General features: G+C 38.7%; 2 protein-coding genes and 1 pseudogene across 2 annotated transcripts in view; all 3 read right to left on the bottom strand.

Moving 5' to 3' along the window:
- The window catches only part of LOC142150618 (uncharacterized), a 9,331-nt gene extending 343 nt beyond the window's left edge, over positions 1 to 8,988 (bottom strand). The window contains 4 exon segments of the mRNA XM_075205818.1: positions 1 to 19; positions 22 to 570; positions 2,575 to 2,584; positions 8,245 to 8,988. The exon segment at positions 1 to 19 is cut by the window's left edge and continues 343 nt beyond it. Of these exon segments, the coding sequence (XP_075061919.1) occupies positions 1 to 19; positions 22 to 570; positions 2,575 to 2,584; positions 8,245 to 8,988 (1,322 nt within the window).
- Positions 8,989 to 15,923: 6,935 nt separating this feature from the next.
- LOC142150617 (uncharacterized) lies at positions 15,924 to 23,942 on the bottom strand (annotated as a pseudogene).
- Positions 23,943 to 29,561: 5,619 nt separating this feature from the next.
- LOC142150616 (uncharacterized) lies at positions 29,562 to 71,700 on the bottom strand. Its single transcript, XM_075205816.1, has 4 exons — positions 70,887 to 71,700; positions 51,674 to 52,384; positions 37,281 to 38,120; positions 29,562 to 30,052 (listed from the first exon to the last, which is right to left on the bottom strand). Exons 1-4 carry the CDS (start codon positions 71,698 to 71,700, stop codon positions 29,562 to 29,564), a joined length of 2,856 nt encoding a protein of 951 aa, XP_075061917.1.
- Between the last annotated feature and the right edge of the window lie 389 nt (positions 71,701 to 72,089).

The raw sequence follows: 72,089 nt of genomic DNA, 5'->3' as shown, positions 1-72,089 counted from the left end.
GAATATGGTTTTCTCCTGTATGAAACCTCTGGTGTAGGATTAAGTGTGAATTGGACCCAAAACATTTACTACATTCGGAGCATGAAAATGACGTATCTCCAGTGTGAATCCTCTGGTGACTAATTATGTGTGATTTCTCTTTAAAACATTTGTTACACTCAGAGCATGAATATGGTTTTTCTCCAGTGTGAATCCTTTGGTGTTTAATAAGGTGTGACTTCCGTTTAAAACATTTACTACATTCAGAACATGAAAATGGGGTTTCTCCTGTGTGGATCCTCTGATGTATAACAAGATCTGACTTATGAGTAAAACACTTGTTACATTCAGAACAACTAAACACTTTTTCTCCTGTGTGACTCCTCTGGTGTAGGATTAAGTTTGAATTGGTACTAAAACATTTGCTACATTCAGAACATGAAAATGGCTTCTCGCCGGTGTGATTCCTCAGGTGTATGTTCAGCTTTGACTTACATGTAAACATTTTATCACACTCAGAGCACTGATATGGCCTCTGTCCTGTGACACTCATTGTGTGTTTAATGAGTAACAAGCTATAGAAGGCTGCTTCTGTTCAGATAATTAAAATAGCTTTTGTGAATCCTCAAGTTTTATAAGAGCTGACTTCTGTAGTTGATATGACTTGTGGGTCACTCAGATATTCAGTATAAAATGTTGTTCTATGGGTGTCCTCTTCTGCTGCTAGAGGGAATCCTGCTCATTAATCCACCTGTTAAAAAATATATATTTTATACCAAATTCATATGAATGTAAAATTTTTCCCTTGATTGTAATCTTTTGAGAATGGATTGTACATAATTAAGACATTTTGATTATTTCATCTTGGAGTACATTCTGATTTCAGACATATATATATAGTAAAAAGGAAATATTAAAACAAAAAGGCACCCACTAGTGTAGTAATGTCCAAATCAAAACTGACAACATCCCAAAATATGCTCAAAAACACAATGTGAATCAGCCTCATACCAATGTGCATAACATGAATCAGGTTTATCTGATTATCTATTGAGAGATTCTAAAGCTCCTTCCTGGTGTAGACTCCAGATCAAAAGTTATACATTCAAATAGAAAAGGAATACAAATAGTGTAATATGTTCTGGATAAATGTAATCATAACATAGTAGTAATACATATATAATGGGAAAAACAAATCAAACAGTGAAAATGAGATCATATTTGTATAATTAACTGAACATTCACTCAATGAATTATTGTTCCCCTCTTTGATATTTAAATGAACATGAAAGTTTTAGTGCTGAATTAGTTTACCAAAGTGCTCGTGTAAATATCCTCTATAATCCCATAGTACTAATAGTGAATATATTAATATATATTAAACATTTGATACCACAGCACTGATAGAGAAAAATTGCACACATGACACCACAGTACTGATAGAAAAATAATTCACAGTAGTGTACTCTTATAATTATATGTATGATTGTTGGATTGCAATACTAGCTATATAAATATTACTAAGACAAGAATACAAACAATTATAAATCACAAAATCTGCAATCACTTCTGTATGGATCAATATATTCTAATGCATAATATAGTTACCTTACTCTGTAGATTTCTCCTTCAGTCTCTTTTCCTCCTGCTCATTCTTACTGTTCCATCCTTCCAGGTCTCCAGCCACCAACTAACACCAGCCTGTTACAGCCTATTTATAGTCATTCCTCCCCATCTCTCTTCAATAGTTCCCGGGATGAACAAAACTTATTCTCACACTAATTTTCTTCAGTTGAAATTTAAATTAGTCTCCATTAAATAGAATTTTTTCACCAGAGCAACTTCAGTTTCTCCTGTATACCTCCTTGACTTGTAAATGAGTTATAAACATTCTTAAGGTCACTTACAACAAAGGAACATTGTAATACAGCCTATTTATATTCATTCCTCCCCAATTCTCTTCAATAGTTTCTTGGATTACCAAAATTTATTCTCACACTATTTGTCCACAGATGAAATTTAAATTAGTCTCTCCAAAAATTAAATTATTTAATCACAGCAGCTTCAGTTTCTGGTGTAAACCTCCTTGACTTGTAAATGAGGTATAAACATTCCTAAGGTCACTTACAACAGAGGAGAATTGTAATTAGATCTTGGCTGGTGGTAACATCTTGCTTTCTAATTAGATCACAGCAGTCTCTGACATCCTGTTATGTCAACATATGGAACTTTTGTTTAAGATTCTCCTATTGTCTAGCCAAAGAGAGCCACAATCTTCTCTTTTGCTCAGTTTTAGCTAGTTTGAGGTGATTACTGACTCCACACATCTCATGTAGTCTATAATGTTTTAGAAACATAATAACTAATATTATTGTGAAGTATAATAATATATAAGAATACTGTGAAATTAGGATACAGGTCATACATTTACTAATAAGATACTCAGGTGTTTACCTCTCGGAAAAACTTGTGACAGCAGCCAATTTATTGGTTAGAGGGAGACCAGTGTCAGTATCTAGTCTCTGAACATTTGGAACGAGTGCTGCCAGGATTTGAAGAAGTATCAATCATATTCTAAATATTTCATACATTTACCCTGTACTAGCTGAACAGAATAAACAAAGAATCATACATGCATTTATGTTTAAGACAATGGCGGAATACGTTAAAATAAATATGGTCATATATTGTTTGAACGAATAATCTATAACAATAGGTTATAACAATTTGAATGATTTAGAAATATGTGAATATTGAAGAAGAGATTCAGGAATTGATTATATGATATAGGGAAATAGTCCTAATTATTATATTTTCAATAGACACAAAAAAATATGAAATCAGATCAAATCAATTCTTCCCTTTGACATTTTTATATGGTTCACTATTCTTCTTTCTGATACACCTTCTTGACTATTAATTGTAAATTATGTTGCTGCTTTTAGACTAATTAATGTTCAGTGGGGGATTGAACATTTTAACATTACCAAAATAATTATATACGTTTTATATTTTTATATTTCCCAGTATAAGAGTGGGCCTCTACATATAATAAATAGCACTTTCCTCTGCTTTGTATACATTAGTATGAAGATCAAGAAAGTAGCAGGGTAAGATCATTCTGGTGGATACACTGAGGTTGGTTGGGTCCTGGACTTATAAGGAAGTGGAAGGTTTTAGAGATTCAAAGTAAGTTTTTTAAGGTGGATGACAAAGGGGGTAAGTAATAAAATTGGAGGTTCCCAAAGAGAAGAAACTGAGCACAAGAGGGCAAAATAGAATAGTTACAGCTTTGCTCAGTGAATGTTGACAGAACCTGTGCAAGTGTCCGATCTGCTCAGTAATATCACCTCACTGCTTACTGAGAACTATAAATACAGCTGCATTAGTGTGAGAAGCAGCGGTACATTTTATGTACTTCCGAAAATGTAAATAAAAATGAGAGAAGACCACCCAGCAGACCAATAGTTTCAGGTCTAGACAACCTAACGGAGAAAGCTAGTATATATGTTTACACCTATTTGAGAGAATTTGAATTCTCCTTGCCTTCATATGTACGAGACACCTTAGATGTCCTTAGTAAAATACAACATATCACAGTACATGAGAACACTTGGTTATGTACATGTGATGTGGAGGCTCTTACACTAGTATTGAGCATCAAAAAGATTTAGAAGCTGCCAGACAATTGTTTGAGACCAAAGTGAGAAATGAACGTAATAGCTTTGTTCTAAACCTATTAGAATTTGTCCTGACAAAGAACTTTTTTTACATTTGATAACAAGTTCTTCTTACAGGTGAGGGGCACGGCAATGGGGATGACTTGTGCCCCAAGCTATGCCAATCTCTACATTGTGTGGTGGGAAAGAGAGATAGTGTTCACCACCGAAAATGAGATGTACACACGGCATGTTGTTTTATTTTTAAGATTCATAGAAAGGAGATAAGGAGATTCTCATAAGATTTATTAACCATCTGAATGTCAATCAAATGAATCTTAAACTCACTTTTGATATCAATTCTGAGAAGATAACCTTTCTAGACCTTACAATTTTTGTTACAGATCAGAAAGAACTTTCTAGTGACATTTTTAGTAAGAAAACAGCAACAAACAGCATCTAGCTCTCATCTCCCTTCTACAATTCGTAGTATCCCTAAAGGAGAATTTCTCCGTATGAGAAGAAACTGTGGTGATTTAGCTACTATTGACAAAAGAGCTAAGGAGTTACGTGAAAGACTCCTGAAAAGAGGGTATAGCCATAATTCGATCAAAAAAGCATATAGAGAAACTAGAACTATTAAAAGAGATTCTTTAGTCTTTCCACAAAGACAACATAAATCAGAAAATACAATCATTAGATTTGTTAGTACCTTCAACAATCAGTGGCAGCAAATTCAATCTATCCTACAAAAACATAATCACATCTTGAAATTAGATCCAGATCTTCAAGAGATAATGGGAAACAGAATACTTACCAGCTGGTGGAGGAAATCGAAGAATCTACATGACTTATTTGTACATAGTCATTTTCAGGACAATTCAAAACAGATGACAATTAGAAAAACAATAACTGGATTTTACCCTTGTGGGAAATGTAAAGTCTGCAAGTATACAAAGAAGACCCACCAATTTGTGGATAAATTTGCTAATCACCACACCATTGAAAGCTTTTTAATTGTGACACACAAGGTGTCATATATTGTCTCACCTGTCCTTGTGAGTTAAGCACTATCAGGATGACTAGCAGACCTTTTAAACATCGACTGCTAGAACATGTAGGCAACATTCTGAATGCCGAACAAGATGCCAAGATAATTAAAACTTTTACTTCATTAGCCAGACATTTCTTAAAGGCACATAACAACAACCCAAAATACTTAGTAGCTTATGGAATGGAAAAAAGAAATCTTGGAACTAGAGGTGGCGATATTAAACAGACGTTGTTGAAACATGACGCGAAAATGATCTTCCTAATGGGGACAATTTATCCTAAGGGATTAAATGACAACAATAATTATACAGCTTTTCTCTGATTGATGGAGTGATATAATTAGATCCAAATGGATTATCATATGGATCCTCACTGTATTTCATTTGCTAATACTGATACATTTAGGTGGAACCACAGCCATAATAAATTATGTAAGGGACCATTATGCAGAATTTTTATTTCACTTTAACTGCCAATATTAATATATCTGGGTGGAACTATAGTTACATAATGAGTTATAAATATAAAAATTCAATAAACTCTTAATAATTTAGTTACAATTATATATAATCTACACTATTTAGTGTTTTGTAGGGAGACATATATAAGAGTATACTTAATTTGAATTTATGTAATTGTTAAAATAAGAAAAATTTCATTATTATTATAATATAGTTTTTGTCACTTAATATCACATAAAACTAATATAAAGAACAAAAAAATGAAAAGTAATAAATTAAATAATATAAATAAAAACTAAAAATGTAAAAAAAATAAAATAATAATATATAAAAATAAATATTAATTAATAATAAAAATAAAAAATAATGAATAATTAATTTAAAAAAATTAAATATAAAAATAGTCAAAAATATTAACAATTATTGCACAAATTAATGAATATGTTATAACAAAATAACACACTATTAATATTAGTCACATCATCACTTACCTCACTTTGGATATAACAATCCCTTATTATAGTTTCATTTGGATACTTTAATACCTTATCTTCAACACTTTTTGGCATCATAGCACTTTATTTATACATTATTTTCACTTTATTTTCTTTTTTGTTTTAATTTGATTCATAATTTTATTATGGTACATATCTGAATTCTATATCACCAAAAACAATATCTAGATCTAACTCACCGATCTTTAGTGATCGTGATTAATTATGGCTTACTTGATCATCTATGATTAAGATCTGCTAGTAGCAACTATAGTAAATCCCGTATTATTAAGCCGTATTATTAAGTTTATTTATTATTCCGTTCCTTATTATCGGCAATGCAATGCATTTGGACCAATAGAAATCCGAATGGGAGGAGTTCGGATTGTAACCATCAGAGATTGGCTGTATATTATGCCAATCACTTTGATAACACTCTTTCTGATAGGTGGAGACACCCTCATGTCATGAGGTTAGCCCAACACTGACAGTATTTATTAACCATCAGAACAGTCTCTCGGCTTGCCTTGAATAAGCACACAGCGAAACGCGCGTCGTTGTATCGATGGGTGCACTAGATTATACTTGACTAAAGGGGAAAGAAGAAACGAGAAATTGCTCCAGCAAAACCAGAGATAGTCTAGAGCTTTTTGTAGGCAGATAGTTAGCCGCCGCTGTATAATTGAAAGCTGTTTGAGAGTATAATTAATAATACTGGCGCCACTACCACTACATATCTGGAAGCTGATTGAGAGTATAACAAACAATACTGGCACTACCACTACATATCTAACAAATAAGACTATCTTTTACCTGATGTGGTATATGGATCTAAGATGAATGGGAGCTAATTGAGAGACTAGCGAGTAATATTGATGTTACTGCTATATATAATCACGAGACCATCCACATCAGATGTGTAATATAAAAACTATGACTCGCTCCAATAAATCCTAGTTAGTGTAGAGCCTCTCTAGGTAGATAGCAAATCATCTCTGTGTATTACTAAAGCTGAACAAGAGAATAGTGAATAACACTGGTGTCATTATCATATAAGAATTAATGAGATTATTCACAGCCAATGTATTTGGAGATATGAAATGTGGGTATTACTCTAACTCTATTATATATTATACTCCCCATTATATGAAGGCAAGTTACCTGGTGCACCCAGTCACTTTTAATTACACACAGTGATTTTTTGAAGATATACATTTATATATCGCTGATTTAATCTAAACAATAAAAGTTACGTTTTAAAAGTTAATATCCTTTAATATTGAGAACCAATGTGCACCTATTTATTTCCTTTCAACTTTGTTGAAGATTGTACATGGCAAGGAGAGGACCTGGGAGGAGTGAGGGTGTTCCGCACACAGTACAGAGTAAGCATACAGTGCACATTGTTTTGCAGAGACGAAATTTCATTTTGTGGTTCAAGATGGCCATCGGCACACTCTCGCTCTTGTTTGCTGTGTGGAAGGTGCACGATCATTTCCAGACTGCATAAGGACCTGAGTTTTGCGCCAGCTCAGAGCTGGAAGAGATTACGTCTCATCCTATACATTAAATTGGATACATTTATAACCTCCATATTAAACTCCAAACAATGTAATAAAAAGGTTGACAGACAAATAATCGTCACATGGAATATTCAAAAAATCCTTTATTTCTAAGGCACCAGAATGAGTTTGACAACCAGCAAAATAAAATAATATGTACATGAGCAATAAAATTGTATACGTACAAGCAGCAAGCTTACACTATTATACCCTGTAAAATAACATAAAGAAAACACTTGGAAAGAGGGACTTACGTGGGTGTCAGCAGCATAGAGATGGTAATGGAGGCCAAAGGAGCTGATACCATCACAGAGGGAAGAATTATAGAGGGAGAGGAGCAGGGGGACGAGAACAGATCCATGGGGGATTCTGATAGGTAGTGGAATGAAAAAACACTTAGATGTGACCTTAGTGAGGGTGGCTTGATTGGAGTGGAGGGGATAAAAACCATATTGAAGAGGATCAAGAAAGGGAGTGGGAGGAAAGGAAGATAGTGATATGGTTGTAGCCCCTATTACCAGTCCCTCTCATGATTATTTAATTGGTTTGCAGAGTGAATCGAATGCACTTTGTAAATTACCTCCACTGTGTGTAAGTGACATGGACACTTTAAATGTGCTACTGGTTTAAAATAAGAACATAATAAAAAACATTCAACTTCATTAGTATCTTAATAAACCACAAGACACCTCGGGACTTCTATGTCATTGTTGGTTGATATACAGTTGCTCTCGATTACAGGGAGACCATCCCAGCGGAAAAATTCTCAATGTTAGTCGTTCCAATCTAAAAAATATTTGATTTTACATACAACATTTGCCACATCCAGTAAATGAAAATTGATTCTCTCCTTTGTGAATATTATAATGATTAAACAAGTTAACTTGTCTATGAAACACATGCTCTATTCGGAAACAAGTGACTTCCTTGTGTGACCTCTCTGGTGAATAAGAAGTGTTATCTTTTGTTTAAAACATTTGTTACATTCAGAGCACAGAAATTATTTCTCTGCTGTGTGGCTCCTCTGATGCCTAACAAGGTGTGAATCAGTCTTAAAACACTTGCTACATTTAGAACATGAAAAGGGCTTCTCTCCGGTGTGAATCATGTGGTGTCTAACAAGGTTTAATTTCTGGTTAAAACATTTCTTACATTCAGAGCATGAAAATGGTTTCTCTCCTGTGTGAATCCTCTGGTGCATGATTAAATGTGAATTGGTACGAAAATGTTTGTTACATTCAGAGCATGAATATGGTTTTTCTCCTGTATGAAACCTCTGATGTAGGATTAAGTTTGAATTGGACCCAAAACATTTACTACATTCGGAGCATGAAAATGACTTCTCTCCAGTGTGAAGCCTCTGGTGACTAATGAGGTATGATTTCTCTTTAAAACATTTGTTACACTCAGAGCATGAATATGGCTTTTCTCCAGTGTGAACCCTCTGGTGTCTATTAAGGTGTGACTTCCGTTTAAAACATTTACTACATTCAGAACATGAAAATGGGTTTTCTCCTGTGTGGATCCTCTGATGTTCAACAAGAAGTGACTTGGAAGTAAAACACTTGTTACATTCAGAACAACTAAACATTTTTTCTCCTGTGTGACTTCTCTGGTGTATGATTAATTTTAAATTGGTACTAAAACATTTACTACATTCACAACATGAAAATGGCATCTCGCCTGTGTGAATCCGCAGGTGTATAATCAGCTGTGACTTCCATCTAAACATTTTATCACACTCAGAGCATTGATATGGTCTCTCTCCTGTGAGACTCATTGTGTGTTTAATGAGTAACAAGCTATAGAAGGCTGATTCTATTCAGAAAATGAAAATAGCTTGTGTGAATCCACAAGCTTTATAAGAGCTGACTTCTGTAGTCGATATGACTTGTGGGTGACCCAGATATTCAGTATAGAATGTTGATCTATGGGTGTCCTGTTCTGTTGCTAGAGGGAATCCTGCTCATTAATCCACCTGTTAAAAAAAATATATATATTTTATACCAAAATCATACGAATGTAATATTTCCCTCTTGTTTGTAAGCTGTTGAGAATGGATTGTACATAATTAAGAAATTTTGATTTTTTTTTATCTTGGAGTACATTCTTATTTCAGACATATATATAGTAAAAAGGAAAGATCAAAACAAAAAGGCGCCTAGTAGTGCAGTAATTTCCAAATCAAAACTGACAACATCCCAAAGTATGCTAAAAAACACAATGTGAATCAGCCTCACACCAATGTGCATAACATGAATCAGGTTTATCTGATTATCTCTGGAGAGATTCCAAAGGGCCTTCCTGGTGTGGACTCCAGATCAAAAGTTATACATTCAAATAGAAAAGGAATACAAATAGTGTAATATGTTCTGGATAACTGTAATCATGAGATAGAAGTGATACACACACAATGGAGAAAACAAATCCTGTGTATCTGATTTATAAAAGATTAAATGAGGAATCACTCAATGAATCATTGTTCCCCTCTTTGATATTTAAATGAACATGAAAGTTTTAGCGCTGAATTAGTTTACCAAAGTGCTTGTGAAAATATCCTCTATAATCCCATAGTACTAATAGTGAATATACCAATATATATTATACATTTGATACCACAGCACTGATAAAGAAAACTTGCACACATGACACCACAGTACTGATAGAAAAAAAAATTCACGATAGTGTTCTCTTAATATTATATTTATGATTGTTAGATTGCAATATTAGCGATATAAGTATTACTAAGTCAAGAATACAAACAATTATAAATCACAAAATCTGCGATCACTTGTATATGGATCAGTACATTCTAATGCATAATATAGTTACCTTACTCTGTATATTTATCCTTCAGTCTCTTTTCCTCATGCTCATTCTTACTGTTCCATCCTTCCAGCTCTCCAGCCACCAACTAACTAACACCAGCCTGATACAGCCTATTTATAGTCATTCCTCCCCATCTCTCTTCAATAGTTCCCCGGGTGACCAAAATTTATTCTCACACTAATTGTCTTCAGGTGAAATTTAAATTAGTCTCTCATAAAATTAAATTATTTCATCAGAACAGCTTCAGTTTCTCCTGTATACCTCCTTGACTTGTAAATGAGATATAAACATTCCTAATTTCATTAGATCTTGGCAGGTGGTAACATCTTGATTTCTAATTAGATCACTGCAGTCTCTGACATCCTGTTATGTCAACAAATGGACCTTTTGTTTAAGATTCTCCTATTGTCTAGGCAGAGAGAGCCATAATCTTCTCTTTTGTTCAGATTTAGCTAGTTTCAGTTGATTACTGACTCAGCACAAATGAGAAACAAATCTCATGGAGTCTATAATGTTTTAGAAACATAAAAACTAATATTATTGTGAAGTATAATAATATATAAGAATACTGTGAAATTAGGATACAGGACATAAATTTACTAATAAGATACTCAGGTGTTTACCTCTCGGAAAAACTTGTGACAGCAGCCAATTTATTGGTTAGAGGGAGACCAGTGTCAGTATCTAGTCTCTGAACATTTGGAACGAGTGCTGCCAGGATTTGAAGAAGTATCAATCATATTCTAAATATTTCATACATTTACCCTGTACTAGCTGAACAGAATAAACAAAGAATCATACATGCATTTATGTTTAAGACAATGGCGGAATACGTTAAAATAAATATGGCCATATATTGTTTGAACGAATAATCTATAACAATAGGTTATAACAATTTGAATGATTTAGAAATATGTGAATATTGAAGAAGAGATTCAGGAATTGATTATATGATATAGGGAAATAGTCCTAATTATTATATTTTCAAAAGACACGAAAAAATATGAAATCAGATCAAATCAATTCTTCCCTTTGCCATTTTTATATGGTTCACTATTCTTCTTTCTGTTACACCTTCTTGACTATCAATTGTAAATGATGTTGCTTCTTTTAGACTAATTAATGTTCAGTGCGGGGACTGAACATTTTAACATTACCAATAAAGTTATATAAGTTTTATATTTTTATATTTCCCAGTATAAGAGTGGGCCTCTACATATAATAAACAGCACTTTCCTCTGCTTTGTATACATTAGTATGAAGATCAAGAAAGTAGCAGGGTAAGATCATTCTGGTGGATACACTGAGGTTGGTTGGGTCCTGGACTTATAAGGAAGTGGAGGGTTTTAGAGATTCAAAGTAAGTTTTTTAAGGTGGATGACAAAGGGGGTAAGTAATAAAATTGGAGGTTCCCAAGGAAAAGAAACTGAGCACAAGAGGGCAAAATAGGATAGTTACAGCTTTGTTCAGCGAATTTTGACTGAACCTGTGCAAGTGTCCGATCTGCTCAGTAATATCACCTCACTGCTTCCAGAGAACTCTAAATACAGCTGCATTAGTGTGAGAAGCAGCGGTACGTTTTATGTACTTCCGAAAGTACATAAAAATGAGAGAAGACCACCCGGCAGACCAATAGTTTCAGGTCTAGACAAACTAACGGAGAAAGCTAGTATATATGTTTACACCTATTTGAGAGAATTTTAATTCTCCTTGCCTTCATATGTATAGGACACCTTAGATGTCCTTTGTAAAATACAACATATCACGGTACATGAGAACACTTGGTTATGTACATGTGATGTGGAGGCTCTATACACTAGTATTGAGCATCAAAAAGATTTAGAAGCTGCCAGACAATTTTTTGAGACCAAAGTGAGAAATGAACGTAATAGCTTTGTTCTAAACCTATTAGAATTTGTCCTGACAAAGAACTTTTTTTTACATTTGATAACAAGTTCTTCTTACAGGTGAGGGGCACGGCGATGGGGACGACTTGTGCCCCAAGCTATGCAAATCTCAACATGGGGTGGTGGGAAAGAGAGATAATGTTCACCACTGAAAATGAGATCTACACATGGCATTTTTTTTATGGCTAAGATTCATAGATGACATATTCCTCATTTGGAAAGGAGATAAGGAGATTCTAATAAGATTTATTAACCATCTGAATGTCAATCAAATGAATCTTAAACTCACTTTTGATATCAATTCTGAGAAGATAACCTTTCTAGACCTTACGATTTTTGTTACAGATCAGAAAGAACTTTCTAGTGACATTTTTAGTAAGAAAAGAGCAACAAACAGTATTCTCCACGCATCTAGCTCTGATCTCCCTTCTACAATTCGTAGTATCCCTAAAGGAGAATCTCTCTGTATGAGAAGAAACTGTGGTGATTTAGCTACTTTTGACAAAAGAGCTAAGGAGTTACGTAAAAGACTCCTGAAAAGAGGGTATAGCCATAATTCGATCAAAGCATATAGAGAAACTAGAACTATTAAAAGAGATTATTTAATCTTTCCACAAAGACAACATAAATCAGAAAATATAATCATTAGATTTGTTAGTACCTTCAACAATCAGTGTCAGGAAATTCAATCTATCCTACAAAAACATAGTCACATCTTTAAATTTGATCCAGATCTGCAAGAGATAATGGGAAACAGAATACTTACCAGCTGGAGAAGATCGAAGAATCTACTTGACTTATTTGTACATAATCATTTTCAGGACAATCCAAAACAGATGACAATTTGAAAAACAATAACTGGATTTTACCCTTGTGGGAAATGTAAAGTCTGCAAGTATACGAAGAAGACCCATAAATTTGTGGAAAAAATTGCTAATCGCCACACCATTAAAAGCTTTATTAATTGTGACACACAAGGTGTCATATATTGTATCACCTGTCCTTGTGAGTTAAGCTTTATCGGGATGACTAGCAGACCATTTAAACGTCGACTGCTAGAACATGAAGGCAACATTTGTAATGACGAACAAGATGCCAAGAGAATGAAAACTTGAACTTCAGTAGCCAGACATTTCTTAAAGGCACATAACAACAACCCAAAATACTTAGTAGCTTATGGAATGGAAAAATTAAATCTTGGAACTAGAGGTGGCTATATTAAATAGACGTTGTTGAAACATGAAGCGAAAATGATCGTCTTAATGGGGACAATTTATCCTAAGGGATTAAATGACAACAATAATTATACAGCTTTACTCTGATTGATGGAGTGATATAATTAGATCTAATGGGATTATCATACTGACCCTCATTGTATTTCATTTGCTAATACTGATACATTTGGGTGGAACCACAGCCACAATAAATTATGCAAGGGACCATTATACAGGATTTTTATTTGACTTTAACTGCCAATATTAATATATTGGGGTGGAACTATAGTTACATAATGAGTTATATATATTAAGATATAATAAACTCTTTCTGATTTAGTTACAATTATATATAATCTACAATTGTTAGTGTCTTATAGGGAGAGATATATAAGAGTATACTTAATTTGAATTTATGCAGTTATTTAAAAAAAGAAAAATGTCATTATTATTATAATATAGTTTTTGTCACTTAATATCACATAAAACTAACATAAAGAACACAAAAATGAAAAGTAATACATTAAATAATATAAATTAAAACTAAAAATGTAAAAAATAAAAAATGAAATACAAATACAAAATATAAAATAAATATTAATTAATATTAAAAAAAAAAAAAAAGAATAATTAACACTTTTAAAAAATTGGACCAATAAAAATCCGAATGGGAGGAGTTCGGATTATAACCATCAGAGATTGGCTGTATATTATGCCAATCACTTTGATTAACACTCTTTCTTATAGGTGGAGACACCCTCACGTCATGAGGTTAAGCCCCACACTGACAGTATTTAATAACCGTCAGAACAGTCTCTCGGCTTGCCTTGAATAAGCACACAGCGAAACGCGCGTCAGCGTATCGCTGGATGCACTAGATTATACTTGACTAAAGGGGAAATAAGAAATTGCTCCAACAAAACCAGAGATATTCTGGAGCTTTTTGTAGGCAGATAGTTAGCCGCCGCTGTAGACTTGAAAGCTGTTTGAGAGTATAATTTATAATACTGGCGCCACTGCCACTACATAACTGGAAGCTGATTGAGAGTATAACAAACAATACTGGCACTTCCACTACATATCTAACAAATGAGACTATCTTTTACCTGATGTGGTATATGGATCTAAGAAGAATGGGAGCTAATTGAGAGACTAGCGAGTTATATAATATTGATGTTACTGCTATATATAATCACGAGACCATCCACATCAGGTCTGTAATATAGAAACTATGACTCGCTACAACAAATCCTAGTTAGTGTGGAGCCTCTCTAGGTAGATAACAAATCATCTCCGTGTATTACTAAAGCTGATCAAGAGAATAGTGAGTAACACTGGTGTCATTATCATATATGCATTTAATGAGATTATTCACAGCCAATGTATTTGGAGATATGAAATAAGGGTATTACTCTACCTCTATTATATATTATGCTCCCCATTATATTAAGGCAAGTTACCTGGTGCACCCAGTCACTTTTAATTACACACAGTGATTTTATTGAAGATATACTATTATATATCGCTGATTTAATCTAAACATTAAAAGTTACGTTTTAAAAGTTAATATCCTTTAATATTGAGAACCAATGTGCACCTATTTATTTCCTTTCAACTTTGTTGAAGATTGTACATGGCAAGGAGAGGACCTGGGAGGAGTGAGGGTGTTCCGCACACAGTACAGAGTAAGCATACAGTGCACATTGTTTTGCAGAGAAGATATTTCATTTTGTGGTTCAAGATGGCCATCGGCACACTCTCGCTGTTGTTTGCTGTGTGGAAGGTGCACAATCATTTCCAATCTACATAAGGACCTGAGTTTTGCACCAGCTCAGAGCTGGAAGAGATCACGTCTCATCCTATACATTAAATTGGATACATTTATAACCTCCATATTAAACTCCAAACAATGTAATAAAAAGGTTGACAGACAAATAATCGTCACATGGAATATTCAAATAATCCTTTATTTCTAAGGAAACAGAACAAGTTTGACAACTAGCAAATTAAAATAATATGTACGTGAGTAATAAAATTGTATACGTACAAGCAGCAAGCTTACACTATTATACCCTGTAATATAACATAAAGAAAACACTTGGAAAGAGGGACTTGCGTGGGTGACAGCAGCATAGAGATGGTAATGGAGGCCAAAGGAGCTGATACCATCACAGAGGGAAGAATTATAGAGGGAGAGGAGCAGGGGGACGAGAACAGATTCATGGGGGATTCTGATAGGTAGTGGGATGAAAAAACACTTAGATGTGACCTTAGTGAGGGTGGCTTCATTGGAGTGGAGGGGATAAAAACCATATTAAAGAGGATCAAGAAAGGGAGTGGGAGGAAAGGAAGATAGTGATATGGTTGTAGCCCCTATTACCAGTCCCTCTCATGATTATTTAATCGGTTTGCAGAGTGAATCAAATGCACTTTGTAAATTACCTCCACTGTGTGTAAGTGACATGGACACTTTAAATGTGCTACTGGTTTAAAATAAGAACATAATAAAAAACATTCAACTTCATTAGTATCTTAATAAACCACATGACACCTTGGGACTTCTTTGTCACTGATGGTTGGTATACAGTTGCTCTCAATTACAGGGAGACCATCCCAGGGGAAAATTTCCTAAGTCTCAATGTTAGTCGTTCCAGTCTAAAAAATATTTGATTTTACATATATTTGCCACATCTAGTAAATGAAAATTGATTCTCTCCTTTGTGAATATTATAATCATTAAACAAGTTGTCTATGAAATACATGCTCTATTCGGAAACAAGTGACTTTCTTGTGTGACTTCTCTGGTGAGTAAGAAGTGTTATCTCTTGTTTAAAACATTTGTTACATTCAGAGCACATAAATGGTTTCTCTCCTGTGTGGGTTCTCTGATGACTAACAAGGTGTGAATCAGTCTTAAAACACTTGCTACATTTAGAACATGAAAAGGGCTTCTCTCCGGTGTGAATCATGTGGTGTCTAACAAGGTTTGACTTCTGGTTAAAACATTTGTTACATTCAGAGCATGAAAATGGTTTTTCTCCTGTGTGAATCCTCTGGTGCATGATTAAATGTGAATTGGTACAAAAATGTTTGTTACATTCAGAGCATGAATATGGTTTTTCTCCTGTATGAAACCTCTGATGTAGGATTAAGTTTGAATTGGACCCAAAACATTTACTACATTCGGAGCATGAATATGGTTTTTCTCCAGTGTGAATCCTCTGGTGTCTAATAAGGTGTGACTTCCGTTTAAAACATTTACTACATTCAGAACATGAAAATGGGGTTTCTCCTGTGTGGATCCTCTGATGTTCAACAAGAAGTGACTTGGAAGTAAAACACTTGTTACATTCAGAACAACTAAACATTTTTTCTCCTGTGTGACTCCTCTGGTGTATGATTAATTTTAAATTGGTACTAAAACATTTACTACATTCAGAACATGAAAATGGCTGCTCGCCTGTGTGAATCCGCAGGTGTATGATCAGCTGTGACTTCCATCTAAACATTTTATCACACTCAGAGCATTGATATGGTCTCTCTCCTGTGAGACTCATTGTGTGTTTAATGAGTAACAAGCTATAGAAGGCTGCTTCTATTCAGAAAATTAAAATAGCTTGTGTGAATCCTCAAGTTTTATAAGAGTTGACTCCTGTAGTCAATATGACTTGTGGGTGACTCAGATATTCAGTATAGAATGTTGATCTAAGGGGTTCCTCTTCTGTTGCTAGAGGGAATCCTGCTCATTAATCCACCTGTTAAAAAAAATATATTTTATACCAAATTCATATGAATGTAATATTTTCCTCTTGTTTGTAAGCTGTTGAGAATGGATTGTACATAATTAAGAAATTTTGATTATTTTATCTTGGAGTACATTCTTATTTCAGTCATATATATAGTAAAAAGGAAAGATCAAAACAAAAAGGCGCCTAGTAGTGCAGTAATTTCCAAATCAAAATTGACAACATCCCAAAGTATGCTAAAAACACAATGTGAATCAGCCTCACACCAATGTGCACAACATGAATCAGGTTTATCTGATTATCTCTGGAGAGATTCCAAAGCTCCTTCCTGGTGTGGACTCCAGATCAAAAGTTATACATTCAAATAGAAAAGGAATACAAATAGTGTAATATGTTCTGGATAACTGTAATCATGAGATAGAAGTGATATACACACAATGGAAAAAACAAATCCTGTGTATCAGATTTATAAAAGATTATATGGGGAATCACTCAATGAATCATTGTTTCCCTCTTTAATATTTAAATGAACATGAAAGTTTTAGTGCTGAATTAGTTTACCAAAGTGTTTATGAAAATATCCTCTATAATCCCATAGTACTAATAGTGAATATATCAATATATATTATACATTTGATACCACAGCACTGATAGAGAAAACTGGCACACATGACACCACAGTACTGATGGAAAAAGAATTCATGATAGTGTGCTCTTAATATTATATTTATGATTGTTAGATTGCAATATTAGCGATATAAGTATTACTAAGACAAAAATACAAACAATTATAAATCACAAAATCTGCGATCACTTGTGTATGGATCAGTACATTCTAATGCATAATATAGTTACCTTATTCTGTATATTTATCCTTCAGTCTCTTTTCTTCATGCTCATTCTTACTGTTCCATCCTTCTAGCTCTCCAGCCACCAACTGACTAACACCAGCCTGATACAGCCTATTTATAGTCATTCCTCCCCATCTCTCTTCAATAGTTCCCCGGGTGACCAAAATTTATTCTCACACTGTTTGTCTTCAGGTGAAATTTAAATTAGTCTCTCATAAAATTAAATTATTTCATCAGAACAGCTTCAGTTTCTCCTGTATACCTCCTTGACTTGTAAATGAGATATAAACATTCCTAATTTAACTTACTACAAAGGAGAATTGTAATTAGATCTTGGCAGGTGGTAACATCTTGATTTCTAATTAGATCACTGCAGTCTCTGACATCCAGTTATGTCAAAAAATGGACCTTTTGTTTAAGAATCTCCTATTGTCTAGGCAGAGAGAGCCATAATCTTCTCTTTTGTTCAGATTTAGCTAGTTTGAGGTGATTATTGACTCAGCACAAATGAGAAACAAATCTTATGTAGTCTAATTACTTTTTCTATTTTAATCTGTTAGATCCAATATACACTCTGATACACTTATCATCATGTATAAACTCCTATTTTGCTATAAACTGCAAACGTGTGAGCATGACTTCCATACAGCTTTGTCAATCACCTGTCTTGTTCGTTACCAACTATAAAGTGCTGTGGAATATGTTAATGCTGTATAAATCAAAGTTTCTATTAACAATTGTCTGTAAAGTAACATATGTAACTAACCCCTAACCCTCTAACCCCCGCCGCCTCTTTGCTACCATCAGCACTCTCCTTGCCCCCTCCCCTCCCCCCCCCTCCCTCCTCCCTGACTGCCTCCGATTTCGCCTCCTTCTTCTCCTCTAAAATCAAGGCCATCCGACTTGAAATCTCCTCCTCCACTCTCTCTTCCACCCCTCCCACTCTTCCGTCCTCCCCCTCCCTCCTGTTATTATTCTACTATTTATATTCATTTATCTTGTTTTTCCTGATTTTATATTTACCAGCAACTACTTTTACCTGTTATTATTTTTGCCTATTTCCATTGTCCTTATTACCTCTCCTTCTGTTATTCCTTGCCTTCCACGCCCTAATTGGTTGTTGTCCTCCATCTTGCTATTGTCTCTCTGCTTATTCTTACCTGTTATCCGCTGTCCTTATTATCTTACTGTTCTGCTATCATTCTTACCTGTTTTCATTGTCCTTATTATCTCACTGTACTGTTGTTCCATGCCCTCCACGCCCTAATTCGTTATTTACTTCCACCTTGTCATTGTCTTCCTGCCATTGTTCTTACCTGTTTTTCACTGTCCCCACTATCTCACTGTTCTGTTACTCTCTCTCCCTACTATGCCTCCCCGCTCTCACTCCATACCCATACTCCCCCCCGCCCTACCTCTCCCGTTCCTCCCCGCCCTCCCCCGCACGTTGCTCATCTTGCTAACCTCATCCCCATTTCCCCCCTCTCTTCTCCCCCTTTCTTTTGTGCCCTCTGGAATGCCAGATCCGTCCGCAGCAAACTAACTGCTATCCACGACCTCTTTCTATCCAACTCCTTTAACCTTCTTGCCGTTACTGAAACCTGGCTCTCCGATTCTGATACTACTTCCCCCGCTGCCCTCTCCTATGGTGGCCTCTCCTTCACCCACTCCGCCAGGCCTGGTGCCCGCCCAGGTGGTGGAGTGGGCCTCCTCCTCTCCTCCACCTGTACTTTTCGTGTTATTCCCCCTGAACCCTCCCTCTCCTTCTCCTCCTTTGAAGCTCACTCCATCCGCCTCTTCTACCCCATTCACCTCCGCATCACTGTCATCTACCGCCCCCCTGGCCCCACCTCCCTCTTGACAACTTTGCTGGCTGGCTTCCTCACCACCTCTCCTCCGATCTCCCCTCAATCATTCTCGGTGACTTTAACATCCCCATCGACAACCCCACCTACCCTGCTTCCAGCAAACTGCTCACCCTCTCTTCCTCCCTTGGTCTCACCCAATGGACCTCCTCCTCTACCCACTGCCTTGGTCACTCCCTTGATCTTGTCTTCTCCTACCTATGTAGTCTCTCCGACTTCTCCATCTCTCCCTTTCCTCTATCCGACCACCATCTCCTCTCCTCTCTCTCCTCTTCTCCTGCTCCCCTCCCCCTGCCCAAACCTACTCTGTCCATACGCAACCTCGACGCTCTTGACCCTGCCTCTCTGTCCTCCTCTCTCGATACCCTCCTTTCTCCCCTTTCCTCCCAGGCCTGCCCCAACCAGGCGGTCTCCCTCTACAATCACACCCTCACCTCCGCTCTGGGCGCGGTCGCCCTTGCCCACTCCGTCCACCCCCGCTGCTCCAAACCCCAACCCTGGCACTCCAAATTTACCCGCTTCCTCTAAAAATGCTCCAGTACCACCGAACGTCATTAGAGAAAATCCCGCTCCCTGGCTGACTTCCTCCACTTTAAATTTATCTTTTCATCCTACAGCTCTGCCCTCTCACTCGCTAAACAATCTTTCTTTAAATCTCGCATCTCTTCCCAGTCCTCTAAACCCCGCCGCCTCTTCGCCACCTTCAGCACTTTCCTGGCCCCCTCCCCCCCCCCCCTCCTCCCTTATCCACTCTCTGATCATCTCCCGCCTGAACTACTGCAACTTCCTCCTCACTGGTTTCCCCCGCTCTCATCTTGCTCCCCTTCAATCTGTTCTTAACGATGCTTCTAGGCTTATTTTCCTTTCTCGCCGCTCCTCTTCTGTCTCCCCCTCTACCTAGCCCTTCACTGGCTCCCATTCCCCTTCAGAATCCTCTTTAAGCTCCTCACACTCACCTACAAGGCCCTCGCCAACTCCACTGCGACCTACATCTCCACCCTCCTCTCTATTCATGCTCCATCCCGCCCTCTCTGTTCTGCCTCTGACGTCGCCTCTCTCCCCCCTTTATAACCTCCTCCCATGCACGTATCCAAGACTTCGCCCGCGCTGCCCCCCTCCACTGGAACAAGCTCCCTCCCTCCATTAGAACTTCCCCTAATCTGTCCAGTTTCAAACGGGCCCTAAAAACTCATCTTTTTCTTAAAGCCTTTCTGTCTCCCACTTAACTTCCTACCTTATCTTCTGCCTCTGTCCCCCTACTCTCCCTCTCTCCCCTGCGTCTCTCTGTCTGTCCACCCCTCCCCTTAGATTGTACGCTCCTATAAGCAGGGCCTTCTCTCCTCCTGTTTCCATCACTTCTAACTCTGCTCTCCAGCTACTTATACCCCCTCCTCCTCAAGGGTCCTCCACCCCACGTCCACTCTCCCTCCCTCCTCCCCCTGGGGGTCTCCCTGTCTTCCGAGCCCTCCTTCTTGGGGCCTCTTCTTGGGCGGATCCTGCCTCCCCCTTCCCCGCCCTCTCAAGCTGTGCATTGAGCTTATTGAGTTACTGTGCTTACTCTTTACTGTACTGTGCTGTCTCCCATTGTATTGTAATTTGTTTGTCCCTGTACGGCGCTACAGACACCTTGTGGCGCATTATAAATAAAAATTGATAATAATAATAATAATAAAGCCAAATGTTTACATTTCAGTACAGGTTGAACAATTCATAGTTAATACATTTGCTGTATATTAATATGGATAACTGGTGTTTGTGGGTATTTTTGTTGTTGGGTGCCAGATTGTCAGCCCTGCATCAAATATTAACTCTTTTCCAGCTTCTAAAATGCATAAGAATGTAAAATATTTACTAACAATGAAAAAATATATTAATTCCAAAAATAAAAAAGAATCTGCACATTCATCCACATCTCAATCTTTATGCATCATCAAGTGTTATGGAGGCAGCTGTTGTACATGTTTTGAGGAGAGGATATTTCATCTTGCAGTTCAAGATGGCCATCGGTACACTCTTTATGTTGTTTTATGTGTGGAAGGTGCACGACCATTTACAGTCTGAAACAAGACCTGAGTTTTGCACCAGCTGAAAGCTGGAAGAGATTACGTCTCATGCTGTACTTTAATTTGGATACATTTTAAACCTCCATATTGAACTTAAACAATGTAATAAAAAGGTTGATTGACAAAAACTCTTCACATGAAATATTAAAAAAAAATCCTTTATTTCTAAGGCACCAGAACGGATTGGACAACCAGCAAAATAAAATAATATGTACATGAGCAATAAAATTGTATACGTACAGGCAGCAAGCTTACACTATTATACCCTGTAAAATAACATAAAGAAAACACTTGAAAAGAGGGACTTTCATGGGAGTCAGCAGCATAGAGATGGTAATGGAGGCCAAAGGAGCTGATACCATCACAGAGGGAAGAATTATAGAGGGAGAGGAGGGGGACGAGAACAGATTATTGGGGGATGGTGACAGGTAATGGCAGAGGAGGGAAAATAGAAACAGAAATAGAGACCTATAAGGAGTGGCTTGTGAGTAGCAGTTAAACCATATAAGGGCAGTTTCACAGAAGCTAATGAAGAGAAAGGTTTACTAAAGGAGAGGGTGGTCAATGGTGTCTAGTTGTGCAGAGGTCTAGAAAGATAAGTAGGATGAAAAAACACTTAGATGTGACTTTAGTGAGGGTGGCTTCATTGGAGTGGAGGGGATAAAAACCAGATTAAAGAGGATCAAAAAGGGGAGTGGGAGGAAAACGAAGATAGAGATATGGTTGTAGCCCCTATTACCAGTCCCTCTTATGATTATTTAATCGGTTTGCAGAGTGAATCGAATGCACTTTGTAAATTACCTCCACTGTGTGTAAGTGACATGGACACTTTAAATGTGCTACTGGTTTAAAATAAGAACATAATAAAAAAACATTCAACTTCGTTAGTATCTTAATTAACCACATGACACCTTGGGACTTCTTTGTCATTGATGGTTTGTATACAGTTGCTCTCGATTACAGGGAGACCATCCCAGGGGAAAAATTCCTCAAGTCTCAATGTTAGTCATTCCAGTCTAAAAAATATTTGATTTTACATACATTTTCCACATCCAGTTAATGAAAATTGATTCTCTTCTTTTTGAATATTATAATGATTAAACAAGTTAACTTGTCTATGAAATACATGCTCTATTCGGAAACAAGTAACTTTCTTGTGTGACTTCTCTGGTGCATAAGAAGTGTTATCTCTTGTTTAAAACATTTGTTACATTCAGAGCACATAAATGGTTTTTCTCCTGTGTGGCTTCTCTGATGCCTAACAAGGTGTGAATTAGTGTTAAAACACTTGCTACATTTAGAACATGAATAGGGCTTCTCCCCGGTGTGAATCATGTGGTGTCTAACAAAGTTTGACTTCTGTTTAAAACATTTGTTACATTCAGAGCATGAAAATGTTTTTTCTCCTGTGTGAATCCTCTGGTGCATGATTAATTTTGAATTGGTACGAAAATGTTTGTTACATTCAGAGCACATAAATGTTTTTTCTCCTGTGTGGCTACTCTGATGCCTAACAAGGTGTGAATCAGTGTTAAAACACTTGCTACATTTAGAACATGAAAAGGGCTTCTCTCCGGTGTGAATCCTCTGATGTGTAACAAGGTGTGACTTCTGTTTAAAACATTTGTTACATTCAGAGCATGAAAATGGTTTTTCTCCTGTGTGAAACCTCTGGTGCAGGATTAACTGTCAATTGGACCCAAAACATTTACTACATTCGGAGCATGAAAATGATTTCTCTCTAGTGTGAGTCCTCTGGTGACTAATAAGGTGTGATTTCTGTTTAAAACATTTACTACATTCGGAGCATGAAAATGATTTCTCTCCCGTGTGAGTTCTCTGGTGACTAACAAGTAATGACTTCTGTTTAAAACATTTGTTACATTCAGAACATGAATATGGTTTTTCTCCAGTGTGAATCCTCTGGTGACAAATAAGTTGTGATTTCTGTTTAAAACATTTACTACATTCAGAACATGAAAATGGGGTTTCTCCTGTGTGGATCCTCTGATGTCTAACAAGATCTGACTTATGAGTAAAACACTTGTTACATTCAGAGCAACTAAACATTTTTTCTCCTGTGTGACTCCTCTGGTGTAGGATTAAGTTTGAATTGGTACTAAAACATTTACTACATTCAGAACATGAAAATGGCTTCTCGCCGGTGTGAACCCTCAGGTGTATGATCAGCTTTGACTTACATGTAAACATTTTATCACACTCAGAGCATTGATATAGCCTCTGTCCTGTGAGACTCATTGTGTGTTTAATGAGTAACAAGCTATAGAAGGCTGCTTCTATTCAGAAAATTAAAATAGCTTTTGTGAATCCTCAAGTTTTATAAGAGCTGACTTCTGTAGTGGATATGACTTGTGGGTGACTCAGATATTCAGAATAGAATGTCGTTCTATGGGTGTCCTCTTCTGCTGCTAGAGGGAATCCTGCTCATTAATCCACCTGTTAAAATATATATATATATATATTTGATACCAAAGTTATATGAATGTAAATTGTACACCTACTTTGCAAGCTGTTGGGAATGGATTGTACATAATTAAGATATTTTGATTAAATCATCTTGGAATACATTCTGATTTCAGACTTATATATAGTAAAAAGGAAAGATCAGAACATAAAGGCACCTAGTAGTGCAGTAATTTCCAAATCAAAACTGACAACGTCCCAAAATATGCTCATGAACACAATGTGAATTGGCCTCATACCAATGTGCACAACATGAATCAGGTTTATCTGATTACCTCTAGAGATATTCCAAAGCACCTTCCTGTTGTGGTCTCCAGATACAAAGACATATATTCCAAAAGGAAAGGAATACAAATAGTGTAATATGTTCTGGATAAATGTAATCATAAGTTGTAATACATATATAATGGATAAAACAAATCCTGTGTATCTGATTTACAAAAGATTAAATGGGGAATCAAACAGTGACAATGAGATCATATTTGTACAAATAACTGTACATTCACTCAATGAATCATTGTTCCCCTCTTTGAGAAGTGTGAGAAGCAGCGGTACATTTTTTTTGCTTCCGAAAGTACATAAAAATGAGAGAAGACCACCCGGCAGACTAATAGTTTCAGGTCTAGACAACCTAACGGAGAAAGCTAGTATAAATGTTGACATCTATTTGAGAGAATTTGTATTCTCCTTGCCTTCATATGTACGAGACACCTTAGATATCCTTGGTAAAATACAACATATCACAGTACATGAGAACACTTGGTTATGTACATGTGATGTGGAGGCGCTATACACTAGTATTGAGCATCAAAAATATTTAGAAGCTGCCAGACAATTTTTTGAGACCAAAGTGAGAAATGAACGTAATAGCTTTGTTCTAAACCTATTAGAATTTGTCCTGACAAAGAATTTTTGTTACATTTGATGACAAGTTCTTCTTACAGGTGAGGGGCACGGCGATGAGGATGACTTGTGCCCCAAGCTATGCCAATCTCTACATTGTGTGGTGGGAAAGAGAGATAGTGTTCACCACCGAAAATGAGATCTACACATGGCATGTTTTTTTATGGCTAAGATTCATAGATGACATATTCCTCATTTGGGAAGGAGATAAGGAGATTCTCATAAAATTATTCTCCATCTGAATGTCAATCAAATTAATCTTAAACTCACTTTTGATCTAAATTCTGAGAAGATAATCCTGCTAGACCTTACGATTTTTGTTACAGATCAGAAAGAACTTTCTTGTGACATTTTTAGGAAGAAAAGAGCAACAAACGGTATTCTCCACGCATCTAGCTCTGATCTCCCTTCTACAATTCGTAGTATCCCTAAAGGAGAATCTCACCATATGAGAAGAAACTGTGGTGATTTAGCTACTATTGACAAAAGAGCAATGGAGTTACGTGAAAGACTCCTGAAAATAGGGTACAGCCATAATTCGATCAAAAAAGCATATAGAGAAACTAGAACTATTAAAAGAGATTCTTTAATCTTTCCACAAAAACAACATAAATCAGAAAATACAATCATTAGATTTGTTAGTACCTTCAACAATCAGTGGCAGCAAATTCAATCTATCCTACAAAAACATAGTCACATCTTGAAATTAGATCCAGATCTGCAAGAGATAATGGGAAACAGAATACTTACCAGCTGGAGGAGATCGAAGAATCTACTAGACTTATTTGTACATAGTCATTTTCATCACAATTCAAAACAGATGACAATTAGAAAAACAATAACTGGATTTTACCCTTGTGGGAAATGTAAAGCCTGCAAGTATACGAAGAAGACCCACCAATTTGTGGACAAATTTACTAATCGCCACACCATTAAAAGCTTTATTAATTGTGACACAAAAGGTGTCATATAATGTTTCACCTGTCCTTGTGAGTTAAGCTATATCGGGATGACTAGCAGACCATTTAAACATCGACTGCTAGAACATGAAGGCAACATTTTTAATGACGAACAAGATGCCAAGAGAATGAAAACTTGAACTTCTGTAGCCAGACATTTTTTAAAGGCACATAACAACAACCCAAAATACTTAGTAGCTTATGGAATGGAAAAATTAAATCTTGGAACTAGAGGTGGCGATATTAAACAGACGTTGTTGAAGCATGAAGCGAAAATGATCTTCTTAATGGGGACAATTTATCCTAAGGGATTAAATGACAACAATAATTATACAGCTTTGCTCTGATTGATGGAGTGATATAATAAGATCTAATGGGATTATCATACTGACCCTCATTGTATTTCATTTGCTAATACTGATACATTTGGGTGGAACCACAGCCATAATAAATTATGCAAGGGATTATTATACAGGATTTTTATTTGACTTTAACTGCCAATATTAATATATTGGGGTGGAACTATAGTTACATAATGAGTTATATATATTAAGATACAATAAACTCTTACTGATTTAGTTACAATTATATATAATCTACACTTTTTAGTGTCTTATAGGGAGACATATATAAGAGTATACTTAATTTAGATTTATGTAATTGTTAAAATAAGAAAAATGTCATTATTATTATTATTATAATATAGTTTTTGTCACTTAATATCACAAAAAACTAATATAAAGAACAAAAAAATGAAAAGTAATAAATTAAATAATATAAATAAAAACTAAAAATGTAAAAAATGTAAAAAAAATAAAATAATAACATATATAATAAAAAATTTAATTAATAATAAATAAAAATGAATAATTAAAAATTTAAAAAAATTAAATATAAAAAATATTCAAAAATATTAACAATTATTGCACAAATTAATGAATATGTTATAACAAAATAACACACTATTAATATTAGTTACATCATCACTTACCTCACTTTGGATATAACAATCCCTTATTATAGTTTAATTTAGATACTTTAATCCCTAATCTTGAACACGTTTTGGCATCATAGCACTTTATTTTCTTTTTTATTTTAATTTGATTCATAAATTCATTATGGTACATATCTGAATTCTATATCACCAAAAACAATATATAGATCTAACTCACCAATCTTTAGTGATCGTGATTAATTATGGCTTACTTGATTATGTATGATTAAGATCTGCTAGACCTGGTAGCAACTATAGTAAATCCCGTATTATTAAACCATATTATTAAGTTTATTTATTATTCCCTTCCTTATTATCGGCAATGCAATGCATTTGGACCAATAGAAATCCGAATGGGAGGAGTTCGGATTATAACCATCAGAGATTGGCTGTATATTATGCCAATCACTTTGATAACACTCTTTCTGATAGGTGGAGACACCCTCACGTCATGAGGTTAGCTCCACACTGACAGTATTTAATAACTGTCAGAACAGTCTCTTGTCTTGAATAAGCACACAGCGAAACGCGCGTCGTTGTATCGCTGGGTGCACTAGATTATACTTGACCTTAGGGGAAAGAAGAAACGAGGAATTGCTCCAGCAAAACCGGAGATATTCTGGAGCTTTTTGTAGGCAGATAGTTAGCCGCCGCTGTATAATTGAAAGCTGTTTCAGAGTATAATTTATGATACTGGCGCCACTACCACTACATAACTGGAAGCTGATTGAGGGTATAACAAACAATACTGGCACTACCACTACATATCTAACAAATGAGACTATCTTTTACCTGATGAGGTATATGGATCTAAGATGAATGGGAGCTAATTGAGAGTCTAGCGAGTAATATTGATGTTACTGGTATATATAATCAGGAGACCATCCACATCAGATGTGTAATATAGAAACTATGACTCGCTCCAACAAATCCTAGTTAGTGTGGAGCGTCTCTAGGTAGATAGCAAATCATCTCCGTGTATTACTAAAGCTGATCAAGAGAATAGTGAGTAACACTAGTGTCTTTATCATATATGCATTTAATGAGAATATTCACAGCCAATGTATTTGGAGATATGATATGTGGGTATTACTCTAACTCTATTATATATTATACTCCCCATTATATTAAGGCAAGTTACCTAGTGCACCCAGTCACTTTTAATTACACACATTGATTTTATTGAATATATACTTTTATATATCGCTGATTTAATCTAAACAATAAAAGTAACGTTTTAAAAGTTAATATCCTTTAATATTGAGAACCAATGTGCACCTATTTATTTCCTTTTAACTTTGTTGAAGATTTTACATGGCAAGGAGAGGACCTGGGAGGAGTGAGGGTGTTCCGCACACAGTACAGAGTAAGCATACAGTGCACATTGTTTTGCAGAGACGAAATTTCATTTTGTGGTTCAAGATGGCCATCGGCACACTCTCGCTGTTGTTTGCTGTGTGGAAGGTGCACAATCATTTCCAGTCTGCATAAGGACCTGAGTTTTGCACCAGCTCAGAGCTGGAAGAGATTACGTCTCACCCTATACTTTTAATTGGATACATTTAAAACCTCCATATTGAACTCCAAACAATGTAATAAAAAGGTTGACAGACAAATAATCGTCACATGGAATTTTCAAAAAATCCTTTATTTCTAAGGCACTAGAACGAGTTTGACAACCAGCAAAATAAAATAATATGTACATGAGCAATAAAATTGTATACGTACAAGCAGCAAGCATACACTATTATACCCTGTAAAATAACATAAAGAAAACACTTGGAAAGAGGGACTTGCGTGGGTGTCAGCAGCATAGAGATGGTAATGGAGGCCAAAGGAGCTGATACCATCAAAGAGGGAAGAATTATAGAGGGAGAGGAGCAGGGGGACGAGAGCAGATTATTGGGGGATGGTGACACCTCTACTGTGTGTAAGTGACATGGACACTTTAAATGTGCTACTGGTTTAAAATAAGAACATAATAAAAAACATTCAACTTCATTAGTATCTTAATAAATCACATGACACCTTGGGACTTCTTTGTCATTGATGGTTGGTATACAGTTGCTCTCAATTACAGGGAGACCATCCCAGAGGAAAAATTCCTAAGTCTCAATGTTAGACGTTCCAGTCCAAAAAATATTTGATTTTACATACAACATTTGCCACATCCAGTAAAAGAAAATTGATTCTCTCGTTTGTGAATATTATAATGATTAAACAAGTTAACTTGTCTATGAAATACATGCTCTATTCGGAAACAAGTGACTTCCTTGTGTGACTTCTCTGGTGCGTAAGAAGTGTTATCTTTTATTTAAAACATTTGTTACATTCAGAGCACATAAATGATTTCTCTCCTGTGTGGCTTCTCTGATGACTAACAAGGTGTGAATCAGTGTTAAAACACTTGCTACATTTAGAACATGAAAAGGGCTTCTCTCCTGTGTGAATCATGTGGTGTCTAACAAGCTGTGACTTCTGTTTAAAACATTTGTTACATTCAGAGCGTGAAAAGGGTTTTTCTCCTGTTTGAATCCTCTAGTGCATGATTAATTTTGAATTGGTACGAAAATGGTTGTTACATTTAAAGCATGAATATGGTTTTTCTCCTGTGTGAAACCTCTGGTGCAGGATTAAGTGTGAATTGGTCCCAAAACATTTACTACATTCGGAGCATGAAAATGACTTCTCTCCAGTGTGAGTCCTCTGGTGATTAACAAGTAATGTCTTCTGTTTAAAACATTTGTTACATTCAGAACATGAATATGGTTTTTCTACTGTGTGGATCCTCTGATGTGTAACAAGATCTGACTTATGAGTAAAACACTTTTTACATTCAGAGCAACTAAACATTTTTTCTCCTGTGTGACTCCTCTGGTGTAGGATTAATTTTGAATTGGCACTAAAACATTTACTACATTCAGAACATGAAAATGGCTTCTCGCCTGTGTGAATCCTCTGGTGTATGATCAGGTTTGACTTCCGTGTAAACATTTTATCACACTCAGAGCATTGATATGGCCTCTGTCCTGTGAGACTCATTGTGTGTTTATTAAGTTACAAGCTATAGAAGGCTGCTTCTATTCAGAAAATAAAAATAGCTTCTGTGAATCCGCAAGTTTTATAAGCGCTGACTTCTGTAGTCGATCTAACTTATGGGTGACTCAGATATTCAGTATAGAATGTTGATTTATGGGTGTCCTGTTCTGTTGCTAGAGGGAATCCTGCTCATTAATCCACCTGTTAAAAAATAAATATATTTTATACCAAAATTATATGAATGTACATTTTACACGTTGTTTGTAAGCTGTTGACAATGGATTGTACATAATTAAGAAATTTTGATTATTTCATCTTGGAGTCCATTCTGATTTCAGACACATATATAGTAAAAAGGAAATATCAGAACAAAAAGGCGCCTAGTAGTGCAGTAATTTCCAAATCATAACTGACAACGTCCCAAAATATGCTCAAAATGTGAATTAGCCTCATACCAATGTGCATAACATGAACCAGGTTTATCTGATTATCTCTGGAGAGATTCCAAAGCTCCATGCTAAGGTCGACTCCAGATCAAAATGTTAAACATTCAAAAAGAAAAGGAATACAAATAATGTAATATGTTCTGGATTAATGTAATCATAAGATTTAAGTAATACATATCCAATGGAAAAAACAAATCCTGTGTATCTAATTTATTAAAAATTATATGGGGAATCAAACAGTGAAAATGAGATCATATTTGTATAAATAACTGAACATTCATTCAATGAATCATTGTTCCCCTCTTTGATATTTAAATGAACATTAAAGTTTTAGTGCTGAATTAGTTTACCAAAGTGCTCATGAAAATATCCTCTATAATCCCATAGTACTAATAGTGAATATATCAATATATATTATACATTTGATACCACAGCACTGATAGAGAAAACTTGCACACATGACACCACAGTACTGATAGAAAAATAATTCACAGTAGTGTACTCTTAATATTATATTTATGATTGTTAGATTGCAATAATAGCTATATAAATATTACTAAGACAAGAATACAAACAATTATAAATCACAAAATCAGCAATCACTTGTCTAAGGATCAATACATTCTAATGCATAATATAGTTACCTTACTCTGTAGATTTCTCCTTCAGTCTCTTTTCCTCATGCTCATTCTTACTGTTCCATCCTTCCAGGTCTTCAGCCACCAACTAACTAACACCAGCCTGATACAGCCTATTTATATTCATTCCTCCCCATCTCTCTTCAATAGTTCCCGGGATGACCAAAACTTATTCTCACACTATTTGTTTTCTGGTGAAATTTAAATTAGACTCTCATAAAATTAAATTATTTAATCAGCGAAGCTTCAGTTTCTGGTGTAAACCTCCTTGACATGTAAATGAGGTATACACATTCCTAAGGTCACTTACTACAAAGGAGAATTATAATTAGATCTTGGCAGGTGGTAACATCTTGCTTTCTAATTAGATCACAGCAGTCTCTGACATCCAGTTATGTCAACAAATGGAACTTTTGTTTAAGATTCTCCTATTGTCTAGGCAGAGAGAGCCACAATCTTCTCTTTTGTTCAGTTTTAGCTAGTTTGAGGTGATGACTGACTCCACACATCTCATGTAGTCTATAATGTTTTAGAAACATAAGAACTAATATTATTGTGAAGTATAATAATATATAAGAATACTGTGAAATTAGGATACAGGACATAAATTTACTAATAAGTCACTCAGGTGTTTACCTCTCAGAAAAACTTGTGACAGTAGCCAATTTATTGGTTAGAGGAGACCAGTGTCAGTATCTAATCTCTGAACATTTGGAATGAGTGCTGCCAGGATTTGAAGAAGTATCAATCATATTCTACATATTTCATACATTTACCCTGTACTAGCTGAACAGAATAAACAAAGAATCATACATGCATTTATGTTTAAGACAATGGCGGAATACGTTAAAATAAATATGGCCATATATTGTTTGAACGAATAATCTATAACAATAGGTTATAACAATTTGAATGATTTAGAAACATGTGAATATCGAAGAAGAGCTTCAGGAATTGATTATATGATATAGGGAAATAGTCCTAATTATTATATTTTCAATAGACACAAAAAAATATTAAATCAGATCAAAATCAATTCTTCCCTTTGGCATTTTTATATGGTTCACTATTCTTCTTTCTGATACACCTTCTTGACTATCAATTGTAAATTATGTTACTGCTTTTAGACTAATTAGTGTTCAGTGGGGGGATTGAACATTTTAACATTACCAAAAGAATTATATACGTTTTATATTTTTATATTTCCCAGTAACTGAGTGGACCTCTACATATAATAAACACCACTTTCCTCTGCTTTGTATACATTAGTATGAAGATCAAGAAAGTAGCAGGGTAAGATCATACTGGAGGATACACTGAGGTTGGTTGGGTCCTGGACTTATAAGGAAGTGGAGGGTTTTAGAGATTCAAAGTAAGTTTTTAAGGTGGATGACAAAGGGGGTAAGTAATAAAATAGGAGGTTCCCAAGGAAAAGGAACTGAGGGCAAAATAGGATAGTTACAGCTTTGTTCAGCGAATTTTGACGGAGCCTGTGCAAGTGTCCGATCTGCTCAGTAATATCACCTCACTGCTTCCAGAGAACTATAAATACAGCTGCATTAGTGTGAGAAGCAGCGGTACGTTTTATGTACTTCCGAAAGTAGCTATAAATGAGAGAAGACCACCCGGCAGACCAATAGTTTCAGGTCTAGACAACCTAACGGAGAAAGCTAGTATATATGTTTACACCTATTTGAGAGAATTTGAATTCTTCTTGCCTTTATATGTACAAGACACCTTATATGTCCTTAGTAAAATACAACATATCACGGTACATGAGAACACTTGGTTATGTACATGTGATGTGGAGGCTCTACACACTAGTATTGAGCATCAAAAAGGTTTAGAAGCTGCCAGACAATTTTTAGAGACCAAAGTGAGAAATGAACTTAATAGCTTTGTTCTAAACCTATTAGAATTTGTCCTGATAAAAAAAGAAAACAGCAACAAACAGTATTCTCCACACATCTAGCTCTGATCTCCCTTCTACAATTCGTTGTATCCCTAAAGGAGAATCTCTCTGTATGAGAAGAAACTGTGGTGATTTAGCTACTATTGAGAAAAGAGCTAAGGAGTTACGTGAAAGACTCCTGAAAAGAGGGTATAGCCATAATTAGATCAAAAAAGCATATAGAGAAACTAGAACTATTAAAAAAGATTCTTTAGTCTTTCCACAAAGACAACATAAATCAGAAAATACAATCATTAGATTTGTTAGTACCTTCAACAATCAGTGGCAGCAAATTCAATCTATCCTACAAAAACATAATCACATCTTGAAATTAGATCCAGATCTTCAAGAGACAATGAGAAACAGAATACTTACCAGCTGGAGGAGATCGAAGAATCTACATGACTTATTTGTACATAGTCATTTTCAGGACAATTCAAAACAGATGATAATTAGAAAAACAATAACTGGATTTTACCCTTGTGGGAAATGTAAAGTCTGCAAATATACAAAGAAGACCCACCAATTTGTGGACAAATTTGCTAATCGCCACACCATTGAAAGCTTTTTAATTGTGACACACAAGGTGTCATATATTGTCTCACCTGTCCTTGTGCGTTAAGCTATATTGGGATGACTAGCAGACCTTTTAAACATTGACTGCTAGAACATGTAGGCAACATTCTGAATGCCGAACAAGATGCCAAGATAATTAAAACTTTAACTTCATTAGCCAGACATTTCTTAAAGGCACATAACAACAACGCCAAATACTTAGTAGCTTATGGAATGGAAAAAATAAATCTTGGAACTAGAGGTGGCGATATTAAACAGACGTTGTTGAAACATGAAGTGAAAATAATCTTCTTAAAGGGGACAATTTATCCTAAGGGATTAAATGATAACAATAATTATACAGCTTTTCTCTGATTGATGGAGTGATACAATAAGATCCAAAGGGATTATCATATGGACCCTCACTGTATTTCATTTGCTAATACTGATACATTTGGGTGGAACCACAGCCATAATAAATTATGCAAAGGACCATTATAGAGAATTTTTATTTGACTTTAACTGCCAATATTAATATATTGGGGTGGAACTATAGTTACATAATGGGTTATATATATTAAGATTCAATAAAATCTTAATGATTTAGTTACAATTATATATAATCTACAATTGTTAGTGTCTTATAGGGAGATATATATAAGAGTATACTTAATTTGAACTTATGCAGTTGTTTAAAAAAATAAAAATTTCATTATTATTATAATATAGTTTTTGTCACTTAGAATCACATAAAACTAACATAAAGAACACAAAAATGAAAAGTAATACATTAAATAATATAAATTAAAACTAAATATTTAAAAAATAAAAAATGAAATACAAATACAAAATATAAAATAAATATTAATTAATATTAAAAAAAAATAAAAATAATTAACAATTTTAAAAAATTAAAAATAAAAAATAGTCAAAAATATTAACAATTATTGCAAAATTTAATGAATATGTTATAACAAAATAACAAACTATTAATATTAGTCACACCATCACTTACCTCACTTTGGATATAACAATCCCTTATTATAGTTTAATTTGGATACTTTAATCCCTTATCTTCAACACTTTTTGGCATCAAGCACTTTATTTATACATTATTATCACTTTATTTTCTTTTTTGTTTTAATTTGATTCAGAATTTCATTATGGTACATATCTGAATTCTATATCACCGTAAACAACATATAGATCTTTAGTGATCTTGATTAATTATGGTTAACTTGATCACATATGATTAAAATCTGCTAGACCTAGTAGCAACTATAGTAAATCCCATTTTATTAAGCCGTATTATTAAGTATATTTATAGTTCCCTTCCTTATTATCGGCAATGCAATGCATTTGGACCAATAGAAATCCGAATGGGAGGAGTTCGTATTATAACCATCAGAGATTGGCTGTATATCACGTCATGAGGTTAAGCCCCACACTGACAGTATTTAATAACCGTCAGAACAGTCTCTCGGCTTGCCTTGAATAAGCACACAGCGAAACGCGCGTCAGCGTATCGCTGGATGCACTAGATTATACTTGACTAAAGGGGAAATAAGAAATGAGAAATTGCTCCAGCAAAACCAGAGATATTCTGGAGCTTTTTGTAGGCAGATAGTTAGCCGCCGCTGTATACTTGAAAGCTGTTTGAGAGTATAATTTATAATACTGGCGCCACTACCACTACATAACTGGAAACTGATTGAGAGTATAACAAACAATACTGGCACTACCACAACATATCTAACAAATGAGACTATCTTTTACCTGATGGGGTATATGGATCTAAGAAGAATGGGAGCTAATTGAGAGACTAGCGAGTAATATTAATGTTACTGCTATATATAATCACAAGACCATCCACATCAGATGTGTAATATAGAAACTATGACTTGCTTCAACAAATCCTAGTTAGTGTAGAGCCTCTCTAGGTAGATAGCAAATCATCTCCGTGTATTACTAAAGCTGATCAAGAGAATAGTGAGTAACACTGGTGTCATTATCATATATGCATTTAATGAGATTATTCACAGCCAATGTATTTGGAGATATGAAAAGCGGGTATTACTCTACCTCTATTATATATTATACTCCCCATTATATTAAGACACGTTGCCTGGCGCACCCAGTCACTTTTAATTACACACAGTGATTTTATTGAAGATATACTTTTTTATATCGCTGATTTAATCTAAACAATAAAAGTTAAGTTTTAAAAGTTAATATCCTTTAATATTGAGAACCAATGTGCACCTATTTATTTCCATTCAACTTTGTTGAAGATTGTACATGGCAAGGAGAGGACCTGGGAGGAGTGAGGGTGTTCTGTACACAGTACAGAGTAAGCATACAGTGCACATTGCTTTGCAGAGACGAAATTTCATTTTGCGGTTCAAGATGGCCATCGGCGCACTCTCGCTGTTGTTTGCTGTGTGGAAGGTGCACGACCATTTCCAGTCTGCATAAGGACCTGAGTTTTGCACCAGCTCAGAGCTGGAAGAGATTACGTCTCATCCTATACTTTAAATTGGATACATTTAAAACCTCCATATTGAACTCCAAACAATGTAATAAAAAGGTTGACAGACAAATAATCGTCACATGGAATTTTCAAAAAATCCTTTATTTCTAAGGCACTAGAACGAGTTTGACAACCAGCAAAATAAAATAAAATGTACGTGAGCAATAAAATTGTATACGTACAAGCAGCAAGCTTACACTATTATACCCTGTAAAATAACATAAAGAAAACACTTGGAAAGAGAGACTTGCGTGGGTGACAGCAGCATAGAGATGGTAATGGAGGCCAAAGGAGCTGATACCATCACAGAGGGAAGAATTATAGAGGGAGAGGAGCAGGGGGACGAGAACAGATTACTGGGGGATGGTGACAGGTAGTGGCAGAGGAGGGAAAATAGAGACAGAACTAGAGACCCATAAGGAGTAGATGGTGAGTAGCAGTTGAACCATATAAGGGCAGTTTCACAGAAGCTAATGAAGAGAAGGGATTGCTGGAGGAGAGGGTGGTCAATGGTGTCTAGTTGTGCAGAGGTCTAGAAAGATAAGCAGGATGAAAAAACACTTAGATGGGACCTTAGTGAGGGTGGCTTCATTGGAGTTGAGGGGATAAAAACCAGATTGAAGAGGATCAAAAAGGGGAGTGGGAGGAAACGAAGATAGAGATATGGTTGTAGCCCCTATTACCAGTCCCTCTCATGATTATTTAATCGGTTTGCAGAGTGAATCGAATGCACTTTGTAAATTACCTCCACTGTGTGTAAGTGACATGGACACTTTAAATGTGCTAATGTTTAAAATAAGAACATAATAAAAAACATTCAACTTCATTAGTATCTTAATAAACCACATGACACCTTGGGACTTCTTTGTCATTGATGGTTGGTATACAGTTGCTCTCAATTACAGGGAGACCATCCCAGGGGAAAAATTCCTAAGTCTCAATGTTAGACGTTCCAGTCTAAAAAATATTTGATTTTACATACAACATTTGCCACATCCAGTAAATAAAAATTGATTCTCTCCTTTGTGAATATTATAATGATTAAACAAGTTAACTTGTCTATGAAATACATGCTCTATTCGGAAACAAGTGACTTACTTGTGTGACTTCTCTGGTGCGTAAGAAGTGTTATCTTTTGTTTAAAACATTTGTTACATTCAGAGCATATAAATGGTTTCTCTCCTGTGTGGCTTCTCTGATGACTAACAAGGTGTGAATCAGTGTTAAAACACTTGCTACATTTAGAACATGAAAAGGGCTTCTCTCCAGTGTGAATCATGTGGTGTCTAACAAGGTGTGACTTCTGTTTAAAACATTTGTTACATTCAGAGCATGAAAATGGTTTTTCTCCTGTGTGAATCCTCTGGTGCATGATTAATTTTGAATTGGTACGAAAATGTTTGTTACATTCAGAGCATGAATATGGTTTTTCTCCTGTGTGAAACCTCTGGTGCAGGATTAAGTGTGAATTGGTCCCAAAACATTTACTACATTCGGAGCATGAAAATGACTTCTCTCCAGTGTGACTCCTCTGGTGACTAATAAGGTGTGATTTCTGTTTAAAACATTTACTACACTCGGAGCATGAAAATGATTTCTCTCCAGTGTGAATCCTCTGGTGACTAATAAGGTGTGATTTCTGTTTAAAACATTTACTACATTCAGAACATGAAAATGGGTTTTCTCCTGTGTGGATCCTCTGATGTGTAACAAGATCTGACTTATGAGTAAAACACTTGTTACATTCAGAGCAACTAAACATTTTTTCTCCTGTGTGAATCCTCTGGTGTAGGATTAATTTTGAATTGGCACTAAAACATTTACTACATTCAGAACATGAAAATGGCTTTTCGTCTGTGTGAATCCTCTGGTGTATGATCAGGTTTGACTTCCGTGTAAACATTTTATCACACTCAGAGCATTGATATGGCCTCTGTCCTGTGAGACTCATTGTGTGTTTATTAAGTTACAAGCTATAGAAGGCTGCTTCTATTCAGAAAATGAAAATAGCTTTTGTGAATCCTCAAGTTTTATAAGAGCTGACTTCTGTAGTGGATATGACTTGTGGGTGACTCAGATATTCAGTATAGAATGTCGTTCTATGGGTGTCCTCTTCTGCTGCTAGAGGGAATCCTGCTCATTAATCCACCTGTTGAAAAAATAAATATATTTTATACCAAAATTATATGAATGTACATTTTACACGTTGTTTGTAAGCTGTTGACAATGGATTGTACATAATTAAGAAATTTTGATTATTTCATCTTGGAATACATTCTGATTTCAGACACATATATAGTAAAAAGGAAATATCAGAACAAAAAGGCGCCTAGTAGTGCAGTAATTTCTAAATCATAACTGACAACGTCCCAAAATATGCTCAAAATGTGAATTAGCCTCATACCAATGTGCATAACATGAACCAGGTTTATCTGATTATCTCTGGAGAGATTCCAAAGCTCCTTGCTAAGGTGGACTCCAGATCTAAAGTTATACATTCAAAAAGAAAAGGAATACAAATAGTGTAATATGTTCTGGATTAATGTAATCATAAGATAGAAGTGATACATACACAATGGAAAAAACAAATCCTGTGTATCTAATTTATAAAAGATTATATGGGGAATCAAACAGTGAAAATGAGATCATATTTGTATAAATAACTGAACATTCACTCAATGAATCATTGTTTCCCTCTTTGATATTTAAATGAACATAAAAAGTTTTAGTGCTGAATTAGTTTACCAAAGTGCTCATGAAAATATCCTATATAATCCCATAGTACTAATAGTGAATATATCAATATATATTATACATTTGATACCACAGCACTGATAGAGAAAACTTGCACACATGACACCACAGTACTGATAGAAAAATAATTCACAGTAGTGTACTCTTAATATTATGTTTATGATTGTTAGATTGCAATAATAGCTATATAAATATTACTAAGACAAGAATACAAACAATTATAAATCACAAAATCAGCAAGCACTTGTGTAAGGATCAGTACATTCTAATGCATAATATAGTTACCTTACTCTGTAGATTTCTCCTTCAGTCTCTTTTCCTCATGCTCATTCTTACTGTTCCATCCTTCCAGGTCTTCAGCCACCAACTAACTAACACCAGCCTGATACAACCTATTTATATGCATTACTCCCCATCTCTGTCTTAAATAGTTCCCGGGATGACCAAAACTTATTCTCACACTATTTGTCTTCTGGTGAAATTTAAATTAGTCTCTCATAAAATTAAATTATTTAATCAGAGCAGCTTCAGTTTCTGGTGTATACCTCCTTGACATGTAAATGAGATATAAACATTCCTAAGGTCACTTACTAAAAGGAGAATTGTAATTAGATCTTGGCAGGTGATAACATCTTGCTTTCTAATTAGATCACAGCAGTCTCTGACATCCTGTTATGTCAACAAATGGAACTTTTGTTTAAGATTCTCCTATTGTCTAGGCAGAGAGAGCCATAATCTTCTCTTTTGTTCAGTTTTAGCTAGTTTGAGGTGATTACTGACTCCACACATCTTATGTAGTCTATAATGTTTTAGAAACATAAGAACTAATATTATTGTGAAGTATAATAATATATAAGAATACTGTGAAATTAGGATACAGGACATAAATTTACTAATAAGATACTCAGGTGTTTACCTCTCGGAAAAACTTGTGACAGCAGCCAATTTATTGGTTAGAGGGAGACCAGTGTCAGTATCTAATCTCTGAACATTTGGAACGAGTGCTGCCAGGATTTGAAGAAGTATCAATCATATTCTATATATTTCATACATTTACCCTGTACTAGCTGAACAGAATAAACAAAGAATCATACATGCATTTATGTTTAAGACAATGGCGGAATACGTTAAAATAAATATGGCCATATATTGTTTGAACGAATAATCTATAAAAATAGTTTATAACAATTTGAATGATTTAGAAACATGTGAATATTGAAGAAGAGCTTCAGGAATTGATTATATGATATAGGGAAATAGTCCTAATTATTATATTTTTAATTGACACAAAAAAATATTAAATCAGATCAAATCAATTCTTCCCTTTGGCATTTTTATATGGTTCACTATTCTTCTTTCTGATACACCTTCTTGACTATCAATTGTAAATTATGTTACTGCTTTTAGACTAATTAATGTTCAGTGGGGGGATTGAACATTTTAACATTACCAAAAGAATTCTATAAGTTTTATATTTTTATATTTCCCGGTATAAGAGTGGGGCTCTACATATAATAAACAGCACTTTCCTCTGCTTTGTATACATTAGTATAAAGATCAAGAAAGTAGCAGGGTAAGATCGTACTGGAGGATACACTAAGTTTGGATGGGTCCTGGACCTATAGGAAAGTGGAGCATTTTAGGTATTCAAAGTAAGCTTTTTAATATGGATGACAAAGGGGATAAGTAATAAAATTAGAGGTTCCCAAAGAGAAGGAACTGAGCACAGGAGGGCAAAATAGTCAATGTTGGGTGGAAGGGAGACAGATGGGCTAATTACCAGAGAAGCTGAATGTTTGCAGATTCACGACAAGGAGTAAACATATCAATCTGCGGAATATTGAAGTCGACGATATTCAGCGACTTTGTGGCAGGATTTAAAATGGCAATGTCTTCAAAGGCAAGTTTTGTCACACGCCAGTCCCATAAACAGGTACCCGCTATGTTACTTTCCTCTTGTAAGTGGTGATTGAACCTACTTCTTTGTTCTGAGACTTGACTTTAACACATGTGCTCCTTGTTAATTTGTTTTGGGCCTCCTCCCTATTCTCATTGGTTCTGGTATTTTGGAGCACTATTTAAACCTCCCATGGTTCTCTGTTCTTTGTCTGTTCTTCGTGTTACCCACTCAGTACGAGGATTTGACTTCCATAGGTCTGACTTACCTATTATCCGTTGAACGTCTGGAATCAGCTGTACTCTTCACTGCTACTGTTTGTTTCACCTGGACTCATAATAGCGGTTGAACAACTCGTCTTGTAGCACCTTGTTCGGTCCAGCTGTTTTAACACTGTTATTGCCTCACTATCAGGACTACTACCAAATTGCTTACCACTTGTAGTTCCACGAACTGCTCAGCTACAATTCCCTTCTTCGCTACTCCTAGGTAACGAACTGTTTGATATACCTGATATCCCTGTATTCATCTCTGCTGCTTGGGATTGTTATCTGTGGATCAACGGGTTCAACGCTTTTGCCTTTTCTACAACAGGAATTACCACTATGCCAGTAACTCCCCTGCTACGTTGAATTATCTTCGTTTACGGATCAGCTAGTTCTAAACTATCATTCTGTTCGAACTGTCTCTGTATTAGTGATTCGCCTTCTATGCTGTGAGTTATTAATATTGGATCTAGCTATTCTCCCTCCGTCATCTTCAGCGTTGAACTGTTGCTCTGCTCACTCCCTGCAGTTGTCAAGGGTTACCAACTATGAAGTAGCGTGTTGTGACTCATCACTTCACCCTGACCAAGTTGCTGTGTGTTCAGTCTTTGCCGTTATCTCAAGTTATCCTATCATTCAATTATACCAGTATCCATTACTATTACTTGGCAGCACCCCCTAGTCTGTAGCTACTATTTCTCAGTACTACTGCTACCTGTGTTGCCAGTGAGCTATGAACTTTTAACTCTTGTATTTGAATTCTCTTGTTTATCCATCGTGTCTAAAACTCCACTACCATCTGCCAGCACTCGTTTGGGAGACCGCGACCTGCGGGACAGGAGCAGTGAAGTCCATATTCCCTTGTGGGGATCACTGGCAAAGACCTCCTACCCATTAGACTCCACACTAATGGGCGAGGTCCATCTCGGCAGAGACAAGGGATCTATTAATTCATTCAGAGTCATGACAGCCGGTAATGACATTGCCATTTTAAATCTGCCCTGTAAAGTCTGCAAGAATTGGCGATTTTCAGAATGTGTGGATTGATACATTTACCCCCAGGGCAATTACAGCCTTGCTCAGAGAATTTTGTTTGATGATTCATAGAAAATGCACAGTAAGGGGCGTGGCCTGGACGCCATAGTAGCTGGCAGCATTTTCTAAGAGCTCCTCGATCCACTCTAGGAAAAACCCTCTTTCCCTTAAAATACCCGTATTCTGGCTGGCCAAATCGGGTCCTGGTGGAACTGGGAGGCGTTAGAGTGCACTTGGGCTCAAGTGTGACTGCTGGACCCGTCGGACAGAAAGATAGTACGCTGTGGACATCGGAACCCGGCCGGGTTGCATCTTCCCTGTAAATAGCCCCTCTCCTGCTGTACAACTTACCGGCAAACGAGCCTCCGCCGGGGTCAGGACATCGCTGGTCGCCTTAGTTAGTGCGGGGGCCTAATTCCGGTTCAGAAGCCTGGGCCTCAGGTAACAACTGTAATATGCTAAGACATTCAGCGCTATCTGGTTCTCACGAAACACAAGAATAGGTGCAGATAAACTCCACCTTAATCACAATGCAAACTTGTTCAGCCCTTCATTAACAAGTATTGTAGAACAGTTCATATATTCGTCTCTATCTTGCAGAGATGTTAATGATGATCTTTTCACATCATAAGTAGTTTATTTCAAAGAAATAAGCACCTCCCCATCACCTTCGTGGTAATAATATAAGATGGACTCCTACCAGATTGTAGAATAATGTGAGCTTGTAAGTATTTAGAGGACTTCTCCCAACTTAGAATTCCTGTATAACAAATATCTCGCTGTTCATCTCCTCTCCAACATGGATGACATCAGTTCCAATTCACAAAAGGGAAATAAACAGAATCTGGCGTGATATCGTTTAAATTTTCCAAAATGTATTAAAACTACACATAAAATCACAATAATAAGTGAATACTCCTACCAGAGATATGGTCTTTATCGCATATAGGGAAGAAATCAGATGTTATTGATCCCGGGCTATTTTTCTTCACTTTTATGCCATACAGTCAATCTCTAGCAAGCTGTTAAAATGTCTTCATAAATCAGTCATACCGCTCCGACGTGTTTCAACCGTCTTGCGGTCTTTGTCAAGGAGATATGACTGATCCTAAAACCCATAGCTACTTAAACCGGATGTAGCCAATCCGGAATAGTTATGATATCAATATGTCACGCTATGTTAAATATAAATGAAATTGTATATTCGATGTGCTAAATAATGCAATATGTTCCGATGGGCATAAAATGAGACATAAAATACAATTCAGATATCTACATCTCTTAAAAATAATAAATCCATCGTAACTAAACCGGATATGGCGAATCGATATCAGTGGGAATCTTGGGAAATGTAGTTCACACTTCGTACAGGGCTCCAAATGTCAAAAATCGGATGTGACGTATCGCTACTAGCCCTCACTGATATCAATATAATCCACAGTGCATGATATATATCGCTAATACATCTGACATATTGGGTAGAAATATACATTAAATATAAAACATAAAACATAATTTCATGACTTTATGCACTGTAGAACTCAGATCACCAAAAGTGGCGTATCGTTACCAGAGCTTAATGTTGTAATGCAGTCTATAATGTGTAACATACATCGTCAAACCATCTGATATATTCAGTTAGGATTTACAATAAATATAGAACACAATATCATGACTGTCAAGTGTATATGACCGAAAGAGAAAGGGGCACGGCTTTTTGACTCTAGAAGTGAAGTGAGGGATTGAGGAGGACTCCTGAGATACTCCCCAAGAGAGTTGCTGATCGCCCAGCGCTGCTCCTGACATCCCCTTGGAGCCACCGAGGCTGTTCACTGCTCTCTTCAGTGAAACGTATTCAGAGTGGGAACTGTGACCAGGATTGGCTGATCATCCTGACAGCGCTGCGCTACAGGTCAGTCTGGGGCTTTCAGAGAGGGATCTACATTCAACTTGATACCAAGGATCCCCACAGTTGAAAAGTTTACTGAATGCCTGTGTTGCCTGTGTAGCTTATGCCAAGCTGAGAGTAAAATTATCCACCCCAGCCTCTATTATCTACCTGCTGCAGATCCTGATCAGCTAAAATCAAAATCATCTGCTTTACTCAGTTGCTCCAACACTTTCAGTACCCAGGCTGTAATTTATCTATAGACCCACTATCAGTCCTATTTGCTGCGGGTTGCCGCCATCTAGTGGTCATATGTTTTATTGCAATGTATTGACTGGGTGACAGCTGCCAGATGACAGTGAATCCAGTTTCAGCTAATATTCGCATGTAAATTACCAGATGTTCTGACCACCGCCCGCATGTGTCCTACTATACGAGATTGAGCACGACTAAATCATAGGATCAAACCTCATGTTGTGTCAATAGTGTAACGTGGAAGGATCACCCGGTAATTAACTGACCTCCTTATCTATAACAATATAGAGCTCCGTCTGGTTACCTCCCTCCAGAGCTTCTGCAAAGTTGAGTCTGCATATCTGATTGACACTCCCATTAAACTAAGTGCCCTGACAATGTACCCAGATGGCTCCAAGAAGGATCAAAAAGATCAAAAAGCTTAACCCGCCTAGCACAACTGCGCAGCTTCCCTTCTTTAGACAAAACAAACAGCAATCTATGTCCCCCCTTCGGGAAGCGGGGAGTGGACGGGGTGATCACTCTGAACAGCTGGATATTACCTTGACATCTACCCCACCTTCTGAGTCCCCTATTCGTATGACCGATCCTGAGGCACCGATTTTGCTTAAGTCAATGCAATCCTTATTACCTTCTTTGAAAGCCGACTTATCATCGGAACTGAGAGCCTCCATGAAAGCCATTCAAGCAGAGGTGGCTGCATTAGGTTCCAGGATGGTCCAGCTAGAGAACAAGTCAGAAGAGGTGGTCTCCTCACATAATGAGCTAATTACATCTCATGAACAACTGGGGGCAGAGGTTGCCACCATGAGGGATAAGATGGAGGATATGGAGGATAGATCGCGTCGCAACAACCTCAAAATTCGGGGAATACCAGAGCAGATCTCAAATGCAGATTTACCATCCTTTGCCACAAATCTGTTTCAGAAACTTCTCCCTTCTGCTTCCATATTAGACTTAAACATTGACCGCATACACTGGCTCCCTAAAAATAAGAGAGTTCCAGACACCGTTCCCAGAGATACCTTATTATACATCCACTTCTTCCATATTCAGGAACGTATCCTGCGGGCAGCCAGGGAAGCAGAGGGCACAGATCTCCTACAGGACATTCAAGTGTTCCCAGATTTTTCCCAACACACGGTGGCGAAGCGAAGAGCTTTCCAATCAGTCACTAGAGCTCTAAGAAGTAATGATATTTCCTACAGATGGGGGTTCCCAGTGAAACCATTAATCTACAGACACAACGTGCTACATATCATAAACTCAGCTGAGGAAGGGACAAAGCTCCTAATGTCCTGGAACCTTCCGGTTATACAGTCTGATCCCAAAGCTAGAACCCACATTTCCAACGATTGGTCTACTCAGGGGGGATCGAGACGTAGAGAATCTCCGTCTCGGGAGGAACTCCCTAGTTCGGTTTGAGCTCTTTCTTATTTGGACTGAGACCCAAGTACACATTCTTCCTCTGATAATGAAAATAGTCGGTCAGAGCTATACAAACTCTCCGGGGACTCTTCTCCTTAAAGACAATACAGAAAGATCCGTTGGAGCAAGTACTTATCAAGTCCATCCGACTATTTCTGGGCTAAACTTACATTTATTCTCTAACAACCCTCTGACCCACAAACCAAACTACATTGTGAACACATTTAGTTCCACTAATCACTTTTTCTATTTTAATCTGTTAGATTCAATATACACTCTGATACACTTATCATTATATAAAGTGCTGTGGAATATGTTAATGCTGTATAAATCAAAGTTTCTATTAACAATTGTCTGTAAAGTAACATATGTAACTAACCCCTAACCCTCTAACTCCCACCGCCTCTTCGCCACCTTCAGCACTCTCCTGGCCCCCTCCCCCCCCTCCCTCCTCCCTGACTGCCTCCGATTTCGCCTCCTTCTTCTCCTCTAAAATCAAGGCCATCCGACTTGAAATCTCCTCCTCCACTCTCTCTTCCACCCCTCCCACTCTTCCGTCCTCCCCCTCCCTCCTGTTATTATTCTACTATTTATATGCATTTATCTTGTTTTTCCTGATTTTATATTTACCAGCAACTACTTTTACCTGTTATTTTTCTTGCCTATTTCCATTGTCCTTATTACCTCTCCTTCTGTTATTCCTTGCCTTCCACGCCCTAATTGGTTGTTGTCCTCCATCTTGCTATTGTCTCCCTGCTTATTCTTACCTGTTATCCGCTGTCCTTATTATCTTACTGTTCTGCTATCATTCTTACCTGTTTTCATTGTTCTTATTATCTCACTGTACTGTTGTTCCAAGCCCTCCATGCCCTAATTCGTTATTGTCTTCCACCTTGTCATTGTCTTCCTGCCATTGTTCTTACCTGTTTTTCACTGTCCTCACTATCTCACTGTTCTGTTACTCTCTCTCCCTACTATGCCTCCCCGCTCTCACTCCATACCCATACTCTCCCCCCGCCCTACCTCTCCCGTTCCTCCCCGCCCTCCCCCGTGCGCTGCTCATCTTGCTAACCTCATCCCCATTTCCCCCCTCTCTTCTCCCCCTTTCTTCTGTGCCCTCTGGAATGCCAGATCCGTCCGCAACAAGCTAACTACTATCCACAACCTCTTTCGATCCAACTCCTTTAACCTTCTTGCCGTTACTGAAACCTGGCTCTCCGATTCTGATACTACTTCCCCCGCTGCCCTCTCCTATGGTGGCCTCTCCTTCACCCACTCCGCCAGGCCTGGTGCCCGCCCAGGCGGTGGAGTGGGCCTCCTCCTCTCCTCCACCTGTACTTTTCGTGTCATTCCCCCTGAACCCTCCCTCTCCTTCTCCTCCTTTGAAGCTCACTCTATCCGCCTCTTCTACCCCATCCACCTCCGCGTCAATGTCATCTACCGCCCCCCTGGCCCCACCTCCCTCTTCCTTGACAACTTTGCTAGCTGGCTTCCTCACCACCTCTCCTCCGATCTCCCCTCAATCATTCTCGGTGACTTTAACATCCCCATCAACAACCCCACCTACCCTGCTTCCAGCAAACTGCTCACCCTCTCTTCCTCCCTTGGTCTAACCCAATGGACCTCCACCTCTACCCACTGCCTTGGTCACTCCCTTGATCTTGTCTTCTCCTACCTATGTAGTCTCTCCGACTTCTCCATCTCTCTCTTTCCTCTATCCGACCACCATCTCCTCTCCTTCTCTCTCTCCTCTTCTCCTGCTCCCCTCCCCCTGCCCAAACCTACTCTGTCCAAACGCAACCTCGACACTCTTGACCCTGCCTCTCTGTCCTCCTCTCTCGATAACCTCCTTTCTCCCCTTTCCTCCCAGGCCTGCCCCAACCAGGCGGTCTCCCTCTAGAATCACACCCTCACCTCCGCTCTGGACGCGGTCACCCCTGCCCACTCCGTCCACCCCCGCTGCTCCAAACCCCAACCCTGGCACTCCAAATTTACCCGCTTCCTCCAAAAATGCTCCCGTACCGCCGAACGTCATTGGAGAAAATCCCGCTCCCTGGCTGACTTCCTCCACTTTAAATTTATTCTTTCATCCTACAGCTCTGCCCTCTCACTCGCTAAACAATCTTTCTTTAAATCTCGCATCTCTTCCCAGTCCTCTAACCCCCGCCACCTCATCGCCACCTTCAGCACTCTCCTGGCCCCCTCCCCCCCCTCCCTCCTCCCTGACTGCCTCCGATTTTGCCTCCTTCTTCTCCTCTAAAATCAAGGCCATCCGACTTGAAATCTCCTCTTCCACTCTCTCTTCCACCCCTCCCACTCTTCTATCCTCCCCCAACCACCTTTTCCTCCACTCCTTCCGCCCCACCATCGGCGAGGAAGTTCATTCTCTCATTTCATCCCCCCCCCACTACCTGTCCCCTGAATCCCATTCCCTCCCACCTTCTTCGGTCCCTTTCCCCCACCACCTGCTCCCACCTCGCTCACCTCTTTAATCTCTCCCTCTCCACTGGCATCTTCCCCTCCTCTTTCAAACATGCTCTTGTATCCCCCATTCTTAAGAAACCTAATCTTGACCCCACTTCTCTCTCGAACTATCGCCCCATATCTCTTCTCCCCTTTGCCTCCAAAATTCTCGAGAGGCTCGTCTGCAGCCGTCTCACCTCCTACCTTTCTGAACACTCCCTCCTTAATCATCTCCAGTCTGGTTTCCGCCCCCACTGAAACTGCCCTGGCTAAAGTCACCAATGACCTCCTCTCTGCTAAAGCCAGAGGCCACTTCTCCCTTCTCATCCTCCTTGACCTCTCTGCAGCCTTTGACACCGTTGACCACCCCCTCCTCCTTCACACTCTCCAGTCTTTCGGCCTCTCCAGCCCAGTCCTGTCCTGGTTCACCTCTTACCTTACTCACCGATCCTTCTCTGTCACCACCTCTGGGTCTCTCTCCCCCCAGTCCACCCTTCCAGTTGGGGTCCCTCAGGACCCTTACTCTTCTCTATATACACCTCCTCCCTGGGTGAACTCATCAGCTCCTTTGTCTTCAGCTACCACCTTTACGCTGATGACACTCAACTATACCTCTCCTCTCCTGATCTCTCTCCCTCCCTCCTCTCTAGGGTGTCCGCCTGCCTCTCTGCCATCTCCTCCTGGATGTCCTCTCGATTCCTCAAACTTAACCTTGCCAAAACTGAGCTCATAGTTTTTCCTCCCTCTGATACCTCATCCCCTTCTGACCTCTCCATCACTGTCGACAACACCTCTATCTCCCCTGTCCCCCAACTTCGCTGCCTTGGTGTCATCCTCGACTCCTCTCTCTCCTTTGGCCCCCACATCCTCTCTCTTGCTAAATCCTGCCGCTTCCAGCTGTGTAACATCGCTCGCATCCGGCCCTTCCTCTCCCAAGATGCAACCAAATGCCTTATCCACTCACTGATCATCTCCCGCCTGGACTACTGCAACCTCCTCCTCAATGGCCTCCCCCACTCTCATCTCGATCCCCTTCGATTAGATCTTAACGCTGCCGCTAGGCTTATTTTCCTTTCTCGCTGCTCCTCTTCTGTCTCCCCCCTCTACCTAGCCCTTCACTGGCTCCCATTCCCCTTCAGAATCTTCTTTAAGCTCCTCACACTCACCTACAAGGCCCTCACCAACTCCACTGCGCCCTACATCTCCACCCTCCTCTCTATTCATGCTCCATCCCGCCCTCTCCATTCTGCCTCTGACCGTCGCCTCTCTTCCCCCCTTATAACCTCCTCCCAGGCGCGTATCCAAGACTTCGCCCGCGCTGCCCCCCTCCACTGGAACAAGCTCCCTCCCTCCATCAGAATTTCCCCTAATCTGTCCAGTTTCAAACGGGCCCTAAAAACTCATCTTTTTCTTAAAGCCTTTCTGTCTCTCACTTAACTTCCTACCTTATCTTCTGCCTTTGTCCCCCTACTCTTCCTCTCTCCCCTGCATCTCTGTCTGTCCACCCCTCCACTTAGATTGTAGGCTCCTCTGAGCAGGGCCTTCTCTCCTCTTGTTTCCACCACGTCTAACTCTGGTATCCAGCTACTTAGTTCCCCTCCTCCTTGAGGGTCCTCCACCCCATGTCCACTCTCCCTCCCTCCTCCCCCCTGGGGGTCTCCCTGTCTTCCGAGCCCTCCTTCTTGGGCCCTCTTCTTGGGCGGATCCTGCCTCCCCCTTCCCCGACCTCTCTAGCTGTGCATTGAGCTTATTGAGTTACTGTGCTTACTCTTTACTGTACTGTGCTGTCTCCCATTGTATTGTAATTTGTTTGTCCCTGTTTGACGCTACGGACACCTTGTGGCGCCTTATAAATAAAAATAAATAATAATAATAATGCCAAATGTTTACATTTCAGTACAGATTGAACAATTCATAGTTAATACATTTGCTGTATATTAATATGGATAACTGGTGTTTGTGGGTATTTTTGTTGTTGGGTGCCAGATTGTCAGCCCTGCATCAAATATCAACTCTGTTTCCAGCTTCTAAAATGCATAAGAATGTAAAATATTTACTAACAATGAAAAAATATATTAATTCCAATAATAAAAAATAATCTGCACATTCATCCACATCTCAATCTTTATGCATCATCAAGTGTTATGGAGGCAGCTGTTGTACATGTTTTGCAGAGAGGATATTTCATCTTTCAGTTCAAGATGGCCATCGGTACACTCTTTATGTTGTTTTATGTGTGGAAGGTGCACGACCATTTACAGTCTGAATAAAGACCTGAGTTTTGCACCAGCTGAGAGCTGGAAGAGATTACGTCTCATGCTGTACTTTAAATTGGATACATTTTAAACCTCCATATTGAACTTAAACAATGTAATAATAAGGTTGATTGACAAAAACTCGTCACTTGAAATATTAAAAAAAAAAACTTTATTTCTAAGGCACCAGAACAGATTGGACAACCAGCAAAATAAAATAATATGTACATGAGCAATAAAATTGTATATGTACAGGCAGCAAGCTTACACTATTATACCCTGTAAAATAACATAAAGAAAACACTTGGAAAGAGGGACTTGCATGGGTGTCAGCAGCATAGAGATGGTAATGGAGGCCAAAGGAGCTGATACCATCACAGAGGGAAGAATTATAGAGGGAGAGGAGGGGGACGAGAACAGATTATTGGGGGACGGTGACAGGTAGTGGCAGAGAAGGGGAAAATAGAGACAGAACTAGAGACCCATAAGGAGTGGATGGTGAGTAGCAGTTGAACCATATAAGGGCAGTTTCACAGAAGCTGATGAAGAGGAGAGTTTACTGGAGGAGAGGGTGGTCAATGGTGTCTAGTTGTGCAGAGGTCTAGAAAGATAAGCAGGATAAAAAAACACTTAGATGGGACCTTAGTGAGGGTGGCTTCATTGGAGTGGAGGGGATAAAAACCAGATTGAAGAGGATCAAAAAGGGGAGTGGGAGGAAAAGAAGATAGAGATATGGTTGTAGCACCTATTACCAGTCCCTCACATGATTATTTAATCGGTTTGCAGAGTGAATCGAATGCACTTTGTAAATTACCTCCACTGTGTGTAAGTGACATGGACACTTTAAATATGCTACTGGTTTAAAATAAGAACATAATAAAAAACATTCAACTTCATTAGTATCTTAATTAACCACATGACACCTTGGGACTTCTATGTCATTGTTGGTTGGTATACAGTTGCTCTCGATTACAGGAAGACCATCCCAGGGGAAAAAATCCTCAAGTCTCAATGTTAGTCGTTCCAGTCTAAAAAATATTTGATTTTACATACATTTGCCACATCCAGTTAATGAAAATTGATTCTCTCCTTTGTGAATATTATAATGATTAAACAAGTTAACTTGTCTATGAAATACATGCTCTATTCGGAAACAAGTGACTTTCTTGTGTGACTTCCATGGTGTGTAAGAAGTGTTATCTCTTGTTTAAAACATTTGTTACATTCAGAGCACATAAATGGGTTCTTACCTGTGTGGCTTCTCTGATGCCTAACAAGGTGTGAATCAGTCTTAAAACACTTGCTACATTTAGAACATGAAAAGGGCTTCTCTCCGGTGTGAATCATGTGGTGTCTAACAAGGTTTGACTTCTGGTTAAAACATTTGTTACATTCAGAGCATGAAAATGGTTTTTCTCCTGTGTGAATCCTCTGGTGCATGATTAAATGTGAATTGGTACGAAAATGTTTGTTACATTCAGAGCATGAATATGGTTTTTCTCCTGTATGAAACCTCTGATGTAGGATTAAGTTTGAATTGGACCCAAAACATTTACTACATTCGGAGCATGAAAATGACTTCTCTCCAGTGTGAGTCCTCTGGTGACTAATAAGTTGTGATTTCTCTTTAAAACATTTGTTACACTCAGAGCATGAATATGGTTTTTCTCCAGTGTGAATCCTCTGGTGTCTAATAAGGTGTGACTTCCGTTTAAAACATTTACTACATTCAGAACATGAAAATGGGGTTTCTCCTGTGTGGATCCTCTGATGTTCAACAAGAAGTGACTTGGAAGTAAAACACTTGTTACATTCAGAACAACTAAACATTTTTTCTCCTGTGTGACTTCTCTGGTGTATGATTAATTTTAAATTGGTGCTAAAACATTTACTACATTCAGAACATGAAAATGGCTGCTCGCCTGTGTGAATCCGCAGGTGTATGATCAGCTGTGACTTCCATCTAAACATTTTATCACACTCAGAGCATTGATATGGTCTCTCTCCTGTGAGACTCATTGTGTGTTTAATGAGTAACAAGCTATAGTAGGCTGCTTCTATTCAGAAAATGAAAATAGCTTGTGTGAATCCTCAAGCTTTATAAGAGCTGACTTCTGTAGTCGATATGACTTGTGGGTGACCCAGATATTCAGTATAGAATGTTGATCTATGGGTGTCCTCTTCTGTTGCTAGAGGGAATCTTGCTCATTAATCCACCTGTTAAAAAAAATATATATATTTTATACCAAAATCATACGAATGTAATATGTCCCTCTCGTTTATAAGCTGTTGAGAATGGATTGTACATAATTAAGAAATTTTGATTTTTTCATCATGGAGTACATTCTTATTTCAGACATATATAGTAAAAAGGAAAGATCAAAACAAAAAGGCGCCTAGTAGTGCAGTAATTTCCAAATCAAAACTGACAACATCCCAAAGTATGCTAAAAAACACAATGTGAATCAGCCTCATACCAATGTGCACAACATGAATCAGGTTTATCTGATTATCTCTGGAGAGATTAAAAAGCTCTTTCCTGGTGTGGACTCCAGATCAAATGTTATACATTCAAATAGAAAAGGAATACAAATAGTGTAATATGTTCTGGATAACTGTAATCATAAGATAGAAGTGATACACACACAATGGAAAAAACAAATCCTGTGTATCTGATTTATAAAAGATTAAATGGGGAATCACTCAATGAATCATTGTTCCCCTCTTTAATATTTAAATGAACATGAAAGTTTTAGTGCTGAATTAGTTTACCAAAGTGCTTGTGAAAATATCCTCTATAATCCCATAGTACTAATAGTGAATATATCAATATAGATTATACATTTGATACCACAGCACTGATAGAGAAAACTTGCACACTTGACACCACAGTACTGATAGAAAAAGAATTCACAGTAGTGTACTCTTATTATATTTATGATTGTTAGATTGCAATATTAGCGATATAAGTATTACTAAGACAAGAATACAAACAATTATAAATCACAAAATCTGCAATCACTTGTGTATGGATCAGTACATTCTAATGCATAATATAGTTACCTTACTTTGTAGATTTCTCCTTCAGTCTCTTTTCCTCATGCTCATTCTTACTGTTCCATCCTTCCAGCTCTCCAGCCACCAACTAACTAACACCAGCCTGATACAGCCTATTTATAGTCATTCCTCCCCATCTCTCTTCAATAGTTCCCGGGATGACCAAAGCTTATTCTCAAACTATTTGTCTTCAGGTGAAATTTAAATTAGCCTCTCATAAAATCAAATTATTTCATCAGAGCAGCTTCAGTTTCTGGTGTAAACCTCCTTGATATGTAAATGAGGTATAAACATTCCTAAGGTCACATACAACAAAAGAGAATTGTAATTAGATCTCGGCTGTTGGTAACATCTTCCTTTCTAATTAGATCACAGCAGTCTCTGACATCCTGTTATGTCAACAAATGGACCTTTTGTTTAAGATTCTCCTATTGTCTAGGCAGAGAGAGCCACAATCTTCTTTTTTGTTCAGATTTAGCTAGTTTAAGGTTATTACTGCCTCTGCACAAATGAGAAACACATCTCATGGAGTCATTAATGTTTTAGAAACATAAGAAGTAATATTATTGCAAAGTATATTAATATATAGGGTTACTGGGGAATTAGGATATAGGACATAAATTTACTAATAAGTCACTCAGGTGTTTACCTCCCGGAAATACTTGTGACAGCAGCCAATTTATTGGTTAGAGGGAGACCAGTGTCAGTATCTAATCTCTGAACATTCACAACGAGTGCTGCCAAGATTGGAAGAAGTATCAATCATGTTCTATATATTTCATACATTTACCCTGTACTAGCTGAACTGAATAAACAAAGAATCATACATGCATTTATGTATTTGACAATGGCGGAATACGTTAAAATAAATATGGCCATATATTGTTTAAATGAATAACCTATAAAAATAGGTTATAACGGGGGGGGGGTGGCTAGGCAGCCATTTCAGGTGGTCGCTTTCCACATCAGCTCCTGCACTTAAATCAGGTATTTGGGGAATTACCTGTAAATTCTCGGTTCATTCTCCCTGAATCTGGCACCAGAGGATTGGGGCACTACCCTGGATATCCCAGCTGCAGCTGGTCACTCACCTCCCCCTCCCGACGGTACCGCAACTGGTTCCCGCCGCGCTGGGCCTCTCAGCTCCTGACCGCCCATACAAAGGACAACTCCCTGGGGCTTCTTTAAGCGGAGCTCCGCTTCCCATCGAGCCCCCACGGCACTCGGAGCCACAGACGCCGCCATCTGACAGGATTGGGTGAGCGGGACCCGGAGGCCTACTTCCGGAGAAGGCCTGGGGCTCAATTTCAGACCTACCCGGCGGACATCTCCACTTCCGGTTCTACCGCGGGGACTTCCGGTCGGGCGATTCGTCCCAGGGCTTCCTGCGCTGGGCCTTCAGCTTAGCTTAGAGCTTATGACTGGGCTAGAGCTCGGAGGTTCCTACCATCAGGGGTCCGCCAGCAGCTAACCACCAGGCGCACTTCCGGCCTGACAATCAGAGGCGCAGGTATATCCCCCAGCGGTGCTGGACCAGAGGACACGGGCCAAGCTTGCAGCTGAAGATTCCCGAAGAAAAACCACCCGGACTGGCGAGGAGACTGGAGAAACCACCCACTGCCAGCGCCCAACCACAGGAGCCAGGTTAGTGTGAAAAAAAACCTGCTACACACGGGGCAACTACACTACCTCTGCCCATTCTGCTTGCCTCCTTCAAGTATTCTGAGATTCTTCTAAGACTCCAGGCTTCACACCTCCTGAATCACTATAGTTCTAACCCATATTGTATTTTACCTATTATTGGAGCCGACCCCAGAGTTCCAGGGGTGCGCAATGACCCTGTAACCCCCTAAAGTGCTGACAGGGGCGGGAAGTCTTTTCCATGCTATTTAAACTCAGACCCATGTGAATTCTCTTCCCTATGTGGGCCCTCCCATTGTAATTTACTCTACTATCCGGTTTGCTCACACAGCCCCTCTTACTGCCTGACAGCCCTGCCTTTGAGGATCCTCCACAATGCCTAAGGGCAGTAAGAAATCCCACCCCAAAAGCCTCCCTCAATATTTCTCGAAGCAATCAACCTCAACCCCGCATCGGTCGAGGACGGGTTCCCGTCACACTTCTGCTGAATCTGACTCAGAGGAAGATGATACGTCCCCGATAACCAGACGGGACTTCCTAACGTTAATTAAAGAAATGAAAGAACTGAAATCTTCCGTGCACTCAGAAGTACAAGCTGCCCTCCACTCACTGCGGACAGAGGTGGCTTCAATAGGAACCCGCACTGACCAAGTTGAACAAAGATTAGAGACGGTGGTGTCCTCTCAGACAGGCATGGAGGAAGACATTGTACGCCTACGAAGGGACTTGACATCTGTCCAGGAACATCAAGAGGATATGGACAATCGGGCGAGGCGGAACAATCTGCGCCTAAAAGGCATTCCAGAAACGGTCGAACCTGCGCATCTGGACCAATACTTGAAGAAGCTTTTCTCCCAATTGGCCCCTGAGGTCCCGGAGGACCACTTATTACTGGACAGAGCCCATAGGGCCCTAAAGCCCAGATCTACTGACCAGAACCAGCCTAGAGATGTCATCTTACGACTTCACTTCTATACTACCAAAGAGATGGTCTTGCGCGGAGCCAGAAAATTACATACCTTAACATTCGAGGGTCACAACATACAGATCTTCCAGGACTTGCCACCAACCACTCTGGCCAGACGTCGGGAGCTTGCCCCGGTAACGCAAGTTCTACGAGATCATAATGTCCGTTATTGCTGGGGCTTCCCCTTCCGCCTGTTCCTCTGGCACCAGGAGAGACAGATTTCCGCCCGCACACTACCGGAGGCTCAGGCCCTCCTACACCGCTTAGGCCTTGCTCCTGAGCCCCCTACGGGCGCCTCTCATTCATCTACCTCGAGCAACCAGGATATAAATCCGCGGCCCCAAAGAGCTCCGCGAGGTGAATGGTCTACAGTACAAAAGTCCTCCACTCCTCGCAAGACCTAGTAATTTATATCCCTGACTGTCTTTTAGGGATCAGAAACTCCCCACCCAGGGAAGGTCAATCTGATCCGATCCAGGGCTATTGTAAGCCGTTCCTGACCGCCTAATGGCCATTTCTACCGAAGGACATTTGAGGAACTATACTTACCCGGAGACGAGCCCTCCGAAATGTCCATATGTTACCTAATTTCTCAATATATTGTTCACATGCCTGAGGTCTGGGGTTTCTGTTTGCCCTGCCTTGTTTTTTGCTTTCTCCGTATACAGGTGGATTTCCATACCCATGGCCTTCTAGGAGTTACAGCGGAATGCCGCTATGGACCCCCCTCGGAAAGGCTGCATCTCCCCCATGACCATCGGCAGGCATGTTTATCTGTTTTTTGGGGCCCATTTGGACTCGTTATGTAATTGTTTTTTGTTTAATTGTTGAAATTCTCTATACGCTCACAGTGGTTCAAATTGGCATTTGTAAGCATTCGTTTGTTATCTCTGTACCCTCTGGTTCGACAATGTTACATAGTTAATCCATATGTTTATATGTTTACATGATGTGGCCCCACCTTACTGATACAGCCCTCTCTGTCATCCCCTCCTCCCCCACACCCACACACATGGGCCCACTGGGTAGCAGATACCCACCTCCCGCCTCCCCCCCCCCCACACCCCTGTCAGCCATCTACCTTTCGCCCTCCCGATTGGTAAGCCCTAGCCACCTCCCCCATAGAGCTTGGCTGCTCTCAGCTGGTCCCCGGGTACCTAGAGTACCGTTCCTTCTGCCCCACCAGCATCCTGGACGGGTTCCCTGCACCACTCCCGTCCTCCTTTCCCCACTCTCCCACCACACCTACAATGTCTCCCCAACCACGGTCGTCTCTGGCATCTATCCCTTCAGCAAGTCAAAACTACAATTCACTACATATATTTTCACCTCCTGACTCTCCCACTTTGACTTTCTCATGACACTCCGTCTGATTTCTTTCAATGTTAACTCTCCCCAAAAAAGAGGCAAACTCTACGCTTCTTTACAGGCCCTTAAGGGCGACCTAGTATTCCTACAGGAGACCCATTTTATCAAACACTTGCACCCGGAACTTTAATCCAAGAGATTCCCCCTTTCTTATCATGCTTGTGACTCTGCCAAGAAGAGATGCGGGGTGGCAATCCTCTTCTCACGTAATCTTGTCTTTGATCTCGCAGACTCACACAGAGATAAAGAAGGTAGATACATTATCCTAGTAGGTAAATTGAACAACCTCCCGTGCACACTAGTGAATATCTATGCCCCAAACCAAGACCAGCACAAATTCTTTAGGCGCCTGGGAGCTAAACTCTCTCAGGTTCGCAAGGGAGAATTGATAGTGGGAGGAGACTTTAACGCGGTCCTCACCCCCCATTTGGATAGGTCTGCCCCTTCAACTGCTCCTTCCGACGGGAGGGACAGGAGGAACTCTAGGGCCTTGCAAGATTTCATGAAACTGCACAATCTGTACGATACTTGGAGAATCTCTGACCCCTTGGCCCGGGATTATTCTTTCTACTCCTCAGTCCATAACACCTATTCCCGAATCGATATGATCCTGCTCAGCCACGACCTGACCCTCAAACTCACTAATTCCACTATCCATTCAATTACATGGTCTGACCATGCCCCAATTTCGGCTGACCTCTCCTCCCTAGTATCTCGCTCCTCCACTTTCTCCTGGAGACTCAACGAGTCCCTTCTCCACGACAAAAATACAGTAGCTCATATTAAATCCCTAATATCCGAATATTTTGAAACAAATGAATCTCCTGATATCTCCCCCTCTACTCTCTGGAATGCTCATAAGGCGGTCATTAGAGGCCATCTAATGGCTTCGGCAGCAAATGCTAAGAGGGCTAGGGTGGCCGAGACCATGCGTCTCTCCACGACCCTCCACCAGTTGGAGGAACAACATAAATCTAACCCTGACTCTGCTTTATTTGAACAAATGGCCTCTGTGAGGGGTGAACTTAACCTACTTCTCTCCCACCGAGTGGCCAACAAGCTGAAATGGCTGAACCAGCGCTTTTACGAAAAAGGTGATAAGGCGGACAAGCTCTTGGCCACTCGGCTGCGGACCAAAGTCTCGGCCCGTAATCTAATGGCTATTAGGGATCCCTCCGGAACTCTGGTCTATGACCCAAAATTAATCCGCTCAGAATTCCAGAATTACTATTTAAAATTGTACAACCTCCCTCAACCCCCCAACACTTCGGCCCACCGGGAACAGTCAGAGCGTATAGATAAGTTCCTGGAGGACGCTCGCCTTCCGAAGCTTACTCCCCAGGCTGCAGACCGCCTTAGTGAACCCATCTCCTTGGAGGAGGTAGTGCAGGTTATTAAGGCTCAGAAAACAGGAAAGGCACCTGGTCCTGATGGGTTTTCAGCAGCCTACTATAAGAAATTCGCTGCTCTTCTGGCCCCTCAACTCTCCACTCTTTTTAACTCTATCCTAAAGGGCAAACCCTGGCCTAAAGAATCTCTGGAGGCTCGGATAACCCTGATCCACAAGGAAGGCAAAGAAGTCCATAATTGTGCTAGTTATCGCCCAATATCCCTCCTTAATAATGACTTGAAACTTTACGCTAAGATCCTGGCCAATCGCCTAAACACTGTACTCCCCGGGCTAGTTCACTATGATCAGGTGGGGTTTGTCCCTGGTAGGCAGGCCAGGGATAACACAAGGAGAACTATCGACCTCATTCATATAATTAACACTAGGAAAACTCCCTCCATCATTTTATCCTTGGATGCCGAAAAGGCCTTCGACAGGATCTCCTGGCAGTTCATGACTCATACCCTCAAGCATTTCGGTCTGTCTGGGGATTTCTTGTCGGGGGTCCAGGCCTTGTATTCTCACCCCTCTGCTAAGGTTATGGTCAATGGTTCTCCTTCTGATCCCGTCCCAATAAGTAATGGCACCCGCCAAGGATGCCCACTCTCCCCTTTAATTTTTGCCCTGGTCATTGAGCCTCTGGCAGCCACTATCCGAGCCTCCCCAGATATCAGAGGAGTGGAGACAGGGTCCCTGGAGAGTAAGCTCTCACTATTTGCTGACGATATACTCCTCACGCTCCAGCAACCAAGAATATCTCTGCCCAACCTGTTCTGCCTCCTCTCGAGATATGGCGACCTGTCCGGGTATAAAATCAACATAACAAAATCTGAAGCCCTATTTCTTAATGTGCCCTCACAGGACTGCTATGATCTCACCTCCCATTTTCACTTTAGATGGCAGAAGAAAAAATTTAAATACCTGGGAGTATATATAACCACCTCATATGAATCCCTGTATCAGGAGAACTATCCAGCCCTCTTCCACAAACTCAAATCAGACATTTTCTCCTGGCGAACCCTAATCATCTCGTGGCTGGGCAGGATCATTGCGGTTAAAATGACTGTTCTCCCTCAACTTCTTTACCTTTTCCAGACACTGCCTGTGAGAATACCCTTAACTGAAATTTACTCTATGCAACAACACCTTTCTAAATTTGTTTGGCGAGGCAGGTCTCCCAGGCTCCGATTGGCACTACTTAAAAAACCTAAGGGCTGTGGAGGCAGGGGCTTCCCCGACCTCAAGGCCTACTACTGGGCAGCTCAGCTTAGCTCAATAGCTTCCTCATTTGCTCCACCGGCATCTCATGCATGGGCAGACCTGGAGGCTGCCTACCTTTCCATACCCGACTTGTCAGGCCTTTGGGGAGTCCCTTCTGATATTCGGAAGGTCCTAACCAAACGTTTTCCAACTCTGGAATTTGCAGCTCGGATCTGGGAGACCTGCAAGGGTCATCTCGCTATCTTTCCTAACCCTCTGCACATTATACCCCTGTGGCATAACCCCACCTTCCCTCCGGGAAAGTCCCGATCTTTCTCTCGGCTATGGACTAGGGCAGGTTTCCGTTTTGCCGGGAGCCTTCTTGAGCGAGAAAGGCCCATATCCTATGACGCCCTCTGCTCCAGAGTCCCTAACTTTCACCCGCCGTTCTACCAATACCTGCAGGTTCGGCACTTCCTCCTGTCACTCCTGTCGGACAATTCACCTCACTCCCCCTCCCAATTTGAATCTCTCTGCCTCTCTTCCCCTCTGCGAAGGGGTATGATCTCGTCCTTGTATAGTCTACTACTAGGAAAACTGATTCCCTCCGGGAACGCACATGAGAGGGAGTGGGAGAGGGATCTGGGCCCTCCCCCGGAGGAGGACTGCTGGGAGACCATCAGGCTGAATGTGGCTTCTAGTTCCATCTCCACATTAATTAAGGAAAATGCGTACAAAGTCTACTACAGGTGGTATCTCACACCTGACAGGCTCGCAAATATGTACCAGTCAGCCTCTCCCGATTGCTGGAGAAATTGTGGCCATCGAGGCACCTTCGTGCATATTTGGTGGTCATGCCCGGTTATCTCCTCCTTCTGGGACAGGGTATCGAGACTTCTTTCCTCCCTCCTCCAATGCCCTATCAGAAAGGATCCATGGTCCTTCCTCCTCTGTTATCCTATACAAGACCTAGACACCCACTCCGCAAAACTTGCCTCGCATGTTCTGGCAGCCGCCAGATGTCTGATTGCTAAGTTCTGGAAGCAGGCGAACCCCCCCCCCCCCCCCCCCGCATCTCTTCTCTTAAATCTTATATATGGTTTATTGCCAACATGGAAAAAATCACGTCGCTGCTGCGAGACAAAGAAGACAAATTTCATCAAATCTGGGCCCCCTGGCTTTATGCCTAAGATCCCCGTAGCTTTCTCTTCCTCCAAATAGTTTCTCCCTTCACAACTCCAGATAACATTGACCCCTTTACTCCTTTAAAACACTCCCATGCAGATATGACAGCACCCCCTTCTGAAGGTGAACATGCTCTTCTCAAGTATATCCTATGATTCGACCATCTCCCCCCCCTTACCTACCCTACACCTCCTCCTCCTCCTCCAATGTCCATTCCCTCTCCCTCCCGCCCCTCACCCATTACCATTCTGTTATATTGCAATATACTTTACTGTTTTATGAGTGACATTGCTGGATATCTACTATGCTTTATGATTATTCCAATCAATATGCTTGTTGTCTAAAGTCTATGTCATTCATACTTTATTATACAATAAAAATTTTGAGTTAAAAAAAATAGGTTATAACAATTTGAATGATTTAGAAACATGTGAATATTGAAGAAGAGGTTCAGGAATTGATTATATGATATAGGGAAATAGTCCTAATTATTATATCTTCAATAGACACAAAAATATTAAATCAGATCAAATCAATTCTTCCTTTTGCCATTTTTATATATGGCACAATTCTTCTTTATAATATACCTTCTTGACTATCAATTGTAAAATATGTTGCAGTTTTTAGACTAATTAATGTTCAGTGCGGGGATTGAACATCTTAACACTACCAATAAACTTATATACATTTTATATTTTTATATTTCCCAGTATATGAGTGGACCTCTACATATAATAAACACCACTTTCCACTGCTTTGTATACATTAGTATGAAGATCAAAAAAGTAGCAGGGTAAGATCGTACTGGAGGATACACTGAGGTTGGTTGGGTCCTGGACTTATAAGGAAGTTGTAACAATCCTGACCAGGTTTTGTTACTTTCCCTGTCTGCTCTGTTTTTCTGTGCATCACATGACTCACCCTCAGGGCGTGGTCACTTTACCTGCTCTATTTAAACTCAGCACTGACATCTGCTCACTGTCAGTGCAACTTGTTGCTAGCCTGATTCCTTGGACTCCTGTGTATCCTGTGCCTTCCTGTGTATGAGTTTCAGTTCTCTACCTAGTGCTGGAGCACTTCTACTGGGATTTCCCTGCTGCAAGTATCATCTTGTGCATATTACCAAGACTTTGTTTTCTCTCTATTGTGCCTCTACTGATTCACAGCCTGCTGCAAGTCTGTTCATGTGCATATAACAAGACTGTTATTGTGTTTATCCTCAGTCTAATGGCCTGACCGAACGGACTAACCAAGAGCTCGAAAAATTCCTACGAATGTATGTGTCTGCTCACCAAGCGGATTGGCTGGAACTCCTCCCATGGGCTGAATTACAATCATTTCCATGAAGCTGTTGGTAATTCACCCTTTTTTGTCATGTATGGATGTCATCCCAGACCACCTACCTTTTCTCAAACTCCTATCTCCTCAGTTCCTGCAGTAAATTCCCTGCTACGCAAGTTTTCTCTCATTTGGACTCAAACCAAAAGTAATCTGGAGAATTCTGCTGCACGGGCCAAAAAAAATTTCAATAGAAAAAGGTGTCCTGCACCTCCACTTCTACCAGGGGATAAAGTCTGGTTATCCACAAAAAATATCTGTTTAAAAGTTCCTAGTATGAAACTAGCACCCAAGTCTATCGGTCCCTACCGAATCTCTGAGATAATTAATCCAGCAGCTTTCAGATTGGAACTTCCATCCTCACTACGGATTCCCAATGTGTTTCATGTCTCTCTGTTAAAACCTGTGGTACAAAATCAATTTTCAAGAGTCACAGCTTCTCCGCCTCCGGCTACTTCTCAAGATCAAACTGAATATGATATTAAACAACTATTGGACTCTCGTAGATCCAGAGGATCACTGCAATTCCTGGTCGATTGGAAAGGCTATGGACCTGAGGAACGTTCTTGGGTTAAAGCTTCAGACATTCATGCTCCTCGTTTACTCAAACAGTTTCGGAAAAGATTCCCTAAAAAAATATCGTAGGTGTCCGGAGTCCACCCCTAGGGAGGGGGGTACTGTAACAATCCTGACCAGGTTTTGTTACTTTCCCTGTCTGCTCTGTTTTTCTGTGCATCACATGACTCACCCTCAGGGCGTGGTCACTTTACCTGCTCTATTTAAACTCAGCACTGACATCTGCTCACTGTCAGTGCAACTTGTTGCTAGCCTGATTCCTTGGACTCCTGTGTATCCTGTGCCTTCCTGTGTATGAGTTTCAGTTATCTACCTAGTGCTGGAGCACTTCTACTGGGATTTCCCTGCTGCAAGTATCATCTTGTGCTTATTACCAAGACTTTGTTTTCTCTCTATTGTGCCTCTATTGATTCACAGCCTGCTGCAAGTCTGTTCATGTGCATATAACAAGACTGTTATTGTGTTTATCCTTGTTACGCTCCGCCGTGGCTATTGGACATCTGCATATTATCATCTGTGCTGTGAATAGACTGCTATTGTGTTTACCACCTTGTCACGCTCCGCCGTGGCTAATTGACATCTGCATATCATCATCTGCATAATTATATATTTATACATGTTTTTCATTGAAGTTTTGAAGAACTACATCGTGTCTTGCCTCCTTATTCTGAACCTAGTAGACTCAGCATCTGGTCGTTTACAGGCCTGCTCTGACTTTCAGACCTTGTAACTACCAGCACCGTAACAGTTTGCACTGACCCAAAAAAGGAAATGAACACCATGGACGATCCCACTACCAAGGACCTATTTCAACACCTAATAGGGAGAGTAGAAAAACAAGAGACCAATCAAGATCGTCTCATGCAGTTCTTACAGGATGTATCCTCTCGTCTTGATTCTTTTCAGGACACTCTGGCATCCTCCCATAAATCTAAGACATCTGCTGAGTCTTCTGCTAACACAACCACCATGTACCCACAAATTCCTAATCCTCCTATGTACGATGGGAACCCCAAGTCATGTAGAGGATTCCTGAATCAGTGCGCAATTCACTTCGATTTATTGCCCAGAAACTTTCCTACGGATAGGGCAAAAATTGTCTACATTTTGTCCCTTCTTTCTGGTCAAGCCCTGGCCTGGGCCTCACCCCTATGGGAGAAGAATGACCCCTTGCTGCAAAATTATACAGAATTTCGGACAACCTTCAAAAACATTTTTGATGAACCTGGTCGGCTTTCCAGTGCAGCTACAGGAATTCTTTGTTTACGACAAGGCTCTCATTCTGTGGGACAATATGCTATCTTATTTAGGACAATGGCCTCCGAGCTGCGCTGTAATGACGAAGCGCTGGTGACCACGTTCTGGCAAGGTCTATCTGATCAAATAAAAGACGTGTTGGCTTCCCAAGACCTCCCATCTTCCTTGGATGATCTGATCTCATTGTGTGTCAAAATAGATCTTCGATTCAAGGAGAGGGTTCAAGAAAAGGAACAGATTCGGTGTCCTAATCATCGCCCTGTTTTCCATAACTTAGGGACCGCTAAGCCCCCAAAAGAACCCATGCAAGTGGGTAGGTCCCGCCTATCTCCAAGTGAGAGAGAGAGAAGATTTAAAAATAATCTGTGCCTCTATTGTGGAGGGAAGTCCCATCACATCAGTAGTTGTCCTACGCATCCAGGAAAACGCTCAGACCAAACAGAACAAGTGGGAACCTCGTTAAGTCTGTTTGATTTTTCCCTCAACAGTTCTCATCACAAAGAGAACCTCTTGTTGTCTGTTATTCTGTTTTTTGGGGATCTCTCTATTCCGCTGGATGCTTTTCTGGATTCTGGTGCAGCCGGTAATTTTATTGCCGCCACTGTGGTTGAAAAATATGTTCATGTGCATATAACAAGACTGTTATTGTGTTTATCCTTGTCACGCTCCGCCGTGGCTATTGGACAGCTGCATATTATCATCTGTGCTGTGAATAGACTGCTATTGTGTTTACCACCTTGTCACGCTCCGCCATGGCTATTGGACACCTGCATATTATCATCTGTGCTGTGAATAGACTGCTATTGTGTTTACCACCTTGTCACACTCCGCCGTGGCTAATTGACATCTGCATATCATCATCTGCATATTTATATATATATATATGTTTTTCATTGAAGTTTTGAAGAACTACTTCGTGTCTTGCCTCCTTATTCTGAACCTAGTAGACTCAGCATCTGGTCGTGTACAGGCCTGCTCTGACTATCAGACCTTGTAACTACCAGCACCGTAACAGAAGTGGAGGGTTTTAGAGATTCAAAGTAAGTTTTTTTAAGGTGAATGAGAAAGGGGGTAAGTAATTAAATTAGAGGTTCCCATGGAGAAGGAACTGAGCACAAGTGGGCAAAATAGTTGATGCTGGGAGGAAGAGAGACAGATGAACTAATTACCAGAGAAGCTGAATGCTTGCAGATCCACGGCCAAGGGGTAAATGTATCAATCTGTGCATTCTGCAAATCAGCGATATTCAGCAACTTTTCGGTGGAATGTAAAATGACAATGTCTTTAAAGGCAAGTTTTGCCTGTAATGACATTGCCGTTTTAATTCAGCCCTGCAAAATCGCCAAATATTGGTGATTTACAGAATGCGCATAATATTGATACATTTACCCCCAGGATAGTTACAGCTTTGCTCAGCGAATTTTGACGGAACCTGTGCAAGTGTTCGATCTGCTCAGTAATATCACCTCACTGCTTACAGAGAACTATAAATACAGCTGCATTAGTGTGAGAAGCAGCGGTACGTTTTATGTGCTTCCGAAAGTACATAAAAATGAGAGAAGACCACCCGGCAGACCAATAGTTTCAGGTCTAGACAACCTAACGAAGAAAGCTGGTATATATGTTAACACTTATTTGAGAGAATTTATATTCTACTTGCCTTCATATGTATGAGACACCTTAGATATCCTTGGTAAAATACAACATATCACGGTAAATGAGAACACTTGGTTATGTACATGTGATGTGGAGGCTCTATACACTAGTATTGAGCATCAAAAAGATTTAGAATCTGCCAGACAATTTTTGGAGACCAAAGTGAGAAATGAACATAATAGCTTTGTTCTAAAACTATTAGAATTTGTGCTGACAAAGAACTTTTTTACATTTGATGACAAGTTCTTCTTACAGGTGAGGGGCACGGCGATGGGTACAACTTGTGCCCCAAGCGATGCCAATCTCTTCATTGTGTGGTGGGAAAAAGAGATAGTGTTCACCACCAAAAATGAGATGTACACACGGCATGTTGTTTTATTTTTAAGATTCATAAAAAGGAGATGAGGAGATTCTCATAAGATTTATTAACCATCTGAATGTCAATCAAATTAATCTTAAACTCACTTTTGATATCAATTCTGACAAGATAACCTTTTTAGACCTTACAATTTTTGTTACAGGTCAGAAAGAACTTTCTAGTGACATTTTTAGTAAGAAAAGAGCAACAGAATTCTCCACGCATCTAGCTCTGATCTCCCTTCTACAATTCGTAGTATCCCTAAAGGAGAATCTCTCTGTATGAGAAGAAACTGTGGTGATTTAGCTACTATTGACAAAAGAGCTAAGGAGTTACGTGAAAGACTCCTGAAAAGAGGGTATAGCTATAATTCAATCAAAAAAGCATATAGAGAAACTAGAACTATTAAAAGAGATTCTTTAATCTTTCCACAAAAACAACATAAATCAGAAAATACAATCATTAGATTTGTTAGTACCTTCAACAATCAGTGGCAGCAAATTCAATCTATCCTACAAAAACATAGTCACATCTTGAAATTAGATCCAGATCTGCAAGAGATAATGGGAAACAGAATACTTACCAGCTGGAGAAGATCGAAGAATCTACTTGACTTATTTGTACATAGTCATTTTCATCACAATTCAAAACAGATGACAATTAGAAAAACAATAACTGGATTTTACCCTTGTGGGAAATGTAAAGCCTGCAAGTATACGAAGAAGACCCACCAATTTGTGGACAAATTTACTAATCGCCACACCATTAAAAGCTTTATTAATTGTGACACAAAAGGTGTCATATAATGTTTTACCTGTCCTTGTGAGTTAAGCTATATCGGGATGACTAGCAGACCATTTAAACATCGACTGCTAGAACATGAAGGCAACATTTGTAATGACGAGCAAGATGCCAAGAGAATGAAAACTTGAACTTCTGTAGCCAGACATTTTTTAAAGGCACATAACAACAACCCAAAATACTTAGTAGCTTATCGAATGGAAAAATTAAATCTTGGAACTAGAGGTGGCGATATTAAACAGACGTTGTTGAAGCATGAAGCTAAAATGATCTTCTTAATGGGGACAATTTATCCTAAGGGATTAAATGACAACAATAATTTTACAGCTTTACTCTGATTGATGGAGTGATATAATAAGATCTAATGGGATTATCATACTGACCCTCATTGTATTTCATTTGTTAATACTGATACATTTGGGTGGAACCACAGCCATAATAAATTATGCAAGGGATTATTATACAGGATTTTTATTTGACTTTAACTGCCAATATTAATATATTGGGGTGGAACTATAGTTACATAATGAGTTATATATATTAAGATACAATAAACTCTTACTGATTTAGTTACAATTATATATAATCTACACTTTTTAGTGTCTTATAGGGAGACATATATAAGAGTATACTTAATTTAGATTAATGTAATTGTTAAAATAAGAAAAATGTCATTATTATTATTATAATATAGTTTTTGTCACTTAATATCACAAAAAACTAATATAAAGAACAAAAAAATGAAAAGTAATAAATTAAATAATATAAATAAAAACTAAAAATGTAAAAAATGTAAAAAAAATAAAATAATAACATATATAATAAAAATTGTAATTAATAATAAATAAAAATGAATAATTAAAAATTTAAAAAAATTAAATATAAAAAATATTCAAAAATATTAACAATTATTGCACAAATTAATGAATATGTTATAACAAAATAACACACTATTAATATTAGTCACATCATCACTTACCTCACTTTGGATATAACAATCCCTTATTATAGTTTAATTTAGATACTTTAATCTCTAATCTTCAACACGTTTTGGCATCATAGCACTTTATTTTCTTTTTTATTTTAATTTGATTCATAAATTCATTATGGTACATATCTGAATTCTATATCACCAAAAACAATATATAGATCTAACTCACCGATCTTTAGTGATCGTGATTAATTATGGCTTACTTGATTATGTATGATTAAGATCTGCTAGACCTGGTAGCAACTATAGTAAATCCCGTATTATTAAGCCATATTATTAAGTTTATTTATTATTCCCTTCCTTATTATCGGCAATGCAATGCATTTGGACCAATAGAAATCCGAATGGGAGGAGTTCGGATTATAACCATCAGAGATTGGCTGTATATTATGCCAATCACTTTGATAACACTCTTTCTGATAGGTGGAGACACCCTCACGTCATGAGGTTAGCTCCACACTGACAGTATTTATTAACTGTCAGAACAGTCTCTCGGCTTGCCTTGAATAAGCACACAGCGAAACGCGCGTCGTTGTATCGCTGGGTGCACTAGATTATACTTGACCTTAGGGGAAAGAAGAAACGAGGAATTGCTCCAGCAAAACCAGAGATATTCTGGAGCTTTTTGTAGGCAGATAGTTAGCCGCCGCTGTATAATTGAAAGCTGTTTGAGAGTATAATTTATAATACTGGTGTCACTACCACTACATAACTGGAAGCTGATTGAGAGTATAACAAACAATACTGGCACTACCACTACATATCTAACAAATGAGACTATCTTTTACCTGATGTGGTATATGGATCTAAGGTGAATGGGAGCTAATTGAGAGACTAGCGAGTAATATTAATGTTACTGCTATATATAATCACGAGACCATCCACATCAGATGTGTAATATAGAAACTATGACTCGCTCCAACAAATCCTAGTTCGTGTAGAGCCTCTCTAGGTAGATAGCAAATCATCTCCGTGTATTACTAGAGCTGTTCAAGAGAATAGTGAGTACAACTGGTGTCATTATCATATATGCATTCAATGAGATTATTCACAGCCAATGTATTTGGAGATATGAAATGTGGGTATTACTCTAACTCTATTATATATTATACTCCCCATTAAATTAAGGCAAGTTACCTGGTGCACCCAGTCACTTTTAATTACACACAGTGATTTTATTGAAGATATACTTTTATATATCGCTGATTTAATCTAAACAATAAAAGTTACGTTTTAAAAGTTAATATCCTTTAATATTGAGACCCAATGTGCACCTATTTATTTCCTTTCAACTTTGTTGAAGATTGTACATGGCAAGGAGAGGACCTGGGAGGAGTGAGGGTGTTCCGCACACAGTACAGAGTAAGCATACAGTGCACATTGTTTTGCAGAGACGATATTTCATTTTGCGGTTCAAGATGGCTATCGGCACACCCTCGCTGTTGTTTGCTGTGTGGAAGGTGCACGATCATTTCCAGTCTCCATAAGGACCTGAGTTTTGCACCAGCTCAGAGCTGGAAGAGATTACGTCTCATCCTATACATTAAATTGGATACATTTAAAACCTCCATATTGAACTCCAAACAATGTAATAAAAAGGTTGACAGACAAATAATCGTCACATGGAATTTTCAAAAAATCCTTTATTTCTAAGGCACCAGAACAAGTTTGACAACCAGCAAAATAAAATAATATGTATGTGAGCAATTAAATTGTATACGTACAGGCAGCAAACTTACACAATTATACCCTGTAAAATAACATAAAGAAAACACTTGAAAAGAGGGCCTTTTGTGGGTGTCAGCAGCATAGAGATGGTAATGGAGGCCAAAGGTGCTGATACCATCACAGAGGGAAATAGTATAGAGGGAGAAGAGCAGGGGGGCAAGAACAGATCCATGGGGGATTCTGATAGGTAGTGGGAGAGGTGGGAAAATAGAGACAGAAATAGAGACCCAAAATTATTGGTTGGTGAAATAGAAGTTGAACCATATAAGGGCAGTTTCACGGAAGCTGATGAAGAGAAGAGTTTGCTGGAGGAGAGGGTGGTCAATGGTGTCTAGTTGTGCAGAGGTCTAGAAAGATAAGCAGGATGAAAAAACACTTAGATGTGACATTAGTGAAGGTGGCTTCATTGGAGTGGAGGGGATAAAAACCATATTGAAGAGGATCAAAAAAGGGATTGGGAGCAAATGAAGATAGAGATATGGTTGTAGCCCCTATTACCAGTCCCTCTCATGATTATTTAATCGGTTTGCAGAGTGAATCGAATGCACTTTGTAAATTACCTCCACTGTATGTAAGTGACATGGACACTTTAAATGTGCTAATGTTTAAAATAAGAACATAATAAAAAACATTCAACTTCATTAGTATCTTAATAAACCACATGACACCTTGGGACTTCTTTGTCATTGTTGGTTGGTATACAGTTGCTCTCAATTACAGGGAGACCATCCCAGGGAAAAAATTCCTCTCTCATTGTTAGACGTTCCAGTCCAAAAAATATTTAATTTTACATACAACATTTGCCACATCCAGTAAATGAAAATTGATTCTCTCCTTTGTGAATATTATAATGATTAAACAAGTTAACTTGTCTATGAAATACATGCTCTATTCGGAAACAAGTAACTTCCTTGTGTGACTTCTCTGGTGCGTAAGAAGTGTTATCTTTTGTTTAAAACATTTGTTACATTCAGAGCACATAAATGGTTTCTCTCCTGTGTGGCTTCTCTGATGACTAACAAGGTGTGAATCAGTGTTAAAACACTTGCTACATTTAGAACATGAATAGGGCTTCTCTCCGGTGTGAATCATGTGGTGTCTAACAAGGTTTGATTTCTGGTTAAAACATTTGTTACATTCAGAGCATGAAAATGGTTTTTCTCCTGTGTGAATCCTCTGGTGCATGATTAAATGTGAATTAGTACGAAAATGTTTGTTACATTCAGAGCATAAATATGGTTTTTCTCCTGTGTGAAACCTCTGATGTAGGATTAAGTTTGAATTGGACCCAAAACATTTACTACATTCGGAGCATGAAAATGACTTCTCTCCAGTGTGAAGCCTCTGGTGACTAATAAGTTGTGATTTCTCTTTAAAACATTTGTTACACTCAGAGCATGAATATGGTTTTTCTCCAGTGTGAGTCCTCTGGTGTCTAATAAGGTGTGACTTCCGTTTAAAACATTTACTACATTCAGAACATGAAAATGGGGTTTCTCCTGTGTGGATCCTCTGATGTTCAACAAGAAGTGACTTGGAAGTAAAACACTTGTTACATTCAGAACAACTAAACATTTTTTCTCCTGTGTGACTTCTCTGGTGTATGATTAATTTTAAATTGGTACTAAAACATTTACTACATTCAGAACATGAAAATGGCATCTCGCCTGTGTGAATCCGCAGGTGTATAATCAGCTGTGACTTCCATCTAAACATTTTATCACACTCAGAGCATTGATATGGTCTCTCTCCTGTGAGACTCATTGTGTGTTTAATGAGTAACAAGCTATAGAAGGCTGATTCTATTCAGAAAATTAAAATAGCTTGTGTGAATCCTCAAGTTTTATAAGAGTTGACTCCTGTAGTCGATCTGACTTGTGGGTGACTCAGATATTCAGTATAGAATGTTGATCTATGGGTGTCCTGTTCTGTTGCTAGAGGGAATCCTGCTCATCAATCCACCTGTTAAAAAAAATATATATATTTTATACCAAAATCATACGAATGTAATATTTTCCCCTTGTTTGTAAGCTGTTGAGAATGGATTGTACATAATTAAGAAATTTTGATTTTTTTTATCTTGGAGTACATTCTGATTTAAGACATATATATAGTAAAAAGGAAAGATCAAAACAAAAAGGCACCTAGTAGTG

The sequence above is a fragment of the Mixophyes fleayi genome, chromosome 4, assembly GCF_038048845.1.
Source record: "Mixophyes fleayi isolate aMixFle1 chromosome 4, aMixFle1.hap1, whole genome shotgun sequence".
NCBI classification, from domain to species: domain Eukaryota; kingdom Metazoa; phylum Chordata; class Amphibia; order Anura; family Limnodynastidae; genus Mixophyes; species Mixophyes fleayi.
Note: the sequence above shows the minus strand (reverse complement) of the source record. Positions and strands in the feature narration are given on the sequence as shown.

Excerpts from the sequence above, each read along its gene's own strand:
- LOC142150616 (XM_075205816.1), bottom strand. The coding sequence starts at position 71,700 with ATGAGTCTCACAGGAGAGAGACCATATCAATGCTCTGAGTGTGATAAA. Across the intron at positions 52,385-70,886 it reads ATGTAACAAATGTTTTAAAC|GGAAGTCACAGCTGATCATA; the intron begins AAAAGATAACAC and ends AAATGTTTAGAT. Across the intron at positions 38,121-51,673 it reads GCATCAGAGAAGCCACACAG|GACAGAGGCCATATCAATGC; the intron begins GTAAGAACCCAT and ends TGAGTCTCACAG.